Below are 69,938 nucleotides of genomic sequence, written 5' to 3'. Positions count from 1 at the left end.
CAATAAAATGATTATGTTTTGTTGATGTTAACGCCACGTGTCGAGTCTGTGGCATAAAGATAGTCTAAATTTGAACTCTAAAGTTTGAAGATGTCGTTATTTGGATGGATTTCATCTTTCCACCTGACTCAACAAAATAGATGAATTAATGATCTTTCTTAGCTGTATTCTTATTCTAGTGTGAACTGTGTTGACTGGTCCATTGTCTCTTCGTCTTGGGGGTTGATGGAAAAGCTTGTGTAGGAACATTGCACTATAGCTAGAAATAATAGGTTATGCTAGTTTGATTTTAGATTTTCACATTGTTCCAATGCTATACTATGATTATCAATAGGAGGCCTGAAAGTTCTCTGACTTCCTTAATGAACTCTGGCTGGTACTCTCTTGTTTGAAAATATGGGGTAAGCGTATGTTATGAAGTTTGAACATCCCTGTTATCCAATGCTTATTGAATGCATTGAATTCTTTTCTTTGTTCAGTCTTGACAATTGTTTCTCAGTTTGTATCTACCAAAAAAAAACCCCACTCCTGTGCTTGTGCTGGCGACTCGGAACTTGATTTTTCTCATCCTGTGCTGGTACTTCCACAGGAGGCAAGTTTTTTGGATCTCTAAGCAAATATTGCAGCTAATCATGGAAGATGCAGTTGATGACTGGCTGCTGAGGCAGATTAACTGGTTACGAAGAGAGGATGTTGTTGCTGAAGGAATTCACTGGATCAAAGACGTAAGCTTTCAGATCTCTTTATTCATTTCATATTAGAATATTCCCCTATGCTGCTAATCAAGGAACTTCTTGTTGTGAGTTTCACTAATCTGCTCTTTATGGTTCTTTGCTAACTGAATAATGAGCTATTCCATTCTATTTAGCACTATAATCGCCTGCCACTTTGAGCATCACCTCGGAGTTTAAGGTCCGTGCAACAACAATAACAAGGTCTTTCTCCTAAAATGATTTGAGGTTGCGTAACATGAGTCATCGTTTGAAACCGTGATGAGACAAATTAATGGACAAAAGGAGATAAGGGAGAACATGATGACAAAATAAGCTGCAACTTTGAAAGAAATTACAGTTTAAATCGAAGGAAAATAAAATAAGAAAGTTTAGAAAATATATCGTAGAGAATTAGGCAATTCTTTTATTAGAGTACAAGACTGCTTTCTACGGTGAAATCATCCTTTATCAACATATAATATCAAAAATAAAAGGAAATAGTTGACTCTCGCCTCCTCCGCCTGGCATAGTTGTTCCCGGCTCTATGCGCCACCTTCACTACTACGTACCACATGCCCAACACTCCCTTGCTTTCCAGATATTTGATTAAGAACCAACCAGTAAATTCCATCTTTTTTGACATAAAAAAATATCAATTGATGAGATCCCCAATTTTATAAGTACTTTATACTTTAATAGAACAAAGTGGGGACACCTATGTTAGTTGATCGACCAAGTTATCAGTACAATTATTGGAATTGAATTTTGCTGATTATTCCCCTTAATTGTCACTTCGTAAGACCTGACGTCTAATGTATGTTTTTTTACAAAAATATAAAATCACGGCTTGATTATTTCCCCGCTAAGTTTCATCTTGTACCCTAAGGGGGTCGGGAGAAGAGCAGATGGCGAGGAGTGGGAGGAGAAAGAAAACATCAACTTGGATTGATGACGTCTCGTTAATCCAAAGGGTTTAGAGCTTCATATGTGGAGGCCTATAATATGTGATTATATATCTTTGACTACAAAGAGGCTTTATAGACTTCGACCGTGTTAATTTGTAGGCTGATGGATTTAATGTTGGGTCAAAAGGATTTAAGCTTGACCTAAAACATGAGAGACTAGAGATATAGGTTGGCTCCCTACCCAAGGTTTAGTGAGGTTAAGCTTAAATATAGAATATAAAAATACCTATACAAGCATTAATTTTACTTTAAAATCTCAAACAATTATGCCCACGGTTATGTATTTTTTTTCATGCTCTATAATGAGAATCTTACTTTGGCATATTTTGGTGCTTAGTCAGCTTTCCATGTTGATATAAAATAAGAGATGTATGGGAAAATTAGAGGCACCAATAAAATGTACTACAACAAGAGCTCCTGCAATGCAAATGGTGGGTAATGGGGTTGAATGTACTAAGCCTTATTTCGATGTTAATAACAATAAGAGGCTGCATCCAGATTACCCTTTGTTAACAACATACATAGCCTGTTTTCAGATTTACCCGTCATGGAAATTCTGTCGAACAATTGCTAATTAGAAGCACGATGAGATTTCTCATTTTTCTTTATTCCAACATGATTCGGAGCCAAAATGCTGTGTCTTCCACTCCATTGCAAGCGGAAACATAAATTAGGTCGTGAAGTGGAGACAATTGGTGATCCTTAATCATATGGGTCATGAATGGAACATGCTAACAAAGATGAGCTAGATGTAGCTTATAATAGGTCACTTGTAGGTTTGTAGCCAGAAGCGACGAATTTTTTAAAATTGGAATGTGACGAGCACGCTACCAGTAGATGGATGAGAACTATTGTAGACTAACTCTTACTCGGAAACGGTGGCACCTTAGCTTTATTATTTGGGTGGCCGTACCTTATCCGACAAGACAATTGAGAGTTAGGTATGGTATCTGTAGATGACTTTTTGAGCCGACATCTCTTCTGACAGTTGGTGTTATTTGTGTTTGGCACTTGCTTGTTAGAGTATGAATAGGATGAAGCCTTTCCTAATCGTACTAGGACATGGTGTAAACGAAATCCAATGAGTTGAAGGAATATATGGTTAGGATCTTTTGCTGGATCACAACTTTGCAGTGAAGTGTAGAGTGGCTGATTATCTGCTACTTCATGGCACACTAGTATAGATCCCGTGCAATACACGCACGGTATTTATAGAGTTTTAATTTTTTAGTGTACTACCTAGAGATTTTAAATTGACGTTTTATTAGTTTTTTTATATTTGACCCCACTGTATTTTGATATGAAGGATAAAAAAAGATAAAATTGAAATTGATACGGAGTACTAATCAAGAGAATTGAGTAAGGGTATGAAATGTGGATTTTAATGAAAATATGTTTTACCACAAAACTAATAATTTTATTTTATAAATTTTCTCAAATTATTTTAATGCATTTTTTTTACGAAGCTAATAATATCACTTTATAGTCAGGAGTAAGTGTGTGTGAAGTCATTTTGTAATAAGTAATAATAGCATTAATAAAAAAAAAATTGCAATTTATAATTTACAGTTATAATATTTTTTATGTTAATTAAAAGATTGAAATTTAGAAATTTAGAGTTTAATAAAAATACTATTTTTTGATTAAATGAGTATATTTTAATAACAAGATAATAATAATCAATAAAAGAAAGTCTCATTTGTTTCCTTATTTAAGGAAATTCATTTTGGAGGGAAAAACTTATGAGAATTCTTACTCTCTTAGTCTAAAGAGGATGGGCACATCTTGTTAATGTCGAAGGCGCACTGCTTATATCAAGTAGCATTGCTGCTGTCCTTGTCGCCTCACAGTTGTGGGACATGCTTCAGCTGGGTATGCTATTCATGATGCATCACCATATGCCTTACTGCTTTATCATGCCTCATTTCAGATGCGCCTAATCCTCTTGTATTTGTCCACTCGTGACAGTTGGTCACTTCCTTGGTTCACGCAATCTCACCCACATTATTAACCATTGATTCTACCAACATCATTACCCATTGATTCTTTCGGACGTTTGGTGCCCTTAATCTCATACCATTGTGATGTACGTAGATTTCTTACTTCCCCTTGAGGAAATTGGGGGTCAGTCTTCTTCTGCCAACTGCAAACCATCGTACCTACTGGTTTCCCTTTTTTACTTGAGAAAGTAAAATGTCCTTTTAGATTCAGCTCTGCAACTGTTGCTGTGAGAAAAATTGCACACTACTTCATCCCTTTATATTGTCCCCATTGCCTTTCTTGTCCTTCAAAACATTTTTTCTCTTTCTCCATCTAGTACAATAGAAAGGAGAAGACTGCTCCTTTGTGAGACTAGAACTATCTAAATTCTCCGAGTGACAACTACAGTAATTGTTTGGTTGGAGTGAAGCTATAAGTCTATAACCTTCAAGATCCTGGAAGTTCAATTGAGAGTAATCATGTCTGGATCAGAATGGCTTGTTACGCTTCTATGAATGGATTCTGGGGGTACTCTGTTTCAGATTACTTATTCAAGACATCTTTAAGCTAATTTTTGTGTTTCTAGGTTATTTGATATGTTGTAGACCTTTTGTTATCCTTGTATTTGTGTCGTATGTTTTAACTCGTTTGCTTGATCTTGCAATTTGCCTTGGCTGTGTCATTTTGACATAAATGCGGTGCACAGAAAATTTAACTCGCTGTGTACGTGTATGTTTTCCAGATTCTGTGGCCAGATGGTAAATTCTTTCTTAAGCTTGCGATAACTGAAAGTGGATTAGGCGGAATGGACTCCCCGTCTTTTCAAGCAACACCTCGAGCAGGAAGGAATAATTCCTCGCAATCTGGTTCATTTGAAGAGGAGCTTGAAGCTATTCGAAGAGCTAGCTATGTGAAGAAGATGCTTTTCAGTAAGTTTTTCTTGTTTTCTTTTTCTTCCTGGTAGCTACCAAATGCTGATAGAAGGGCACTTTACTTATATCGGTCCATTTTTGAGTAGAAGGAGCTCCTGCACCTCTGGTCAGTTTAGTAGGGCAAAAGCAGTATAAGCGCTGTGCACGGGATATATACTATTTTCTTCAGGTAACAACATAATGCATATCGTCCAAACTCCTAACAGAGGTTCCTCTTTAAGTTAAATAAGCAGGTTCTAAAAGGTTTATTTCACTTTCACAGTCTTCAGTATGTCTGAAACAAGTTGCTTATTCTGCCTTGGAGCTCTTACTTGTGTCAGTCTTTCCTGAGTTGAAAGATGTTGTGGCGGAAACTCATAAAAAGATGCAGTCTCAGCCTGTTTGATAATATCCATCTGCTCTCGATGTTCCCACATTTTGATCGCAAGATGTTACATCTTCAATGCCTGGGTAATATAAAGACCTCATCTGACAGTGAAAGAAGAGAACTAACAAATGTTGAAGGAGCGATTCATCTTGATTTTGGGTGGTGTTCTGGGACTAATGGTGGTCCGTGTAATCTGTAAAGAATTGTACAGCTTTTGTATAGTTCCTCTTCTGCTAACTATCCGGAAGCTAGTCAGAAGGTTTTTGTATCAAGTAAATGTGTACATACTAATTATGTCCGATCTCCATCCCATAATATACTTGTAAAAGGATACCGACATGTTTGATTGTATTTTCAGTCATTTTTTGAGAAAAATGTTGCTGAATCGACATACTTGTGCTCGCCCCAGAAGAAACTGCAACATTCTATCGACAGCCAACGAGTCTAAAACTGCGATCCTAATTCCCAAACCCACCCTTTTTTGCATTCCCAAGTTCAGTGGATGCAATTTAGTGCAAGAAATGGTCTGCATTGGTCTAGGATGTTGTGTACCCTTTGCTGCCTTGCTGGTGTACAAACTCGTAAATAATCCTCACTCGAAAATTTACGCGGTACACTTGTGGTTGGCAAAAAAGTTTTAACCGACCATAACTTGTGATCCTGATAAAATTGGATATTTTAGTATATTGTAGGTGTCTTCTTGATTTTGGTGTCACTTTCTAGGAAAATGATCAAGGTTCAAGCTTCGGTGCAATCACACTCGATTTAATGACAAAATGAGCTCGAGCTTTTTCCGACTCGGGAACCGGGACAAGATCATATGGAATATTGAGCCCCATTACTTTGTCTAATTGTGAAATTAAACCCCTTAAGTTTAGATTGTAGTGATTAGGCCCCATAAGTTATACAAAAGGTGAAATTAAACCCCTTATCCAAAATCTCATGAGAAATCTATAAAAAGTGAAATTGATTATACTTTTTTACAAAATATACAATCAAAATTCAAAAAAAAAAAAAATATGAAATCATAATCAAAATTGAATTAACATCAATTAGAGAAGATTTTAAATTATTTTATAGAAAAAATATTTAAATTTTATAAAAGAATTAAATATTTTTCCTAAAATTGTTAACAATTCTTTAAAAAATATACATTTTATTTTATTTTACTTTTTTTGAAAAAAAAAATGAATACTCTAAAAAAATGTGCCTGGTTTTAATTGTCTAAAGTTTTAATTTCTTAGGTAACAATGAAATGTTTTAATAAAAAAAAAAATTCTCAAAAAATATAAAATAAAATAAAATGTTTCATTTTTTCCAGAATTTAAAAACATAATTTTATTTACATTTAAAAAATCCGATCTTTTTTAATAAAATAAAACATAACTAATTTTGGTTTTTACAGTATGAGAAAATGAATTTCTCATGAGATTTTAATATGAGGCTTAATTTCACTTTTTGCAAAAGTTAAGGGGCCTAATCACCCTAATTGAAATTTGAGGGGTTGAATCTCACATTAGACTAAGTTAAGGGGCTAGTTTACTACTTTCGCGGATTTCTTTCACAATAAGAGCTTTGGTCCGGTCCACCTCCAAAATCGACTAACCCATACCGAAAAGTTCTAAGCCTAGTGGTTAAGACTGAATTACCATGACAATAACTCACGTGTTCGAATTCTCCTCCCCTTCACACAAATAACATTATACCTCAAGTGGTACAATAGCATCATACAACCAAGTTATATCTCATCGAACTTATATGTAACTTTTTTGAGCTTTATTAAAGTTAACTAGTTTTGTGGCCCGTGAAATTCACGGGATGTTTTGTTTTGAGTGTGATGTTTCTAGTGTTTTTATTAATTGAAATTTTATAAAATATCAAAACATATAGTAAGCTCACCTTATGAATAATTCATCATTGATTGCGTACTAAGATTACGGGCATTTACATGTTAACATAAAGATCAAAGTCGATAAATTAAATAAGCCAAAGTAGGCGAATATTGCTATTTTTTCGAAGGTAAAATGATGGAAAAAAAAAACAAACAAATACCAAAATAAAATATACATTTGAAAAAAAAAAGAAAAAAAAAACTATTACTCATTCACGCTGATGTCGTCAATCTTGTAGTTAGTCTCCAATATATAGTTATTTAAGCTATCCTAGTATTTTACTTATTCATATAGTCTTCTTTTTCCAACGAATCGACCCTATAATAAAAAAAAAGTAACTCAATAATTAGTCTGAATTAACCAACAAAATAGTGAAATTTGTTTTATACAATATTATCGTTGTTAACTTAAGTTTCCTCTTAAATAGTGAAAGAAAAAGGGAATGAGAATGAAGTCGTAGAGATGTAAGTATATAACCTTTGAATAGCTCAACACCACAAATCTTGGTATCCCTTAAATGAGAACAAAACAAACACAAACGATGAAATTGAAAATGTGATTGTTCCGGGTATGAATTCCGAAGTAGGTTTGTTTACCACGCTAGCTTTGTCGAATAATGCCTCTTCTAGCCTTGACTGCTCTCCTCGGCCTCTCCTGCAACAATGAGCAAACTGAGGGCTTGGCTTTGTGCCAAGCGTACTCACTCCGACGCTCAAGTCAGTGAACTTATTGTGATTAAGTGGTATGTTGCTTGATGACGTGTATTGTAGAGAGATGAGAGAGATAATACCAATTTAAGGGGTTCTTAGGTTAGATTCCGGATCCCTTCCTCAATGAGGATTGAGGAGTATTTATAGACTTTCACCTTTTGTCACGTAGTGGCCAAGTGGGCCAAGTGGCACAGCAGGTGAAAAGACTGATCTACCCTCGGCCGAGGGACCTATGGCAGGCCGGCGAGCCTGGTTGACTCCATGCCGAGGGTTCTTGGATATGAGTACGCGGGTAGGTGCCCCGGCTGGTAGGTTGCCATGCCGAGGCCCAGGCTGGCAGGCCGAAAGGCTGCATCGGCTGGGATGTCTAAGTCATTGGCTTGCTGTGGATATCTTTGACCTCGTTCAATATGTTGACTTGGTCAGCGGGCACAGAATATGCCCCATCAATTTGCCCCCCAGCGTAGTCTATGCCGTGGTATGGGCTCCGATGTATGCTGAGTGTATATTCTGTGCAAGTATTTTTGTAAGACCCTGGTAGGTAGAGTCTTGGCTTATCCCAAAGGGGACGGCCGTCGTCTGTGTTTCTCCTTCTTGTAACTCGTTATCTTTTTCTTAATGAGAATTTTGCTTGCTTTGCCTCTGGCTGGGCCGTGGCATTTGGTTTATCCCTTCGCTTGTCTTCGGGCGTTAATTAATTGAGCGCTTTTCGTTTTTACCTTTGGCTTCAGCCGAGGCAGTTAGAATGCGTATCTCAACTGTGTTTAACGTCTTTAAGCTCGGTCTTAATTTGCCGAGGGTAGTTGCGTTAATTAATTGAGCGCTTTTTCGTTTTTACCTTCGGCTTGGCCGAGGCAGTTAGAATGCGTATCTCAACTGTGTTTAACGTCTTTAAGCTCGGTCTTAATTTGCCGAGGGTAGTTGCGTTAATTAATTGAGCGCTTTTTCGTTTTTACCTTCGGCTTGGCCGAGGCAGTTAGAATGCGTATCTCAACTGTGTTTAACGTCTTTAAGCTCGGTCTTAATTTGCCGAGGGTAGTTGCGTTAATTAATTGAGCGCTTTTTCGTTTTACCTTCGGCTTGGCCGAGCGGTTAGAATGCGTACCTCAACTGTGTTTAACGTCTTTAAGCTCGGTCTTAATTTGCCGAGGCGATCGCGTTTCACTCGTCTCTTCCCGGCTAGTTACCGGGGCAACGGAGTTTACGTTTTGACCGCCGTTGAACATATGTTAGCATATCGGCTCGTCCCCCGTCACTCCCGTTAAAGGCCGGGATGATCGAGGTTTTGCTCTGTCTGCTTTGTGTACATATGTTAGTATGCCTTCTGATTGGGGTGGATTAACACTTTGATGAAAAACTTGGATGACTCCTCATTAGATATGAATATGCATTGGGGTGCCAACAATTGTTTTGGGCAACTCCGCTGTTATACAAAGTATTTTCTGAGATTGTCGGTGTTCCAATGGCTCATCAAGGGTACATCTCCCATGTCCGTCAGCCGGTATGTACCCGGCCTCATTTCTTCAACTACCTTGTAGGGACCCTCCCAGTTGGCCGTCAACTTGCCATGGATGTTTCCTTTGTTGGTGGCGGCCGACTTCCTTAGACCGTATCTCCTACTTTTAAGTCCCTTTTGTGGACTCTTCGGTTGTAGGCCCTTTTCATTCGGCTCGATATCTTTGCTAAGTTGAGGCGTGCCGTATCTCGGCTTTCTTCGACCAGGTCCAGGGAGGTTCTTAGGCCTTCCTCGTTTTAAATGCCTGGTTAAAAGTGGCCGTTCAATGTTGGCACCGTTGCTTCAATCGGCGGGATCGCTTCGGACCCATAGACAAGGTGAAAAGGACTGTACCCCGTTGCTTCTTTCTCCGTGGTCCGGAGGGACCATAGAACGCCGGGTAGCTCATCGGCCCATCTTCCCTTGAGGTCTTCAACCGTCTTCTTCAAGCCGTTGAGGATCGTTTTATTGGTCGCCTCACTTTGTCCGTTGCTCTGGGGGTGGCAGACGGAGGAGTATGCAAATTTGATGCCGAGTTCTTCCAACCAGCTCATTATTGTGTCACTCCAAAATTCTCGGCCATGGTCGAACACCATGACTTGGGGTAACCCAAAACGAGTTATGACATTTTCCCAGATCACCTTTCTTACGGCCGCCGCGATTTTCGCGAGCACTTGCCACGGCCTCAACCCATTTGGTGAAGTAGTCGACGGCGACGATTAGGAACTTTCTTCCTCCGGATGCCGTTGGAAATGGCCCTAGTAGATCCATTCCCCACTTTGTGCAAAGGGAAGGGGATTAAGCACTTTGTTGCGGTCTCGGGAAGGTGCGTGTATCACCGGAGCGTGCATCCGATGCGATTGTTGCATTTTCTGGTTTTGTTTCGGAATCCTCAAGCATGGTGGGCCGGAAGTAGCCGGCTCGGAGAGCTTTGTGGGCTAGTGTTCTTGCCCCCATGTGATGACCACGATGCCTTCGTGTATTTCACAAAGATTAGCTCTGCATCGGCTGGACCGACACATCTTAGGAGTGGCCTTGTCGCGGACCTCCTATATAACTCTCCTTCAAACACCAAGTACCTTGCTGCGATCCTCTTTATCTTTTGTGAGAGGTTGCGGTCCTCCGTAATTCATTTGACAGTTTATACCCCTTTATCGGAGTCATCCATGTTGTCTCGGTTTCCACGTCGCACACCATGCCGATGGTTTCGTCAATGCTTTTAGCGTTCTGATGTCCACCAAAGACGGTTGGTGATATTCTTTATGGTTGAACTGGCCAGCTTTGAGAGAGCGTCGGCCCGGTTGTTCTCGGACACTGGTATGTGTCGCATTTTGAATGACTTCAATTTTGAGGTCTCGGCTTTTACCTTTTCCAGGTATCTTACCATCCCATCGTCCCGAGCTTCATACTCTCCTTCGTATTGGTTAGTCACCAAGAGAGAGTCTGTTTTCAAAATGATGTGTTACTACCCGCCTTTGCGGCCTCGCTAACTCAACTCCGGTTATCACTGCCTCATATTCGGATTCGTTGTTTGAGGTCGAGAAGGTAAATTTCAAAGCGTACTCGAACTCGTCCCCGTTTGGGCTGATGATAAGGATGCCGGCTCCTGAGCCGTTCGTTGTGGAGGATCCATCGGTATATACCTCCCACATGCCGGGGACACGATTCTTCCGATACGTGCACTCGGCCAAGAAGTCCAGCCAATACCTTTGCCCTTTTATCGAAGGCCTTGGTTTGTATTGAATGCCGAAGCCAGATAGCTCCACTGCCCATTTGATAAGTCTGCCTGATTGTTCGAATTTTTCCAGTGTTTTCTCCAACGGCTGGTCGGTTAAGACCGTCATGGGATGTGCGTCGAAGTAGGGTTTCAACTTCCTTGCGGCAACAACCACGGCAAAGGCTGCTTTTTCAATCAGCGGGTAGTTTCTCTCGGCGGGCAACAGTGTATGGCTGATAAAGTATATTGGGTGCTGCTGCTTGTTTTCTTCTCTGACGATTACGACCTTGGCCGTGGCCGAGGTTCTTGCTAAATATAGATATAGCGTTTCCCCCAGTCGGTGCGGACGGACAGTCGGGAGAGTTTGCGAATGGGCCTTCGATTGTTTGAAAGCCGTGCTCTGTTCCTCCCCCCGCCAGAAGTCTTTATTCCCTTTTAGCACTTTGAAGAATGGGGTGCTCTTGTCGGCTGACCGAGAGATAAAACGGGCAAGGGCCGCCATCCTCCCGGTCAAGATTATCAAACCTCTTTGCGATTCCTTGGCTCCGGCAGTCTAGAATTGCTTGGACTTTCTCGGATTGGCATCAATTCCCCCGGCGCTAACAAGCACGCCGAGGAATTTGCTTGGCCCGGACACCGAAGTTGCACTTTGTAGGGTTAAGCTTCATCTTGTATTTCCTTAGTGAACAAAATGTCTCGTGTAAATCGGCTAGGTGCTCGCCGTCGGACTTGCTTTTGACAATAGCATCGTCGACGTAAGCCTCAATGTTTCGCCCTTTTTGATTTTGGAACACTTTGTCCACCAGTCTTGTGTAAGTCGCGCCGGCATTTTTCAAACCAAACGGCATCATCTTGTACATGTAGGTGCCGTGTATGGTGATGAATGCGCATTTAGGCATGTCTTCCTCTCGCCATGAATACCGATGGTATCCTGAAAAGGCGTCGAGCGAGGCTCGGATTGTGTAGCCTGCCGTTGCGTCTATTAAACTATCTATCCGAGGCAAGGGGTAGCAATCTTTCGGGCATGCTTTATTAAGTTGCGTAAAATCAACACACATCCTCCACCCCCCCGATGACTTTTTAACCATTACAACATTAGCTAGCCATTCGGGGTATGTACAAGGGATGATAAAGCCTGCATCTAACAACTTATCAACCTCGGCCTTGATGGCATCTTACTTCTTGGCCGAGGAGTTTCTCATCCTCTCTGCTTCACAGGGCGAGCGCTGGGGAGTACGTTCACTTGTGAACGATGACTTCTCGGCTTACACTGGCATCTCGGCGGTGAGTACGCAAAGACGTCTTTGTTCCTTCTCGGCCAGTCTAGGAGATCGGCCCGAATTTTGGTTCCAGGCCGACACCGAAGCGATCACGGTGCGTCCGGGATCAATCTCTATCTGTTCGGTCTCAACCCCTTCGACCATGGCGACGTGGTTGGTGCTCATCGTTCGTCCTCTCCGTCTTAAGGATGGGTTCTTCCCTTTTTCCTCTTTCTTTGCCACTTTGAAGGATTGCATGTTGCATCCTCTGGCCGATATTTGGACGTTGACCACCTCGTCTTTTTCGTTCTTTGAGACGAGTTTATGAACCTCCCGCGGTCCGAGATATACATCGTGTCGGGCCCGGATGGACATTACAAAGATCGACCTCACTCAGGGTGACACGGCCGATGAGAACGTTGTATGCGGATGAGCCGTCGATGACCACGAACTCGGACATCACATTCTTGGCCGCGTCGGATGGCCGAACATCACCGGTAACTTGATAGACCCCAGGGGACCAAGCCTGCCGGAGAAGCTGTGTACAATGGGTTGGTGCATGGGCTAAGGTCCGCAATTTTCGGCCGAGCCCCGAAAGCACTCCCCGAACATGATGTTCGTGTAAGCACCCGTGTCAATCAGGCATCTCATGACCAGGTGGTTAGCTATGTCTAAGTGGACTACGAGTGGGTCGCTATGTGGGGCGATGATTCCTTCGTAGTCCTCCTTCCCAATAGTTATGTTCGGGATGTTGGAAGCGCGGGCCGGCTGTAGTGGGTACGAAGTTGACGGCCGATACTGATCCGTTCGGGTGCCGTTTGTGTCCGCGAGCGGATCCGCCGTTTCTCGTTTCCCAGATGACAACATGAATTGTCCCTATCCGTTCAAAGACGGATTTTTTATCCGAGCCGCCGGTGTTAGTCTTTTGACCTCCGGCAACATATTTGCCGAGGCTCCCCTTCCGGATCGCTCTTGAATGGCATTCTTCAAATGCCGGCAGTCGTTGGTTAAGTGACCGGTGTGGCCGTGGTACTCGCAAGATGCGAGCTCGTGTCACCGTCCCCCTAGGTTTGGGGGCCTTTCCCACTTCGCCCCTCGTTTACGCTCGGGAGAAGACCTCGGCGGCCGATACGACCCGGGGGGTGTGATCTTTGTACTTCTTATGGTAGTACGGACTGAACTCCCCGGCGTCCGCTGGATTCTGCCTCCTGGCGGGCCTGTCGGTTCGTGACCTATTATTGTCACGGCGCCCTTCGTCCGGCTTGTCCTCCCGGTGGCTCTTTCTTTCTGAGTGCCCGGCCTCGCCGTGGCCTATCCATATTTTGTGATAGTCTTCGACCTTAATGGCCAGGTCGGCCAATTTCTGGCGGACTCCGGGCTCGAGGCCACCGCACTTGATGAGCTCGTTTTTCAAGTCCCCTCCGGGGAGGCCTTTCATCGCGCGAAGGCCGCTAGTTCGTTGTTCAGCTCCCTAATCTGCTTGAACCACGGCATCGAACCTCTTCACATAGCTTCGGAGTGACTCGCCTCCCTCCCTGCTGATGGTCGGGAGATCCGATGTCTCGACGGCTCTCCTTTATTGGTAGAGTATCTTGGGCCAAAAACGCGTCTCTTAGGTCGGAATAGGAGTATACCGACCCATCGGGCACCCCTTGTACCCGACTTTGCGCCATTCCAACCAAGGTCGTTGGGAAAATTCGGCACTGGACCTCGTCGGTTGCTCCCACACCGACATGTGAGACTCGAAAGCCTCGGCATGATCGGTTGGGTCGCCCTCTCCTTTGTATGATATAGACGGTAGCTTTAGCTTTGGCGGCACTGGTCTCTAGGACGTAGGCACTGAGGGGCTGTCTGACCACGTGTCTAATGACACGCGGCGATCGGCTCCTCGCATCCCTAGTCCGGTCCCTCTCCCCGTGGTGGGAAGGGCTTCTTCTCCGGCTCTGGTGAGTCGGACTCCTTCTCCGACTCTGGTGAGTCGGACTCCTTTCGCTCGTCTGGGGCATGCCTCGTGGGCGTCGCGGCGACGTCGTCCTTCCGCGAGTGCGGGAAGGGCTTAGTTCTACCACTGACACTCTGGGCTCCCCGACGTCTTGGTAGGCTCGGCCTCTCTTAGTGCTTCGTTCGGGTTTCTCGAGTCACCTTTTGGGCCCTAGCTTCTGGACGGGTCCCGCCGCTCTTGTCGGTGTGACAACGAGTGTGAGCCGGCCGGCCGACAATTAGGTCCAGGAGTCGCCCGACTTTCTTTGCATCGCATCAACCACACGCCCCCATGACGGTGACCTGGTCGGCGGGCGTGGCGTATCTGCATTATTGGCATCCCGAACTCCGGTTGAATTATCCGGCTGGTGGAGGGGTGCACAACTCCGAACTTGTGGACGGTATCTTCCGGGTGGAGGGGCTCTTGATTCGAACACATCTTGTTCTTTTGACATCCTCTTAGCTTGTTGGGTGGGTTTTTTTTTTTTTTTTGTTTGGGAATGACTAGCTTCTAGTATCTTTCCCCACGACGCGCCAATTGTTCCGGGTATGAATTCCGAAGTAGGTTTGTTTACCACGCTAGCTTTGTCGAATAATGCCTCTTCTAGCCTTGACTGCTCTCCTCGGCCTCTCCTGCAACAATGAGCAAACTGAGGGCTTGGCTTTGTGCCAAGCGTACTCACTCCGACGCTCAAGTCAGTGAACTTATTGTGATTAAGTGGTATGTTGCTTGATGACGTGTATTGTAGAGAGATGAGAGAGATAATACCAATTTAAGGGGTTCTTAGGTTAGATTCCGGATCCCTTCCTCAATGAGGATTGAGGAGTATTTATAGACTTTCACCTTTTGTCACGTAGTGGCCAAGTGGGCCAAGTGGCACAAAGCGGTGAAAAGATCGATCTACCCTCGGCCGAGGGACCTATGGCAGGCCGGCGAGCCTGGTTGACTCCATGCCGAGGGTTCTTGGATATGAGTACGCGGGTAGGTGCCCCTTACCGGTAGGTTGCCATCCGAGGCCCAGTGGCCGGGCAGCCGAAAGGCTGCATCGGCTGGGATGTCTAAGTCATTGGCTTGCTGTGGATATCTTTGACCTCGTTCAATATGTTGACTTGGTCAGCGGGCACAGAATATGCCCCATCAGTGATGAACATTTCATAACCCGATGGAACTTACATAAAAAAGTAAATAAATTAGTTAATAATTTTAAAACCTTAATATACTTGGCTTGATGTTAATAGAATAATAGGAAAGTTTAATGATACATTTAGTTCTACTGACGATAGAGATAAGAAAAAATTTGGTTTATAAATTTTGTCTTCCATCAAAAATATATAAAGAATTGAAGATGCGTTTTATGACTTTTGAGCATCCTTTTTTCATTATTATCAAAATTAATATAGGCATAAATATCAATCAAGGTTTACGACTTTTGAGAATCATTTTTCATTATTATGAAATTTAATATAAACATTAATAAGGAATAAAGAGAAATGGAATGTATAAGTTTTGCTTGGTTATTATTATTGTTATAATTTATTTTTTTACAAGATCCACTTTACAGGAGAATTATTTAAGATGTTGTCTTATTATGTAATTAAAATATGACATGTAAATGATGATAGTTAGTTTTCCTTGCCTTTTAATTAGATTTATATATTTTATATTTAGATTATTGAGTTATAGATTTTTCTCATTATTATGAAATTTAATATAGACATAAGTATGGAGGAAAGGAGAAATGGAATGTAAAAGATTTGCTTTATTCATATTCATATTTTTTTTTTTTTACAAAATCCACTTTGCATAAGAGTGGTTTAGAAATTATCTTATGAAATTTAAAATATGACATTCAGATGATGGTAAATAGTTTGGCTTACTTTTTAATTATAGATTATAGTTTTATAAATTCAATTATTATTCCATGCATGTCATATTGTCAATATAATTAAATAATCAATAAAAATAAATAAGAATTAATGGGGTGTGAAAATGTCATGTGAAATAAAATTGAATGTTCTAAGCTATCCTTTTAATTAGATAGTTAGATTTCATGCAATGTTATTGATAATTGAGTATGTCATTTTCCTGAAATTTCAATACAAACACAAAAACAATAACTAAATAACATTCTTACTATTAATAAATTTAAAACATAATAAGGATAAAAAGCGAAAGAATTCATTTAACTATCTATGTATGTATACTTTACCTACCAACTTTTTGAATAAAAATGAAAATTAGGATTGTTATAATAGTTATATAGGAAACTTTTTGTTATTAATTATTGATTAAATTCAACAATTTATTCGAGGGAAGAGGAACGATTTTGTGAATTAAAAGGGAGATAAAAAAAATTATGATAACTACAAATTATAATGATGGTGAGAGAAAACCAAAAAACCATCCTATTAAATAAAAGAAATTAAGGTTAAATAAATAAGTAGATTAATAACCAAATTTATGAGAGAAAAATAAAGAGTTTGTATTAATTTATTTTTTGTGTTTACAATTAATATTTTTTTAATTTTTTTTTTACTTATAAGCATGTGACAGTTTTAAAGATAACTTTTTAATACATAATTCCAGACTTTTATAATATTATATAAATAAATAATCAAGTAATCAATATAGATGAATTAGTATTTACCAATAAAAAATCGACATGTGGATTAAAATTAAATGTTTTAAGTAGCCTTTTAACTATATTGTATAGGTACATTTTTTTTTTTTTCAACTTCATTTACTCTTCTTCGCTCTTAATTTCATGTATTCGGTTTTTTTATTTCAAATACATATAATACTACTCTATATGAAATATCTTGAAATTATTAACTTATAATTAATGCGTATTTTTTTATTGTAGTTTTTTTTTTAGTTAATGAAGTTTAAAGCTAATGGAATATGGATGGATTTGTAAAGAAAATAAATGAATTAAATTAATGCAATATAATAATAAATTGATAATTCATGTCTTATTAGTTTGCCAAGTCACATTGTTATTGCATACGTGGCTTTTTTTCATCCCATGTGGTATTGTCTACGTGGCTTTTTTAGGCTAGCCTTTTAATAATGTTATATAGATTTTTTTTATGTTTAAGTCAGTAAGTTCAGAAATTTTATGGTATAACTCGACTTTTTTAAAACAAAACTCGAAAACTTTATTATATAGCTCGGGTTCTAGAGTATACAACTGGATACAACTGGTTGTAAAATCTAATCTATTAACTGTTCATACTACACTGACTGTCTGACCTCGCACCTTATTTAAAATAAATAAATAAAAAATCGACTAACCCATACTTTTGTAAACCCCCAAAAGAATCCAAAAAGGCAATTCAACTTTGAAGCATGAAAAATTAATGTCCCTCCAGAATTCCCCCAAAAAAATAAAAAATTCACTTTTCAGGAGGGAAAACTAAAAATAATGGCGCCAAAAACAAGTGCGATATCTAGTCACATATAAAGCGTGACCCTTAACAATTCCAAACTACAAAAACACCAAAACAATTATTCCAAATCACCATTTCTGCAAAAATGGTTATGACCCTCAGAAAAAGATCGGCTCCGGCCCCACCTCAGCGAAGTCCGTCACCGTCTTCGTCGTCGTCTTCCGATACCGAAACCCGGTCCAAGAAACAAAAACCCAAACCCAAACCCAAGTCTAGACGGAATGCACCTCAGTATATCAGCTCTGATGATTCGGATTCCGAGGCTGATTCGGGTTCGGGTTCGGGTTCTGATGATGAAAATGGGTATGAGAAGTTTAGGGAACAGCGGATTAGAGAGAATAAAGAACGGATGGAGAAATTGGGGATTTTTTCGCTTTGTTCGCAGTTTAATGTTGCTAAGAAGAACGTTAAGAATGTTCCGGTGAAAAAGAAGGCTTATACTCCTTTATTTCCTCGTCGTCGCAATCGCGATTATGATTCTCGCCGTTCTGATCGGTAATTATGTTATTCTTTCGAGTTATAGTAGGGTTTGCTTAAGACCGTCTTTTTTAAGTTATAGCCCTCCTTTTATTTTTGCTTTATTTAAATCGGTTGTGAGTGTTGTCTTAACTTATACCGTGTTAACCAATATTTTGTGATTTGGGTATTTTTGTTTGCTTAAAATGTTCTACACAGTGATTGGAATTGACTTGTTATAATCAGTGGTGGAACTATGTCTGTTTAAAAAATGTTCTTTTGGTTAACCCTAGGTTTTGTTTAAGACCGTCTTTTAAGTCATAACCCTCCTTTTATTTTTGCTTTATTGAAATCGGTTGGGAATGCTGTTTTAACTTAATACGGTGTTACCCAAGAATTTGTGTTTTGGGTATTTTTGTTACACATGATTGATATAGACTATTGACGTATTATAATTAGTGGCGGAACTAGGATTTGTAGTTAGTGGTGAAAATTTTCAGGGGGGCGAACTAGTTTAAAAATGGAATTTTTTTACTAAAAGTTTCAAAATTTTCATTGTTTGGTTAGGGTTAACGTCCCTGCTAGCCCTCTAGTTCCGACAGTGAATTTAACGGTTGAAGTCAAATGGGAACGGTAAATTTGCAGTAAGTGTCAGATGGTATAGTTTTTGAGCATTAACATAATTTTATTGAGTTTTAATTTTAAGATTTTGAGTTTTATCATAAAGTTTTTGAGTTCATTTACTTAAACATTAATTTCAAAAAGTTACATTATAACTCAAAAGAATAACATATAAGCTCATAAAATTTTGATTTTTGAAGTCATAAAACTAAAATGTAATTTATAAACTCTAGAACTAAAAAAAAAATACACAAAAACTCAAAAATTCATTAAGTGTGATGTAGTACATCCAATGTACAATCCTTTTTCTCGTAAATTAGGGATGAAGGACTGAAGGAGTGTCGAAACTTGTTAAAATGGGTTTGTAATGTTTGTTTTTGATGGGATATTGTGCAGGATCAAGGATGTGGGAGGAAGAAAGTATTTGGAGAATGAGAGAGTACTGAGAGAAATGGGAATTAGCATTCCTGATGGATGGAAATCCGAGGTTTATACCGAAGAAGATGAGAAGCTGTTGGGGAATTGCGAGACTGAATGGAAACTGAATGTTGATGGGTTTGGCGAGGATGGTGAGCGCTTGTATGACCCTGTTAATGGAACGTCTTGTCACCAATGCAGGTATTTCTTCTCGGAACATCTTCTGAAGATCATACAGTAGAATTTAATGCTTACTGATGTTGAGCATCATTTTGTTGGTTGATATTAATGATTGTTTCGGTTTTGCAGGCAGAAAACAATCAGGAAGCACACCTACTGTGGCAAGTGTAGATCACCACAGGGCCAACTTTGTGGAGACTGCTTATACACGAGGTGATTAATGATTATATTCCGCTGATCATACCATACCTGAAACCTTGATTTCTATTATCATTATGTCTTGACTGTCCTTTGCATCATGTCTCGTGTCGTGTGTGTACAATGGATTTGCTGTCTTGTGGTGTTCATCAGGCTTGTGAATGCTTGTTTGGTTCCTGAATTATCCAATCTTCCTAGTTTCATACTGCTCGTTTCCTGCTGTGATTATCTCTTGAATTATGCTTTTTGCCTATCTATAGGTATGGAGAGAATGTGCTTGAAGCCTCTGAAAATCCTGCTTGGATGTGCCCGGCTTGTCGAGGGATATGTAACTGCAGCAGATGCCGCCGGGCCAAGGGATGGCCACCACTTAACATACTTTATGAAAAGGTTGGGCCATGGCTTTGTTGTTCTCTTTAATTTTGGGTAGTCAACTTTGACCGTTATTATCTCAAAATATACTGCAATAGTACAACTTCTTTTGAAAAGATAATGCGAAAATAGTTGGTTTGATAAATCAAATTTGACAATTTGGCAATGAATTTCCCTCTGGAGAGATATATTGCGAAAGTTGACAATCAAAGTCAGGAGCAGACGGTAACTTTGGGGTGGAGGGAGTACTTTGAGAACTCTTATGCAGTTTTGTTGAGGTGTGAATCTGTATTGAGGCCTGTTTGACATTGTATTGTAGGTCTCTGAAGCAGGCTACAAGTCAGTGGCACACTTTCTCATTCTAAACCGAGGTGCTGGAGCATTGACAAAAAAGTCTGAGGAGGGAGCTGATGTGGTTGATTTAACTAGTGGGGATGCTCAAGCACCTGTACATGAAGGCTCAGACGCTGAATGGTCAAAGTCTGATGAAGAGGATGACGATGATGATGATGACGATGATGATGATGATTCTAAAACTCAGAAGCAAAAGATGGCTCAATCTATTGACGAACACGATGATGGCACTGACCCATCTGCTGAAGCTGTAGTCACTGCTGAAACTAATTAAGGCTTCAACCTGAGATTCAGAATGGGGAAAAAAATCGAGCAGTATTTCATTTTGTATTTAGGTTGACAACGTAGGATTTTGATTTGCAGTGACGATGTTTTCTCACTGTTTCTCTTACGGTAATTTTGCTAGGAAGATATTATGTCGTCTGAAAATCTAGGTTAGGTTAGGTTACGTTAGTAACCAGTAGTACATTCAAGCCCTTTTGTAGTTGTATATATATCGGTGTTAATGCGTTTAAAACTATGGATCTCTGTTTTTTATCAAAATGCAGTTGAATTTGGGTTAACCCTCTGCTCCTGAACGCCGCATTCACAACTTTACATGTATTCAACGACTGGTTATCCAATTGTCGTCTAAGCATTATTGTAATATAAACAAATAACTGGCTCATAATGATATACCAGCCTTATAAGAGACTAGTGATAAGCGAATCCTGAAGGCGAGCAAACAGACTGTACAAGGAGAAGTGCCTCATATTTTTCACCTCGTACCACGAGTTCAGAACGTCCTCATTCCTATCTGTGCCGGAGAAGGTTAGCTGAAGGCTAATGGTACAGTCAACAGCGCCACCATTGCTTTTGCACTTAGAGGTCGGTACTGCACACTCTTGTTTATCAGTGCATACATGAGTTTCTTTGTTGCATGAATCACACCCGAACTTTTTCCAGTACAGATTCTGCAGAGTACCCTTTTGGAATTCAAGCACCTGCATTCAAATCAGAATAAGAGAGATTATAGCATTCGGAAATCATAAATTGAAAGAGATCGGTATTGAGATGGAAGGATGGTTACAAGAGTAAAAGCTGTGACGGTGTGAGTTTGATCTGCAACGAAAATGGGTAATGATCTTGCAGCATATTTCCGTCCAGCAAAGGCTACCATATATCCACCTGACATTTCCTACAAAAAAAAAACAGCGAAAAGGCGATATGTCAGTAATGAACTCCTGATCATACCTACATTGTTACCAGGGCCTGTAACATACAGGCTTGAATGTAGGATTGATAGTGAGAACGGAGATCTCATCGACATTAGGCCTAAACATGGCAAGCTGTGCTTTATTCGCGAGCTGGAGACGTGTGTCGCATGGCGAAAGCTGAATCTGATCAGGGGTATAGAAAGATTCTTTAGATGAGAAGGCAAGCCCAAATGTGAAACCATCCCATTTTTGCACCTTTGTATCAGAGCATGGATCATGCACTGGATTTGTATCAAATGCCTCAACATTTAACATAATCATACTTATAATCATTATTACCAATACTGCCCTTGTTCTTTCTTCCCTCTTTTTTTCCATTTTTTATTCGTCTTTAAACATACTACTCCCTTTGTCCCAGTGAATTGTGTAATCAAAATATATATTACCCTATTCCAGCTTGATCAGCAAGTGTGTACAAAAAAAATGAAGAATCTGAAAAAAAATTAAAAAAAATTAAATGGGTTCAAATTCTTAATATTAAACCTTGTTTTGTATTTGACTATTCTAAAAAAATTCTAAATTGGGCAAGTCTAGTGAGTTTGTATTTAATTTGTCTTTTTTTATCATCTATTATTGCGCCAAATTATTTGCAAAGTAGTTACATGTCCTAAAACACAATTTATTTTGATTACCAATTTAGAAACCATGCACAGGAATATTTTTGTGGTGGATAATAGATAGCAGTAGGTCTAAATTTTTGTATTTAGGTCTTGTGAGATACCGTTTGTGTTAAGTTAAGGGGTCGTGATGTGTGGTACATGAATTTAGAACGAAGCCAACTGTAAACTTGAGTAAGGCATATTTTCTTCACAAAATCTCATTTGTGACGGCGATATCCGTCACAAGCTTGTGACGGATGTCATCTCCTCTCACAAAATACCCATGAAAGGTGAGTGGGGAAGCACATGGGAGGTGCCCCACCTTGTCCCCTCTCCCTTTTTGTGAGAGGTCACAAGCTTGTGAAGACGCTTTGTATTTTCTTACCGTAAGATTTGTCTTATAAAAAAATTATTTACGTGACTTCGTGAGTCATTTAAAGTTATCTTTCATACACAATTAATGATGATGTAAGATGATTTTTATTTTATACTGTAATTATGTATAGAATAAAATAGATAGGTTTAACTTGTTTCCCTCTAATTTTCTATTATCTTCCATCTTTTTCACACAAATTTAATTATCTTCCCTTTTTTCTTTTTTTTTTGAGGAGTCCTGCTTTTCTTTTTTGATAAGTTTCATTCATTATTTTATTATTCTCTTTCCTATAATCTTTACAATTTATAATATTTACCAATACTTTATTTCTTTTTCTTCACCTTTCTTATTTTTTGTGCCCAAAAGGAAGGGGAAGATATTAGGAAAGGAAATTCGAGGGAGTATAAATTTCGAGAAAATATTTATAATTTAATAAAATACTGTCTTTCCAAAGTTTTTGTATTTTTATATTATACAGCCACAAATTGGAAAAACACGAGTTTAGTTATGGTAAATAAAATCTAGTAGCAGCATATATATAATCAAGTAACGTAATGTCCCAATTATTCTACTTTGCATCCTTCATTATTCAATATGAATTCATTAAATACTTTTTGGAAGGTTGTTTTATTTATAGTTCTCTATATTACAATCATGGGAGGAATTTTATGGTATTGTTATCACCAAGATGGCAAGAAGGCTGCCGCCAAAGCACGACAACAATCCGCTCCAGACACTGCCGCTCAAGCACGACAACAATCCGCTCCAGACGCTGGCACCCCCATCGACCAGGTCCCCGACTTAAATGTCTAGCTTCTAGTATATTATTTGATTTTGCACATTGCTATCTTTTTAATGTTGGGAGGCTGATTTGATACTTTTGATTTCGATTATATGGTGTAATAATATAGCCCCCTTCCTTTATTTTGATACACGTCTTTCTCGTAATTTTATATACTAGTTGTGGCACCGCGTCCAGACTGGCACGACGCCCCAATTTTGATTAAATAGTATTGTAAACTAATAGTGGGTCTGGTCCTCAACGTCAACAAACGCATAGTAATTAAACCACCGGTTAAGTTCGCTGAATGCTTATAAATAAATCCAAGTGTCCCCAAAAACCGTCGTCTACTTCAACAGTAGGGGTAGATAATAGAGTATCCGATCATCCAATTAATCCGCAATGTCTCAAAGTATCCTAACAATTAATCATAACTAATCGACGAATGACAGTAGGCTACAGTTTCGATATATCAAGGACAGGCAGATTTCCGAAGGCCAAAATTTACAACATAATTTGAAAACAAGCAATCAGAAATTGAGAAGTGGTAAGGCAAGCTTTTGCTGTATCAACTAAATGAGGCTAAAATACAGCCGGTGTCGTTTGTCAATATTGATAACCTTCAATTGTTCATCTATCGTACCTCAGCAAACAAGTTGCCAAAGCTCACCTATTAAAAGGACAGCACGCGCAGTCCTTGGGTTCTTAATTGCGCCTGAATAGGGTGCGATACTTGACAGAAACACTTAAATACAAGAAAATCTGATACTGTATATTACGGAGTACCCAGTAAGTCTGCTTGTCGTCCCACCATGCTTGCATCTGGAGACCAATCCAAAAACAATCTACGGTAATCAACTTTCTTCTATATGATGACTGATCCAGGCGGGAATTAATTGGAAACAAAATCTTCCCCTATTCATCATCTTCAGAATCTGCAGCAACAAAGATAACATATGTTCTGATATCGAGAAAAAAAAAAATTACAAAGGAAGTTAATTAACAGAAAAATAAGCCGCTTTCAGAAAGTTGAGAATGAGGCGAAAGGATCACCAGATCTTATGTCTTCACCAACTTTTCCTTTATTTCTCAGCTGCCGCCTTATCATTGAACAAATGAGAATCCACCAGTACACGTGGAAAACAAGCAACATTAACAGCAGGGTGTTGAAGACATAGTACAACGATCTTGGATAGGGCTCGGAAAGATTCATGTAATCACCCATTAAGTAGCTGTGAACGTCAGGTGGCAAGTGAGTAGAGATGACGCTAGCTATTTAAAGCAAATCACTGCTGCCAACTTACTGAGAAGTGAGAACATACCTTGTGGCTCTTATAACCCAAAAGGGAAAGTATATTAGTCGCAGCATAAGCCATGAGACAGCGAAAAAACCAAAGAATATACTTGCTGCAAGTTCTTTTTCAGAATATTTGAATATCTTCGCAGCTTCCATGAATATATCACTTGCATCATGCAACGCCAAGACAATAGATCCAATTCTGAAAAACCTGTAATACTCACAGAGAAAGTAAATCATCACGCAAAATGTTTACAACAAGATTTTAACCCGAATAGGGGTCCATCATCTAACATATCCGAGGGAATAGTAACATACATAAAACAAATACAAAGTAAATTGGTAACATCAATTAACAACACAGAAGGGTTCAATAAACACCTATATCCAATCAACCTATATGTGCACCAAACTTTCAAAAGTGTACATGCCTAACAGAAGTAGGAGGTACAGTATTCCAAGATTATAAGCACATAGAGAGCTAAAGCTATTAAATTGACAAGATTATCAAGCACGCACCAATTACCTTTTTTTTTCTTAAAACATGGACAATGGAAATGGGCATGGGTGCATGACATAATCTAAAAAATAAAATAAGAGTCATATGGCAAGGGCCAAGCAAAGCAATATTGCCAACAAAGACCACCCCTGGTAATTTTGAGTGACAAGGTATACATGTATAGAAAAGACGGCAGATAATTTTTTTTAATATTGCACGTAATTATATAAGAGCTACATGAATTTAGTCTAGTATGTCAACAAATAATATGATTCCAAGAAAAATTCACATTTTCACTTTGGCAGTTACATCAAAGAAGAAATTATAAGAAAATAGCTACAGGACAGTCATGTCAATACCTCACAATGTATGAGTACCCTATGAGAATAACAGTTATCACATGATGAGACATCATCACAGCAAAATCTTTTCTCCGAGTTTCCCATATAAGAAGAGCAGCAATGCTGTAGATGTAGAATCCACACTGGCACATGTAGAGAAGTTTCAAAGGAAGCCTGTATTTAACAATGAAACAGGTCCATCACCTACTCAAGGAAAGGCAGTAAGTGATATTCAATGGGTAATTAAATATTTTTATTCAGCCCATTTTTTATGAAGAAAAAATGTGAGCAATGAAAAACTCAGTCACTAAAAAGTTCCAGCTGTAGGGAAAATCAAAAGCTGAGCAGCCGACCAGTCCACAACACTATATATAATTTCCAAATTACAAACCTGGTAACCTCCAACTTTAACTGAGACATAATCAGCGGCATTCAGCGCCTTACAGAATACAGACCAGCTAGAGGTATTTAACTCTCTAACTATTCCTCTAGATTTATGACAATATAAACACTCACCCAAAAGGCCAAAACTGAGCCAAAGGTAGCATGGGTGACTGATAAGGGCAGATACTGGTAAGAACTTATAGTATATTTCTTGACATATGATATGACTTATGAGAACCTACGTTACTTCAAACCTTAACCTTTGAGGCCGTACCCGTATCTGACATGACACTCAAGGAATATCGAATATATACCCAAGTAACCCAACATTATCACTTTGACTGTGAGTGAAACATGTAGTACACACTTATATACTATGATACTCTATGCTTTTTAACCTTGTCTCAAAAATCTCTACATGTTCCTTTAAAATCCAAATATTTCAAATCTATCACTTCAGTTTTGTTTTGTAGATAGGGTCTCCATGCCTACAAAATTTGTCATGTCGAGTTTGACTCCACTACTCACTTAGATATGTACTAAGTCCAAGTCCACCCATACCTGAATCCGAGTAGAGCACCAACTGAATTCTAAATCTTGTATGATGAACAAAACGATCATGTTCATCTAAGTTTTCAGAACCTTAGACAGTGTGAATGACGGGGTTAAGGGGGTTAGATGCACAGAAGTACAGAACCTTAGGCAGTGTGAATGCACCATAATGAAAATTGCGTCAGGAAGTACACCCAATGACTTCTAATTCAGAAGAATATAAACCGCATCCAATTTAGTATAACAATTGTAGAGGGAGAACAAAGGTAGGGGGTGTATCTCAATAGATACAGAAGAAGTTGAAATAGGGAAAGTGAAACTGACTTGAGCTCTTGATTGGGCCATCCATTAAAGTACTCGTATATATCTGTAAACCATGGCTCACGATAAGTAATTCTAAGAACCCACGCTTCAACAGTAGCATAGTATGCTAGTTTCCACAACGACTCCGAGCACTTGACAATTTTTGCCTGTGTAACCTCGTTAAATTTCAATGGAGTAGATGCTTTAATCAACAACCATATGGACAGCCTCTGCAATAAAGGTGCAGTCAGCAAAATACGATACTAACTAAACAGTCATTGGTTTGAGACACAAGGAATTCAGGAGGCAAATGGGATGGGATACGTATACCAACTACCAGAGTAATAGGGCTTAAAACAAGAAGAAATAGGAGGAGATCATGGTTTGTGGTGTGTAATGGAGGGTTGAAAGAGAAGGTGGTCGGGAATTAATACTCCAATATGGGGTAATATCACCCTCTTATCCTTGTTTCCATCTTCCACCACCACCATTTTCCTCCCATTTCTTGTTCGGCTCTATTATCCTAATATCAATTATCCTCATTTCAAGAAAGCCTAAAAGGTAATTTTCGATTAATAGTTCCTCCTTATGAAAAATGTCGCCCCCTAACCACAAATCCTGATTCTGACGCTGCCACCCCTCCCCCCTAGTCGGAGGTGGGCACCTCATTTCCACCTTCCACCGCCACCACTTTCCTTCATTTTCTTGTTCAGCTCTATTGCCCTAGTAAAACAATTACCGTCATTTCAAGCAAGCCCTAAAATGTAATTTCCGATTAATAGTTCGTCTCCTAAAAATACCGCCCCTTATCCACAAATCCTGACCAACAGAAATATTAGCTAGCTCAATCCTTAAAACTGAAGGATAACTAAATGAAACCCTAGAATTCAATTCTGGAATGAAAATCAAGAAAACGAAGGATGATAAGAACAATTGCAGCATACACGAAACACAAATTTATCAAGATAACATCATAATTGCAGCTTAAGAAAGCAGAAATAGGGAAGAATCATACACGAAACACAAACTTATCGAGGAAGAATCGAGCAGCGACGAAGGAAACAGCGAAATAAACAGCAATAACAATATCCCACGTCTCTGAAGAATCCATGGAATTATGTAATGAATTATTACATGAACACAAAGCTTTGATTTAATTTTTTCCCCCAATTTTGCAAATCCCTAGATCCAGGTAGTAAGCTGCTATTTCAATGGATAATAATGGCTAGTTTATTTAAAATTTTCCCCCAAATTTGATGGATTAGATTTGTAGAGATCTATCTGTTTCTCTCTCTTTCTCAATGGTGAGTCTTGCTTACTAACTAAGATCTCCAATCAAATTTTATTATTTTTTATTTTTTATTTTTTTTTGTCACTAATGACCCCAAATATGGAATAAAGTGAAAAAATGGGTGGATTTAGGCATTTAGTTTTGTTAATTTGAAACTAGTATGGATCCCGCGCATATATGCGCGGTATTCATAGATATTTTATTTACTTTATATGTATTATTTAAGATTTAAAATTGACGTATTATTAATTTTTCATATTTTAATATGAGTATAAAAAATTGAAATGGGAAATTAATTAAGAGAATTAAGTAAATTCATGAAATGTATATCTTTGGTGGAGAATATTACGGTATTATACCGTAATCGTAATAATATTATAATGATATGATGAATATCTTTAATTGCCTACATTAGAATGTTCTAGATCGAGATTTAGGTTATTTTGAATGCTATATAATAAATGTCTTATCTCTTATTGTAATGGGTACGAACGAACTACTATCAATAATACGATAATCGCTTTATGAATTCCTCCCCTCTCGATTTCTAATAATTTTAATGAAATTTTTCATCACAAAACTAATGATTTCAATTTATAAATTATCTCAAATAATTATAAAGTTTTTTTTGTCAAGAAATTAATAATATAAGTTCATAATTTTTTTATACGAACTAAATACTTGTACTTGGTAAAAAAAATTATGCGAAACTAATGATATCAAAATTTTCATATACGAATTTTAGATTTATACCAGTTTTTTTTTTAATTAAAAGATTATAATTTAATTATAAAATTTTATAATGATTAAAGATTATATCTTAACTAAAAGATAATAATTTAATAAAAATAAAGTTTTGTTTCCTTATGTAGTCAACTTCTTTTTGGAGGGAAAACTATTGAAAATTTGTATTCTCTTAGGGCTTGCTTGGATTGAGGGGAATATATAGGAAGGGAATGAATAGGGGAGTAATATGTGAGGTGTATTTCCCATGTTTGGTATGCGGGTAATTATTCACCTCCTGGAATTATTATCCTTGTGAAGGGGTAATACATTACCCACCCTCCCCCTGGGTAATGATTAAGGGAGTAAAAGATCTACTCAGTAATCATTACTCTTATGCCAAACATATCATCAAGGAACTCATTACCCCACTAATTAATTTCCCCAGTAATTATCGCCCAATAAAATTTACCCCCTTAATAATTCCATGGATTCCAGGCAAGCCCTTAGTAGTAAAAAATAAGGGGGAATGCAAGTTGAAAAAATATTATCCCCTTTTTAAATGTCATAGTATTATTTTATTGTATGAAATTAATCAGTTGGCCTAATTAAAGATAAGATATAATGAAGCCCAAAGCCCAATATAGAGCAACTCATTTAGGCGGGAAAATTTGAGAATCTCTTATTCTTTTAGTTTAAGGGGGATTAGAGTTGATTTCGAGCTTATTAAAATGAATTGTTTATTTAGCATCAGTAAGAGGATTATACATCGGATGTACTACCTCCAATTCTATAGTTTTTGAGCATTATAATAAAGTTTTTGAGTTTTGTTTTAAAGTTTTTGAGTTTCAATATGAAGTTTTTGAGCTTATTCACTTAAACATTAAGCTCTAAAAAATTACAATAAAACTCAAAAACAATACATATAATTTTAGTTAAATTTGAGTTTTGACGGAAAAAATATTAAAATCTAACTTATAAACTTTATTATGCTCAAAAAAATACACATATGTTCAAAAATAAATAAAGTTTGAGATAATAAACTCAAAAAAAATACATATATGCTCAAAAAACAAAAAAGTTGGATGTAGTACATCCGATGTATGTTCCTTTTTCTCATTTAGCATAGGTACAATGGTTGAGATTGTTCTGAAATTATAGGTATTGATATAGTATTTCACCTTTTATGTCATTATTTCTTGTTTGAAATTATGAACGTTAGAATATGTCACGACAATGTATGGACACGTGAAAAAAATGGAAGAAAATGAAAAGGAAATGAAATTGGGCGATCTAAACTCATCGATGAATAGATATTCTTGTTCATTTGTGCAACATGGGTAGAAATAAACACAGAAACGAACTTATTAGAACAAAATAACACGCACCACACTCGCTCATAGATAAATATCCTAATTCCTTTCAACAACATCGTCCTAGGCTTAGTGGTTGGTGATAGGTCATTCCTGACACGATTGTAGTAGCCTCTACTAAGAAAGCTGCTTGCCTCATTTTACGTCAAATACTGCTTGCATTTTAGATGAACCTATCTCGCCTCCTTTTTATAAAGATCATATGATATATAGATGCTACAAAGTACTTTTTTAGCAAGAACTCACGTTGGGGAATTTGACAAACCGGTTATACTTCAACAAAATCTAGAGTAGTGTAACATTCCATCTCTTGACAAACTACAATTAGTCACTTATAATTCCACATTAGTGTGCGTACTAACCCACAGTTAGGAATAAGTTTTTTCAGCGTGTTTTGACCTCACTTATGACTTATGTACCTTTTGAGTTTTGAGAAGTTCAATGTAAGGCTACTCCTCAACAAACAAATGTAGAGCTTTTTTATCAAATTTTGCGCGGGGAAGAATGTTCAGCTTGTTCACATAATTGGTAATCAATATAGTCTCACTTCAGCCCACACTTCCGTTCTGTTCAGCTTATTTCAGGTTTTCACCTCTATTTATCCGAGCAATTTTTAACTCAGTTCAACTCTCTAGCTCACTTTAGCTAATTCCAGTTCGACTTACTTTAGTTTAATTCGTTTCAGTTTAGTTCTATTCAATCCAAAAGAATATGCCCTCACCAATGTTCCTCATAAGCATCGAGACAGATAAACCCTTCCACTTCTCAATTTGCTTGAGACGGATAAATCCTTCTAATCTACTTAGAAAATTGTTTTATCGCAACTTTTTATAATGTGTACTTTTAGGTATACATTATAAAATTATTGTATGAACAGTCTCTCTGTATATAAAAAAAAAAAAAAAAAAACACCAACTAATGATCATAATAACTTGGCAGTTTTTTTTATAGTTTTTTTATACGATAGAACCATCTTTTAAAGGAAATTGTCTTACTCCATATTTTGTGTCTATTCTTAGGCCCTATTTTTTTGAGATAAATGGAGTTAAAATAAACTGAACTAGTCTGATATTAGCGGAACTGAATTGAATTTAATTGAAATAAATAGAGTTTAAATAAGGTATACCGAGATGAATGAGAGTTAAAATTAAGCAAAAGAACATACGGAGTTACATTTTTTTACATACAAACTTTACTCTTTCACATACATTTTTTCATTAACTTTACCTCTAATACCCTTCTTACCTAAAAGTTCTTATATCAACCTTCTTCTTATAATCTAATCTAATTGCTCCAGGAACTTAAACAATGGATTATAATTCTCCAATTAATGAAGTAATTTACTTGTTTATCTAATTTATATTATTTGTTGAGTTTAGTTTTAGTAATCAAATTTTATTTGTTTGTTAAATGATGAAATTAGGGTTTATTGAGTTTTATTTAAATAATTAAATTAAGATTGGTGTATTGATTCGTGGTGGCTGGCGTGCAATTTCGTACTGAAACCCAACCAGGGAAGAACCGATGTCAATCACTCGGCAATGACACATTGTCCTGTGCAGTGAAATGATTCTTCACAATCCACATACGAAAATTCAACTTTATTTTGAAATAAAGCAACTCACCCTAATTCACCGGCTAACAAAGAAAACAAATCAATCAACTTTGGCCTATGACACTTCAACATTGATAAAAATGAGATCTTAGAGCAGTGTTCATTGTTGCCAGTACTAAATCATGTTAACAATATTTACAGTTAAACCTTTATACTTAAAAAATGAAAACTCTAGGTGTGGAACTGATGCAAACGGAGGAAGATAATGCTTCACCTTATATTTACAGTACGAAAATACGCCAGAGGGAGGGTAGGCCACTGGGTGAGAAATTATTGGTTTTGAGTGGGGGAAATGTGAAAAAATGATAAGGGCAAAATCGTTAAAAAACGTATGTAAAAAAGTACAACCCAAGAACATAGCCTTGCTCATTAATTTAGGGTGCTGATTTTTCCACGGAGCATATGAACTATGCCGCGGGATTTCTGTGCTTTAGACTAATTTACCCTCTACAAAATTGAGGTGGCATTGTGCTTAAGCTTAACTACTTACTAAAGCAATAAAGGGGAGTGCAACTTGTGTCCTCTTTAACTTGATTCTGACAATATCAATTAGAACTTGACAGCACAAACTTCCAATTATTTAGCACGTAAAATTATGGGAATCCTTCTTTAAGATATAACAATTCGTCTCATTGAAGACGGTCACTATCCATTATAAACTGAAGATGAATAGTGGCCCTTTTACAGAATGCAAGTGAGAAGGCAAGTGAGGACTCCTTAGTGAGACCTGGCAAAACGGGTCAATGAGTCGGGTTCGGGTCGGGCCAATTCGGGTCGGGTCAGTTCGGGTCTCTCATTGAATTCGGGTCGGGACGGGTTTTCTCGGGTCAAGCGGGTCGGGTTGTTTTGGGTCGGGTCATTTTCGGGTCAATGAATAATAGAGAAATAGACATTTCAAGTCTTTTCGGTTCAATTAGAGTTATATTTTGTCGGGTCATTTTTGGGTTTGGTGCTTTCGGATCGGGTCATTTTAGGGTCGGGTCAGTTAGGGTCAAGAAAACTCGGGTCATGTTCGGGTTGGGTCGGGTCAAATTGGGTTTTCGGGTCACATTCGGGTGATGTAGTTCGGGTCACTTCAGGTCTCGGTTCATTCTTTTCGGGTCGGGTCAATCGGGTCGGGTTACTTTTGCCAGGTCTAAGTGGGGTATCCATTTCCCTCACTTGCACTATCTATTTGTATTTTGTGAGAGGGACAATATCCGTCTTCAGCTTGTGACGGATAGTGTCCGTTTTCAATGAGAATTTGTGAAGATGTAATTATATACGTCTATCCGTCTTAAGGAATAATAGCTCCCAATACGGGTTGTGTTCGGGTCGGGCCAATTTAGGTCGGGTCATCTCCGGTTTCTCAAATTTCGGGTTGGGTCGAGTCGTTTCGAATTACAGGCCTGTTTCGAGTTCATTGGTCGGGTCGGGTCTGTTACAGGTCCATGAAAGCTCGGGTCATTTTCAGATCGGGTCGGCTCAATTCGGATGCGGCAGTTCCGGTCATTTTCGGTTGTCGGGTCAGCCTTTTCGACAGATGAGACAAACGAATCATCAACAAATACACCTACGGAGAGTAATATTTTATTACATAAAGCCTTCATGTGAAAGCGATTTTATAGTTAACGTAACAAAAAAATTCGGCCAGGGATGTAATTTGGTCCGAGTTTCGTCCCGGGTTACAAATGAGATTTTTTGTAATAAAATAGGCAAAGCTTCCCGTTTGATCTGACTTAACACAAAAATGCAAAAATTTAGGAAATAATAGAACACTACTTTGTGCTTAATCTAGTCATACAATAGTAGAAAGAAAGTCAGGAACGACAAAAAAAAAAATTAAGTGGACCACAGGACCTCGTACTTGCAAATGGAGGATGGAAGGGTATCTTAGTCATGCCGTTATTAAATCCCGCGGCTCAGTTCAAAGACCCCGTGAAAATATCAGCACCCTTAATTTATCTTGGTAAAAGTCATTCTTAAGCCATAATTAGGACAAGTTATGACAAAAATAACCTTAACTACTAACTTCCATTTTAATTTTGTTTACTCAATCTTGAAGTTCACGTGACCCCATCATCCTCATTCATCACCATTCCCAAAACACTCTCTACCTCATCTCTCCTCATCATTCATTCAGTGAATCTACCATTTGAGCAACAACCTTCGTGCCGCCATTGTTGCCACCTTCGTGTCGCCATGTGAGCTCGCCTCTTTCCCCAACTCTTTTTATCTTCATTTTCCCCCTTTCTACAGCTTAATTCACTGCTCCAAAACTGATTTCTTTTTAGTTATTTGACTAATTGACAGCAATGTACGTCATTATTCCTGAATAATTGTGTAATTTTTATAATTTGGGAGTAAAATTGTCATCAGCTTGGATTTAGGGTTTTAGTAATTTGGGGTCTTTTTGTTGAAATTTCCTTTTTTGATTAGATTTCTTGTTTTCAAGAGTATTGAACTGAAATATTACGAATTAGGGTTTGTGATTGTAAGTTAGGGCTTATGGGTTCAATTTTGGTTTTGCTGTGCTCTTATTGTGTATTACTGTTAATTTAGTAGTTGTCGTGTGCGACCGACTATAAAAAGTGACCATTTTATGTTATAAAGTGATCACTTTTAAAAAGTGGCCATTTTATAATCACAAAAAAATGGTCACTTTGTAAGTGGTTGCATTATATGACAGTCTTATAGTATACTCTGATGTTAATTCGATGGTTGAATTGGGGTTTTTCTATCCTTTTCTCGAGATACCTAGATCTGTGGCATTGGGTCTCTTCAAAGTGTTTGAAGAACACTGTTATAGCATCAGACACAATCATCATCAAGCGTAAATTGCATAATCATAGACTGTGGTAGTCACTTCCAAAACCGAGTAACCTTCTTCGGTTGTGATAATTGTTGTATTGGACTCGGATTGACTATTGGGCGTCATGAAGTGCTCCATAGCAATTAATGCCGTAAGGCATTGTCTACCACTTTGAAATCATGACTGTGTTTATGTTGGGGATGTGCTGGTATATGTTCTATAGTCATGGGCCGTGTTAGTCTGGTCGTTTTGGGTCTTGTCAGAACGGTACAAGAATATGATTACGATATTTTGGTAGGACTGATAGTTGGATAATGATATTTTGATGTGAAAAAGCGAACCAAGATTCTTCGGTACAGGAATATGATTATGATTATTAGGGAAATTGACTGTACTAAATAATTAGATTTTGATTTTTTGTTGTTTGTTTTTAGGATGGATTTGGGAACTGAAGTTAGCGGGACAGAAATGGAAACTTATGACAATAATTGGGGTCCTAATGATGAGGCAATATGGGCGACAGAGGATGAATATAGAAACTGGAATTATGATTCTAATCCAAACAAAAAAAGGAGCTCCCAAAGTGCAGAAAGCCGGTCGAATGCGAAAGCGATTGGGCGTATGTTTTACAAAACCAAGCTATGCTGCAAGTTTCGGGCAGGAATTTGTCCTTATGTCACTAATTGCAACTTTGCCCATGGTCTGGAGGAGCTCCGCAAGCCGCCTCCGAATTGGCAAGAGATAGTGGCGGCTCACGAGGAGGATAGGGAGGAGCACCAGATACCTACTATTAGCACCACCGATTCCCGCAGTGAGTCTCAGAGGGCCTACAAGGGCAGGCATTGCAAGAAGTTCTACACTGAAGAAGGCTGTCCCTATGGAGACAATTGCACCTTCCTTCATGACGAGCAATCCCGATCTCGAGAGAGCGTCGCCATTAGCGTCACCCCTGTGCTTGCTGCTACTCCGTCCACCCTCAAGCCTTCCAATTGGAAGACTCGCATTTGTAACAAGTGGGAGACCACAGGTAGCTGCCCTTTTGGACCCAAGTGCCATTTTGCCCATGGTTGGGCAGGTATTCCGTCTCAATCCCTCTATCTTCATTACACTATTCTCCCCAACTTTGCTGATTACTACTAGAGTTTCCTGTGATCCTAAGTTCCTAACTATAGTTGCTCTTAAACATGCTTGAAATAATTTCACCTCTAATTCCCTAAATAGTGTAAAGATAGAAAGAGTGTTTAAGAACTCCTATCCTGATAAGTATCGATCCCACCTTATCTGTTAAAAGGTCTACGATGTACTCGTCTTCTAGTGGGTTGTTTAGTCTTTCCGAATTCCTTCTTACCTTTTCTTCTTCTTTAGAAAAGTGGAAACAACCTACTGGCAGAGGGATTATTACTATGTTATCTTGATTCTTCACTGAGCGTATTGTGATTTGAAAGATCACGGGTTTATTTGCGTTACTGCTTATTCATTTATTTTTTCAATGCCTTGGCCTGTGAATCTGCGCTTATTATAAGTGATAAGTTGATAACCTTCTTAGTTTTGATGCAAGGAGAGTGTGCACATGGCTAACATTTGATTGCTTTGGGTCAGAATTGCACAACTTTACTGGTGGGGCGGAAGGTGATGGGAGAGAGTCTTCAATGGCCTCAGAAACAAAACCATCCGGCATGGCCACTAAAACGGATGCTACATCCGCAGTATCGGAGTTTCATCATGCTGGAGGTGGGATTGCTTCACAGAGACCTTCGATTGTGATCAAGGTGGTTGGACAAAGGCCACTTCCTAAATGGAAGGGACCCGACAAAATAAGTAGGATATATGGCGACTGGATTGACGACATTGAATAAATTGCCATATTATTTATTACTCCCTCCCATCCAAACCAAAGGTAACACTTACCTTATTCGGACCATCCAAACCAAACTACCCATTCCTTATTTGGTAAAAAACATGACTAAAGACCCCTCATACACCCTTATTATTTACAGAAAATGCCATCATATTTGTGGCCCTCCTTTAATTAAGCTACAAGTGGTCCTACTTTAATTCCAATACTACCCTTACTTTTTCTCTATTTTCTTAAAACTTGTGCTCCCTCCCGTGTTACCTTTGGTTTGGATGGGAGGGAGTATTTATGTGCTGTTAGTAAGTTGGTAAGGAGGGCCTGTGCCTTTTGTAATGTGTGAAGTAGTCTGTAAAGTTTTGTAATGGTCTGTAAAGTTTGTATCGGGTTTGTGATCAAGGTGGTTGCCGCTTGCCGGTTGGACAGAGGACACTTCCTATATATGGAGTTTTAAGTATGAAATTTGGACAATTTAAGTTTCAAGTTTAACTGAATGAAAACATCGAAAATCTTGCATGTTTTTGGTAAAGGAGCTCGGTGAACCAAATCAAACCGTTTTTGTGAAAACTAGAGGACAAGTATTGAAGAAGATGATTATTATTATTCTTGATATCAAACGTAATACATCCCTTCCACATATATAGTTAGACAAACTAGGTCAAATCTTTGGCTATGACTAAATTACTCCTATTTCTATGGTAACTAATTATCACCAAATATTCACAATATACACTAGCTAATAATACAATGATACAGATGCACTACGGAATATATGGTTACCATATAAGTTGGTACCAATATTCTAATACTCCCCCTCAAGTTGGAGCACGGGGTAACCCGAGACCCAATTTGTACGACAAGTGATCAAAAGACTCCCCTCCAAGAGCTTTAGTGAACAAATCGGCAATTTGTTCCTTACTTGGCACATGTTGCGCTTTGATCACATTGGACACCAAATGTTGACGAACAAAATGACAATCAATCTCGATGTGTTTCGTTCGATCATGAAACACGGGGTTTTTAGAAATATGAAGTGCAGCTTGATTATCACAAAACATTAGCATAGGATTGGTGTGAAAAACCCCAAGTGACACGAGAAACGATTTTAGCCACAACAATTCGCTTGTGACCGATCCCATTGCTCTATACTCCGCTTCAGCCGTTGATTTGGCCACCGTAACTTGCTTCTTCGCTCTCCAAGAAATGGGTGATCCTCCAATTGATACAAAATATCCACTCAACGACTTCCTTGTGACGGGACAGCCAGCATAGTCCGAGTCACAATATCCTCGAAGTTGATAATCCGAATTGACATTAAAGGTAATTCCCTTACTGGGGTTTCTTTTAACATACCGAACCTGTAACACCCCATTATTTCCAAGTTATATTTTCGGGTTACTCCCTCATTTATTTTATTAATAATGATTTTTTTTTAATTAAAGTTGTTAAAATTTAAGTATCGCTTTGACATTTATTTTATTTATACATCGTTTTTAAGTATTTGAGGAAAAATATTTTGTATAAAGCCCGAATTTTTGCATTGGACTTTGACCCGTCTTAAAAGAAAAGAAAAAAAAAAAAACAAATTGTCAAAACCCTATAACCCGTCTCCTGCTATCACTTTACCCTCTTGTTTCCCTAATTCACATTCACCCCAAATCACTTTTCTGATCTCCTGCTTCGACACCATTCTTATTCGGTTCTTGGCAGCACGCCGTCACCTTCCGAGCAATTGCCGAACTCTAACCAGATTTTAATTGTTTCCCTCTTTTTCGCACTGGATAAATCTTTTGTAAGTGTCTTTGTCTATAGATTTATTTATTTAAATAATTCATACAATAAAGTTTGAACATGTTTTATTTGAGATTTTAATTATGGTCTTTAAATTACTGTATGAGTATGGATTGGTGGATTAGTTAAGTAAATTAGGTTTTCTGATGGTCTTGCAGTTGAATTAGATAGATAGAATAGTGGGGTTTACCATATGTATACAATATATACTACTGCCCACAAAGTTTTATGGTGTAACTTGATCTTGATTGGAGACTATTGAAGGCGTATCAATATAGTATGTTGTTGAGGTTTGTGGGTTAGCAATTATTCCGAGTCTCGTTATAATTAAATCTGGATTTTATCAAATTGGAGTTTGTTTGTTAGGTCACAGTTGTATATCTAGATTAGGGCGTTGATAGTGGAATGTTATGGAAATTTAGCTTGCATTTGATCACATTCTTTGGATGGGATATTGGGATTCACCTTTGGTTCAGACGGATGTCACGAAAATTGGTGTATAGCCGTGACTGTTGTGGTCTCGTTTGTGAATTGTATAGTGATCGGGTAAATTCTTATACGTAGTTTGCGGATTTGAAGAGAGAATTTTTGTATTAAGCTTAGCCGTGGTTGGTCCCTTTTGAGGTAAGGACTTTTACCCTTTTTAAATTTAAGTAAAGAGCATGTTCGGTTTAATCATTAAACTGTTTTTATAATATTTTGGCATCGATGAGATTTTTCTTGTATTTCTAAATTTTGAATATTGCACATTGGAATGGTTTTGGCTGAGGCCGCTTTGGAAAATTGGTTTGTTCTGGTCTAGATGGTTTAAGGTCGTCTCTGACGCTCCTGGGATTACGTCCCGAAACTAAACTCTTGGCCCGAGTTCATTTGGGTGGGGATTGTCCGGCCCCCACTCGCTAGGTAGTTAGACTTTCTCCTTTGGCGGTTCCATCCTACTGACTGCCCAAATGTGAGAGGTGCGCACTTTTATGAGTCTAACAAAGCACATGTGGTGCCTCTAGACCGTGTCAAGGGTAGGACCTTGGCACACAGGTGGTAAAAGTTTTGGTTTTGAATTGTTTGGTTAATAATATTATTGGATTTACGGCAATTGGTTTTAGAATGTATTTCTTGTTTCTACTTTGGTTTCAAAGCTTTGTTAATTTATAATACTGTTTCGGAATTTGTCAATATTTCTTATTTTCTTAAACTCAGCTTTTGCTGACGTCCTTATGTTTTGGGTCGTTCCCCCACTGGAACCTGTACCTATTTATGTTTTGGGTACAGTCGATAGGTACATTTTAGATGCTTGAGATGCTGCATGGGTGCATACTGGATCCGGGGATTGTACGAGCGTGGAAGGATTTTGAATAAAGACTGTGTCTTACACTATTTATAATTTTATAATATCATTGGATTTGAATTTTATTTATTGTTTTAGATTTTGTAAGACTTAAGTCTTCCGCTGCAACGTTTTAATTATTTGATAAAGTTTTGAGATATGTACTTTGTTTTTAAAGATTGACTCTGTACTTACCTTGCACTTGACATTTTAAGCTAAGTGTGGAGTGACAGTCGTGAATTTTCCATCTCTAGTTTATCGTTTTGGTCGGTAAAATTTAGGGCTGTTACTGAACCACTCTCAAAGCGGCATCCCAATGCTCCTTCTTGGGCTCGTTGACGAACTGTGATAGCACATGAACCGAATACACAAGATCTGGCCTGGTTATCGTCAAGTATACCAATCTTCCAACTAATCGCCGGTACTTCATAACATCGTGCAAAACAGGCCCCTTTGCGAGCCCCAAATTATGCCGAGCTTGGATGGGAGTGTATGCCGTCTTTGCGCCTGCCATACCATTGTCTTCAACAATATTTATGGCATATTTTCTTTGATTGAGAAACAATCCATTAACGCCATGAGCAACTTCAATTCCAAGAAAAAATTTTAGTTTACCCAAATCTTTGATCCCAAACTGTTTGTCGAGGAATTTCTTGAAATTGTCACAGGCTACTCTATTATTTCCCACTACTATCATGTCATCGACATACACCAAAACCCCTATATGACGATCAAAATACATTCCCCCCAAAACTGTAAAGGCAACCCTCCTTCAAAACGTAAGGCACGGGCTTTCTCTAATATATGACGATGTTTCCTCTCAACTCGTCCGTTTTGCTGGGGTGTACCAGTGTTGCTAGTTTGGAATAAAATCCCATTCTCCTCATAATATTGTTGCATCGGTCCCGACAACAATTCCGTACCATTGTCACTTTGAATTTTTTTAACACAAAACTCGAATTGGGTCTTTACCATTTGACAAAAGGTTTTCATAAAATAAGCAGCTTTACTTTTATCTTGCATAAGGTAAACCCAAACAGCCCGACTGTGGTCATCGACGATGGTCAAAAAATAATGAGCCCGCGTTAAGCTAGCAACCTTATACGGCCCCCAAATATCGCAATGTATTAGACCAAACAAAAAATCACATCGTTTATTGTTCAACTTAAAAGGTGTACGGGATTGTTTTGCCCTACAACAAGAATCACATACTGTATCCGATGTCCATTGTAAATCACTGCCAATTAAATCAGAAAAACTAAGGAAAATACTCTTAGATGGATGTCCAAGCCTTTTGTGCCATAATTTTGCTTCCTTCGTGACAATAGTGCGAGCTACCATTTCTTTCTTCTCCGTCTTTAAGTAATACACCCCATGACGATGCTCACCGCGTCCAATCATCATCCTCGTACTCAGGTCCTGTATTTCACAAAAATCAGAATGAAATGTTACTATGCAATTATTTTCACAAATTAATTGCTTAACCGAAATTAAATCGCAAGTGAGGGTTGGTACAAATAAAACATCCTTCAATACGAATGTCTCGCTCAATCTGATTTCTCCATGTACTTTCGTCTCAACCCTCCTGCCATCAGGTAGACTCACAGTTGAACACCCATTTTCGATCCAAATATTCTCCAATAATGCTTGCTTTCCTGTCATATGGTGAGAACACCCACTATCTAGCATCCATTCAACATCAAAAATTGCTTTCATACCTTTCAATTTGTCATCTCCCTCAGGACTTCCTCTTAGCAATAATTTCAATCGCTCGAATTCTTCACTGGTGAATGTATAAGTCCTTTGAGTAGAGTCAGACTCCTTCGTTCCAGAAGAATTACCAACAGCATTAGCTTGGTGGTTCTCGTGATTGCGGCCTCTTCCTCTTCCATGATTACCACGGCCAGAACCTCTCCTTCCTCGTCCTCTTCCGCGAGATATCACAGCCTCATATCCATGCTTCTGGTAGCAGCTCTCTTCTGTGTGATAATACTTTCCGCAAGCAGAGCACCTCGGTGGTGGTTCTGTATCCTCATTCTCTGATTTTTGACCCCAATTTCTGCCTTGTCCTCCAGTGCTTCGAACCGCCATCGCTGCCTCTACTCGGTCTTCTTTGACTTTCGTAATCGAAGCATGTCTCTCTTCTCTGAGAACGATAGCATATGCGCGATTTAAATTCGCAATTGGATCTTCCATCAATAAGTTTGTTCTCAAATTTCCATATGATTTGGAATCTAATCCCATGAGAAATTGGTGCACTTTCTCCTCTTCTCGCTCTTGGATTATCGATTTAGCCGCTCCACAGGTGCAAGCTTTTATCTTGCTATAATTTCCCAACTCATCCCATATGGTTTTGAGTCGAGTGTAGTATTCTACCACTGTATCGTTCCCCTGTTTGCATTCATTGAGTTCGCTTTTTAATTGGTGAACTCGTGGCGCGTTTCCGGCCGAATACCTAGCACGCAACTCCTCCCAAATCTCTGCTACTGGTTGCGTAAATGTGATGCTTGGGTGCAATTTCTCATCGATCACATTACGTAACCATGCTCGTATCATCGCATTGCATTGCCGCCATGCGACAGTTTCGACAGTCTCCTCTCCTCCATCTAATTCAGGTTTGGCAACCTTCCCTTCCAAAAAATCTAATTTGTTTTTGGCATCCAACCCGTTCTTGACTGCCTCAGCCCACAAATCGTAATTGTTTCCATTGAATACGATTTGCGTGACATTGAGGTTTGGATTCTCCGAAGGGTGGAGATACAGGGGTGATGTTGTCGGGATGGTCTTTGGACCACCACCACCAGTTCCTTTCAATTTATTATCACCTGTCATGGTGTATTGTATATATTTTTCTCAAATCGAATTCTAGCTCTGATACCATGTGAAAACTAGAGGACAAGTATTGAAGAAGATGATTATTATTATTCTTGATATCAAACGTAATACATCCCTTCCACATATATAGTTAGACAAACTAGGTCAAATCTTTGGCTATGACTAAATTACTCCTATTTCTATGGTAACTAATTATCACCAAATATTCACAATATACACTAGCTAATAATACAATGATATAGATGCACTACGGAATATATGGTTACCATATAAGTTGGTACCAATATTCTAATAGTTTTTGATAGGGTAATGGTTTGATTCCGGTTCGCAATTAAAAACAGAGTAACTAAACAAAACAGTTGGATAAAAGAAAATATAATATAAAACTTATTTCCTTTTAATTTTCTAGTGCTTTCAAACTAAGGAACTCTAAATTGATTAAACTCTAAATGAAGGCCATTACATTCCCCATGGACTCCTGGGGTAGATAATAATGGGGGCTGATTTATATCGACGACGTTTTAGTAAATATCGACGACGTTTTTCATAAAAAAGACGATGACTGCCCTTTTGACTTTCTCTCTCTAAAAAAATTTCTCTCAAACTCAACTAAATTAAAAACAAAAAACAACAACAACAATTAACAATATGTGAGCCTAATTAGTTCATGACATTAATTTTGTAAATAACATATTGTTAATTGTTTGCGTAAATCTGAAATTTTTACCCCCAAGATTGAACCATGGACCAAACTTTGAGATCTAACGTTCAACCATGGACCAAACGTTGGAAATCAACGTTTGCCGTGGTCCAAACGTGGGAAACCAACGTTGGCCGTGGTCCAAACGTTGGAATCCCACGTTTGGCCACGGAGAATTTTTTTTTTTTTTTTTTTTTTTTTTTTTTAAAAAAAAAAAAAAAAAAAAATTTAAAAAAAAAAAAAAGAAAATTCTCCGTGGCCAAACAACCAATTCCCACGTTCAGCCACGGATGAACGTTGCATTCCAACGTTACACCCACGCCAACAACCATTTCCAACGTTTGGCGCGGTTTACCTAAAAACCGTACAAATTCACTCCCAATCCAATTAACAACAACAAATTTCGACTCAAAAATCAATCCCAATCAACTATATTTCGCAAACAACATATAACAATACCAAAATTTACATAATAACAACTAATTAACATGAATTTTAATCGAAAAACTAACAAATTCTACACTAATTCAATTAATTTAAATAAAAAGCTAACACATAACCTAATTTACTAACTAATTCAATTCTAAAACAAAATCCAATCAATTTAATCAATCAACAATAACAATAAAGGAAATAAAACTATTTAATTTCATAGTTTAATTCAATTAGTTTCAATTTCTAAACTAATTTAACAAAAAAAAAAAAAAAAAAAACACACTTACTTGGCAACGTGGGAGGCAGCAGTGTGGTGGCGGTGGAGGCGGCAAGGTCGGCGTGGTGGTGGCAGCAGTGTGGTGGCGGTGTGGTTGTGGTGGCAGTGTGGTGGTGGTGTTGAGTGTTGGTGGAAGTTGGAGGTTGAGTAGAGAGAATAGAGAGAATAGGGAGAATGGCTAGTGAGAGATGAGGGGCAGTGAGCGTCTTTTTTATGAAAAACGTCGTCGACGTTTACTAAAACGTCGTCGATATTAACGAATCCGGATAATAATCAATAAGTCTTGCTTCAGACGGTCTAAAATAAGATTGATTAAATGTCACCATTTATTTAATAGAATGTAACCATTTTTTTATTTGAGACGGGAAATAGCCCGTCTGAAATAAGGATTTGCGATAATAGATATAGTAGTAGGCTAGTAGATCCATTTGAATTTGATGATAGGCGCTGCATCTTCATACTCTATTCTGTAAACATGACTCTGCACCTTCACATTAGTCGTAGAACTGCAGAAGCTACCCTTTACCTATAGATTACAGAACTCCTTGAAAACTCATCCGTCACCAATAACTCAATAAAGCTAATAAAATAATCTGATGTTAGTAATCATATAACCTCCCATAATAATCCCTATAGATACCAAACTATATTCATCAAACATTTTCATCCGTATAAACAGATAAAAAAATTAAAAAAGAGTTGAAATGGGTAATACTACCAAACTAAACCTAAAGCTCCTGGTAGACACAAAGAACAACAAGGTTCTGTTTGCTGAAGCGGGAAAAGATTTTGTGGACTTTCTGTTCCATTTGATGTCGTTGCCTGTTGCGACCATTGTAAGGCTCGTCAATGCAACTGACATGGTTGGTTGCGTTGGCGAGCTTTATACCAGCATTGAGTCTCTCAATTCTGAGTACTTGCTGTCAAACATGACTAAGCATTCTGTTTTGAATCCAAGAATCGGCCTCGCTGTTCCTTTATTGTCCCTTACTGGCAGCAAACCAACTACTAGTCATGAACCTCCTAAGAAGAAATTCTATATATGTCCGTCGGGCATTAGATCTTCTGGATACCACTGTGGTAATAAGTTTAACTCGTATTACGTTCACGAATATGTGTCTGATGCCCAAGGACAAAAATGTCCATCTTGTAGCTGTATTATGAACACTGAGATGGCGTATGTTGAGCCAGAAAAATCTGTGGACGTTGTGCCGACTAGCGAGGGATATGTGAAGGAGGTAGTGACATATATGGTGATGGATCATTTGGCGGTCAAACCCATGTCTACCATTTCTAGCATTACTTTGATCAATGAGTTCGGAGTTAAGGATATCAGCTCCTTGGCGGAGAAACATGTTCAACTTACTCTAAATGAGGTACAAACTAATTAATACCAAGTCGTAAATTCAAATGAATAATTCAGTGTACTACTCCATATATATATATATATATATGCATTTCAGTTTTTGACAAGCATGGATTGTTGAATGTTTTTTGGACAGGGAATAGCAATCTTGAAAGCGTCGCTGGAGACTCGAGATGTACTGACTACCGTCTTCCTAGGGAAAAAGATTTAGCATCCTGCACTCCTATGGAGTCCTATCTAGCATCAGCTGCTGTTTGCTTTGTCCATCATTTCATTTTGGTTATGTGTTACTAAGATGTAAGGAGTATTTTGTTATTTTGGTCTGCGTCTAGGGCTCTATGCTTTATTTGGTTAGTGTGGTCATGCTGTTTCTATCATATTTTGAGTATCCATTTTGTTGCGCATTGCTCATATCTGAGTTTATCAATGGATAATTTCAACTTTAGTGTGTCATTTTGAAATTAGTTGTTATTGTGTGCGACTCTTATATGGTGCGACGTATAAATGATGACCACTTTATATTAAATAGTGACCATTTTATGTTCAGAAATGACAACTTTTAAACGATGATCACTACGGAGTATATAATAATAATAGGTGGTCACTATCAATGGCGGACGCAGGATTTATGTGGTGGGATGCACTTTTCATAAAGACGATAAAACTAAAACGTACCGTGAACCGATTAGTCAAACTGGAATACATACAACAAAATTTGAATGAATCATATCATGCATAAAAAGTAAAAATTCAAAGTGTCAGGGTAACAAATTGATTAAGATTTTAATTGATTTAAAATAATTTACGCTTTTCAATCACGTTAAGCACAAAAAGTATCATATAGAGTATTTCATCAAATTAAAAATGACGACACTCTTTGTGTCTTTCTTGTTACTCTGTAGATTTTAATACGACTTTATATATACTACCATTAACCTAAAGTGAAACATAATACTATATACAATTTATTTGAATTTTTTTAAATTGCACTGTGTGAATTAGGGTTCTATCATTCAAATTTTGCAATTAGGTTATATGTGATTGGGGATATAAGTTGAGATAAAAGTAATTAGTATTTACCAAAAAAATGGGCAACAAAGAATTAAATAATTATTAATAGTTTAAATTTATTATAGAGAACATAAATATAGTACAATGTATTACAAATGTAAAAAATTGGAAAGTGAAAATTGATGAAAATGAGATATAAACAAATAAAACAATAGAGTAAAATTGGCGTCCAAGAGGAGATTGGAGGTTTGATCCTACAACCTTCTGATAAGAAGATCACAACCACTAGTTTTATCCAGTGTGCCACGCTTAGTATAATGTATTATGGGAGTCGCAATTACTACAAGTACTTTAACTTTCGTTACTTTTAAAAAAAAAATCAAAAACCGAGGGTGTGCACGTGCGGTGCTGTGTGCACCCCAGTCCGCCAATGGTCACTACTTAACATAAAACGGTCACAACGACCGTTTTATACTATAATTTAGATTTTCAACTCGGATAATCCTATCTAGCTTAATAAATGAACGCGAAATTTTAATTAACATTTTATTTTGCACAAGGACTGATTTTTAAGTTAAAATATTTCAATCCCCTCTATATTGCATAACATTAGCCATTACTCATTAGCCAAGAGCTGGGGTATATTAAGGAAAATATTACTCGTACATAATATTGGGTTTTATTATTTCTTAGTATTTGTTGAGTTAAAACCTCGCAAGTATACGAGTTTCGTTGCACATTTGAGAGTCGTATTCACAAGGAGTAAGTGTTTCTCAATCGATTATATCCTAATGTTTAGCTAAGTGGATGAAAAGATGATGATTGATTGAACAAATTCGATCTAGATTTAGTGAATACTAATACAATTACAATAATCAAAGACTAGCAATTAAGGTGAGGTTTAATTAAATTAGATTAAGGCCTAGAACCCGACCTTTCCACCAACATGCTTCATTTACATTCAACCCCGTTGACTACCAAGGTGTCTTAGTCTAGTGGTTAAGACGGAGGTATTGTGGACAATAGGTCCCAGGTTCGAATCCCCCTCTCTCTTATTGTAATGCGACTATGTGCGCGCTTCGTGAGACAAAAAAAAAATAAAAATAAAAAATAAACCCCGTTGACTAGTCATTGACTAGCGGGTTTAGGGGGAAATGCGATTCTAGGTTAGCAAACACCTCTCTCCCGAGTTCGGGGAATTGTGGTTAGCAGTTTCATAATCCACTCCCTCTCGGGTTTGTAATTAGAATCCCCTCAATTCAAAACCCAAATCCATTCCCATGGCACCCCGGTTTCAGTCAAGTTCATTCAGCCCGCGCTGGATTCCCGAATTACCCTCTTTCTTTCCCGAGTTAAGTCTTCAAATCTATGAGTAAGAGTATCACCCTCAAATTTACCGGTTTATGAACTCGTAACGGAGAGTAATTGACGACCTTTTGGTCAAAGTTTTTTTCCAAAAAAAAAAAAAAAAAATACACCCTACAAAAATTGAAAAAGTTAAAAGGAATATAAAAGCGAGAAAATCTCAAAATTAAAAACCCAGTTCTTCCCTCCCAATTCGCAAATCTCAGATAAAACAAACAAGCATACACCTTCACCCACAACTCCATTGTAGCTAAGATACCTGCATACACACCAAGTGTTTGCGAAAATGTCGCAGAGAAACTCAGCCAACAAAACCCCAGAATCCACCTCTCTCCGAAGATCCTCTCGTCTACTTCAACTCAATCACTCTCCCAAAACCCCAATCCCCATTTCCAATAACAAAATTTCATCAAGAAAATCCCAAATTAGGTCAAGAAACCCTACAAAATCTGCAATTAATTTGAAAGAATGTGTTAATGGCTCTGAAATTCGCGCAAATTCAGCAAATGGGTCGACGAGAAAATCGAATTTTGGAAATGGGTTTGTGGGTATCAGACGATCTTTGAGGTTATGTAATGAGGTAACTTCTTCTTTAGTTGATGTTCATGTGTGTTCTAGGAGTAGTAGTAGATTAAAGAAAGTTCCTTTAGCTAGGATTGATAGTTTAGAAATGAATGATTTTGTGGATTCTCCTGTGACACCAATTGTAAATGTTGAGAAGAAATGTAGGTATGTTAATGGGGAGTGTAGTAATGGCGAAAAGACTGGTTTGATTGTATCTGGTTTAGGAGTTTGTGAGAGGAGGGTTACGCGGAGTTGTGCTAAACAGTTGGGTGGGAATGTTGAGATTAAGGAGGTAGAGAAGAGTGGATTGAAGAATCGTAATTTGTTCGATAGTCGCGCTGATGGAGGAGTTGGAGCAAAAGGGAGGAATGTTAAAAGAAGTTTGGTTTGTGCTTTAGGAATAGCGAGGTGTGGGCCTCTTTCTCCTTGTGCTACACCACAGATCGGAAGGAGGAGCAGAAGATATAGTCGGAAGGATATGGATGGGGTGAAGGGTAAAAATGGTGATTTGGATGAGTGTATAGATGGTAATTTTAAGAGGAGGATTACTCGTGGATCTTCAAAGCGTGTAGGGAAAGAAAGTGATTTGTGTGGCCAAGATAGGAAGAGGGGGGACACGAGTATGCCTGCTAGAAATGAGATAGGGAATGGAGACGCCGGAAAGGTGATGAAAAAATTTCGTAGAACTGGACGGGAAAAGAGGGTAAAACAGGCTCCGGTTACATCTTTCTCTGATAGGCTTGAAGTGGAAGAGGCGGCACTGAGAGACGTTGGTATGAAGGAAAAGGAGTCTCAAGAATGTGGCAAGAAAGATGGTGACAAATCGAAAAATTCAGGCGCTGATATCACTCCTGGTACGAAATTGGTTGGAGTTAAGAGGAAAAGAAAGGAAGCTGGTCTTCAGGGAAAAGATCAAGGGTGGACAAATGAACAGGAATCGGCTTTGCAAAGAGCTTACTTTGCTGCAAAACCAAGTCCACATTTTTGGAAGAGAGTTTCTAAGCTGGTACATTTCCTCACTTCCTTGATACCGAGTAGTTTTTCACATCTTTTTTTTTTTTTTTTGCGTGTTATATAAGCACATCTGCACATATACCATATTTTAGCTGTATATCTGAGTTGAGTTCATGAGCTTCTGTGTGTAGTCAGCAACTTGAAGTGATGAAATACATCACTGATGGACAAAAGCTAGCTATCCTGTTTAATACTTGAAGCAAGAAGTATTATAAATCTCTTAAAAGGAAATTTTGACCGAAACACACAGTTAGATAGACTTCTTATATGTGAAGTAAACATGGCAAACGGGTATGGATCATTGTGGTCTGTTACATGATTCCGTTTGGATTCATTTATGTATAGTTTGCACTTCTTTTCGGATTATTTAGAGTACTTATCACTTCGGGTTGGATGGTTTTAAGTGGTTATGTCGGGTCATTTAGGGTCATGTTTATCAAGATTTGCCATTTTTTATTTACATGAGGGTGTCATTTCAATTTTTTATTTGGTGTCATTTTGGAGTCCACACAGGTTATTTTGGGTCAGTGGTTCAGAATTGGGTCAATTCAGAGTTTAGGTCATATTTTGTGTTTTTTTCAAGTTGTTATTCGGTTCGAGTCAGCTTACCAAATGCAAAGTCTCTATCAAGAGTGAAAATGTTGTTTGTCTAGGTTGTCAAACACTCAAACCTTCTTCTTTGTTTGGTGATGACGTTAAACAATAGCAGTATTTTTCGTGATTGCATTCAGCTCAAGAAGTATTCGTGGCAATCATAGCGATTTTGGTAAACCGTCCCTCCCTCCCCCTCTGGTAGTTCCGGTTTCCAACTTAGTATCATTCTACAAATGGGTAGGGACTGTGAGTTGCGACTTGCTCAAGCTGAAGCAGATTGTAGCTGGGGTCTGGGGATTTCAAATACTGTTCTTGGGTTGTAAGATAGTGTTTGTCTGTTGAGATTAAAAGCACACACGGATACTGCTTTGTTCAAAAGGCTCTTTTATCGTAGTCTTAAAAGATGATTTCTAGGTCAAGTGTGGCAAGCAGGTGTCTAGCTCTCATGGTTATTATGCCAAATTGTTGCAGGTTCCAGGTAAATCAGCTCAAGAATGCTTTGATAAGGTGCATTCAGTCAATCCGACTCCTCCGTCAAATCGATATTCTTCAAGGTTAAAAAAACACAACTCGCCGTCTGAGTTTTTGCTTAAAAGTGATGATTTGTTGAAATCTATTCCAGCAAAGAGCAAAAACCATGGCAAGAGTAAGCAGAGGAGCCATTTGGCACATAAGAATGTAAGACATTTACTCCGAAAGTTTTGCCAAGATAGCAAACCCGATTTGTTTTCCATTCTGGAACCTTCGGGTAATTCCTTGATTGGAACTCCTAACCTGAAGGCAGTTCAGTTGACCCCGATGCAATCATTAGGAAGCCCTGGATTTCCTTCATCTGGGCGCCATAAGAAGAGCGTTTCTAGGTTCAGTGGTTTGCGCAGAAGTCCCTTCACAAGCCCTCCAGTTCTGAAAAAGGTGAAGAATATGGCTTTGCATGACAAATATATCGACCAGTTACATGTTAGGGAGGGTAAGAGAAAGGCGGTATCTTCACGCTACCTAAAGTCGCTTCAGTGCCAAAAGAATGGAACACAGAACAATGGTCAAAAGAATGATGTTATAAAAGCTGCTAAAGACGCCCTTGTTTCTGAGGCAAGAGATGTTATCGAGAAGTTTCAGCAGTCTCAGACGAATTTGATGGAAGCATATTCCGACTCTGAGGAAGTTCTTTTGAGTGACAATGACGAAGATGACATGCAAATGTAAGGATTTTTCTTCTTTTGTTATATTTTTTTCTTAGATTGAACTATCCAGTTTAGCCAGTTGTTCTGATCCTGTACTGCCTTAAATCTCGGAAAAAGTAACTGTAAATCTTGTGCTATTCAAACAGCTGTTAATCGAAATTAACATGTGTAAGTTCATCCTTTGTACATAAAAAAGGCATTCATTTTGGATGCCAGATTATGGTTTTCCAACTAATGGCAACATAGCTCCTTAGTTTCGAATAATTGTTTTCTGATCATAGTCTCTCAGTGTCAAAATTGGTATTATGATTCAATTTTTTTTGATGATTTTGGCCTTTTGAGCGAAACGGCTGGTGAAATGCATCCCCACTTTGAGGTCATTCATACTGCTTTTATTCGTGGTGAAGTTTCATAATCGGTTTTGTGTTCAAATCAACCGTCACAAAACACATTCTATTTTCTTACAATCGGGCGAGTTCTGTGGAAGGAGTTGGAGCTTGGAAGGCGCCGGGAGAAGCAAAGTTGGCCGTTGCAAAGTGATACCGAGTACATTTTTTTCCTAAACGGTAAAAAAAATTACTCGTATTACTAAAAATCGAACCATTAACGTCTACGATGGGGATTTCGCAATTTTTTCAATTTTAAAAACCTTTATTATTATTTTTATTGGTGTTACACAACACTATAAATAAGACAATGAGTTCATATAATAATCATTGCGCACAGCTTAAGAGAGCTAGATGCCTGAACTAAGCTGCAAGAGGCTCATTCATAATGGAAGAAGCCACCTTAGGCATGTCATTGCCTCCAGTATAATCCTCAAGACCATAACCACCACATTTTCCACCACCACATTTTCCGCTGCCACATTTCCCTCCACCGCAGGCACTGCTATAGATACTGACCTCAACCATGCCCCCCCATTTTCCCCCACCACATTTTCCGCTCCCACATTTCCCCCCACCACAGGCACTGCTATAGATACTACTATCAACCTTGCCGCTGCATTTGCCTCCACCACAATTGGCCATTTTTTCTTCCTCACCGCATTTTCCACCACCACAGCTGCCGCTGCATTTGCCTCCACCACATTTGGCCATTTTTTCTTCCGCACCGCAGCTGCCGCTGCATTTGCCTCCACCACATTTGGCCATTTTTTCTTCCGCGCCGCAGCTGCCGCTGCATTTGCCTCCACCACATTTGGCCATTTTTTCTTCCGCGCCGCAGCTGCCGCTGCATTTGCCTCCACCGCATTTGGCCATTTTTTCTTCCCCACCGCATTTTCCGCCACCACATTTTCCCCCAGCACAGCCGCCGCTGCATTTGCCTCCGCCACATTTGGCCATTTTTTCTTCCCCACCGCATTTTCCGCCACCACATTTCCCCCCAGCACAGCCGCCGCTGCATTTGCCTCCACCACATCTGACCATTTTTTCTTCGTCGCCGCATTTTCCACCACCACATTTCCCTCCACCACAAGCACTGCTATAGACACTACTATCAACCTTGCTGCCACATTTGCCCCCACCACAACCGCTGCATCTGCCACTATGACAACCGCCACTAGCGCAATTGCCACCGCCACACTTGGCCATCTTTTCTTCCCCACACACGTCCAGTACTCCCTTAGCATCACATGAACCACAAGCAGCAGTACCCATTTCTCCATTAGACTCGTCCACTATCGCTTCAGCTAGTATGAACCCTATGATAATGCCAGGTACGACGATCCATTCATCTACTGCCTGTTCATAAGCAAAAGACTGAGATCCTACAGAAACAAAAAAGGTACAAACAACATCTGATAGACATTTCTACTTTTCTGAAAGCTGACCTTGACAGTTCCTAGCTTCAAGTCGAATAATGCAATTGCCTTTCCATAAGGGTGATCCACAGAGAATTCAACAAAAGTTATGAAATCTTGTTCGCATCTTTGATTTCCACTGTACTTGGGTTCAAAGTCCAATCTCCTTCCACGAAAGAGTTTCACCTATACAATTATTACGCGTAAGTTTTAGTTACTACTCGTTTAAAGAACAATCAAATAAGCAAAAGTCTTTACCGTCTTACTACCAACGAGCTCAAAGAGATGATCATCGTTTCCTCGATTGTTTTGAACATTGAACAACCCCATTCCGTTTATGAACCAATTGTTATCAAGAAATTCAGCCACAAGCTTTTCACCAGAGACTGTGATTAAGTGTACCTCCTTTAACAACTCAGGGGCGCACTTTCTCGTGTTGTTCCCAATATTCCTGAAAATCAATTTGATGCTCAGTTACACTGTAAATACAATATATTTTTACATCGTAGTTATTATTAGTCGAGGAGAAGACACCATACCTCATCTGGAGGCTAAAAACTTCATTTCCATCATCATCAGTAACATATGTTTGGGTCTTAGTACGATTAACATTCCCCGTGTTTAGAATTGAAGGCAATGCGTGTTGAGTCGAATCCAGATGAAATACTTGAGGCGCTGGTGTTGGAGGAGTAAATGAAACAGCAACATGAAGAAGGACTGGCTCAGAAATGTCGAGATCAGAAACAAGATCCACTGAGAGCCATTTATCAGCCGAAAGTTGAGACGGAGAGGACACCAATTCTTGCAGAGAAAGACAGCAAGAACCAAAAACCTTAGACGAATTTGATTTTAGTTCGTCTGAAGGCGACTGAGATTCGAGTTCAATGAGAAACTCTCCCGTTGGTTCGCATTGAAAATAAGCAACCTGCTTTTCCCCAGACTCGGAAAATATACTCAGTGATCTTTTGATGTCGAAAAGCTTATCAGTCTGTTTCTTACTGAATGAGACAACAAGGTTATCGTTGTAAACCTCCGGTAAATTCCTGATTTCCACAAACTCCAGAAAAACCTGCAGAAAAAATTTACATTCAGTAAATTTCTGAATCGAAAATTTCAGCCAGTCAGTCTGAGAGGCCGACCGATACCAAAATTTTGCGACAGACGCAATGAGAGGACCAGACATGTAGATAATAAATTACCTCTACGGCTTGCCTAGCTGAAAGTTGCATTGGTCTGTCGAAAAGTTTCATCGCGTTAATTTCCTTGGCTTCATAATTGAATTCAGAAGGAACATGGGTGACAGGAGTTGGGCTACTTCCTTTAGACAGTGTCCCAGCTTTCCAATACCTTTTACCAAAGGTCTCTTCAAACTGTTTAGTAGTTTCGGAGAATCCAGTATCTAGTTTACCGCCTTTTGTTCTATCAGAGTCAGTGTCGTCATGCTGTAACACCCTGCCGGTTAATTTGATAAGGTCCTTGCAGTAACAACCTGGATATAGTTGATGTGTGTGCCACATAAGATCAACGTCATATGTCGGGACACAGAAACGATTAATTCCCATCTCTGAGTTTGTTCTGATAAGATGCAGAAATCCTTTATATCTAGCCTCCGCTTCTTGAAGAAAGAGGTCATCAGACATGTATGGTCTCGAGACCTGTCAAACCAGCAACAGGTCATTAGTCGAGTACTAGTATAGATCCCGCGCGGTATTTTAGAAACATTAAAGAAAATAATAATAAAACTGATATTTAAGTTAATTTGAAATTTAATTGTAAATTTATTATTATTAATATTTTGTATTAACAGTGAAAAAGGGAAAGTCCAGTAATCCAGGTAAATATAATATAATGAAAGTCCAATAATAGTAATAATGATATATTAAAAGCCCAATTATAGCCAAATTCATTTAGGCGGAAAATTTTGGAGAAGTCTTATTCTTTTGAACTTTTTTCCAAAACGGACATTTTTTACAAATTAATTATCAAAATGAGTCGACTTTCAAAGTTATTACCCAAAATGGGTCCACGTCATCACCGAAGCTAGGCTCGGATCCAAGTCGCTAAGTCGGTCAGCGACTATACCCAAAGCTTTGCAAAATTTCATCCAACTCTTAAAACGCCATGTGAGTTGGCGATTTCTGCAATTTTTTATTATTTTTTTTTTTTTAAGTGGGATAGGGAGGTGATTTCTGGATTATACAACGAAACAAGTCGTCAAGCGGGCTGGCGATTTGCCTCCTCGGCCTAGGTTCGATAAATACGATCTTACGTGGACCCATTTTCGGTAATAAATTTGAAAGTCGGCCCATTTTGATAATTAATTTGTAAAAAATGCCCGTTTTGGAAAAAAAAATTATTCTTTTGGTATAAGGGGATTAGACGAGTTAAAATTAAAGTTTATGCTAGGACTGAGAAAACACAAACGAAATTTGTTACCTGGAAAGTGAAAGAGCTTTGTCTTTTAACAGCAGCAACCAGATCATAGCTCGTAAACTTATTATTATCAGGATGATTTTTGATAATATCCTCGGAAAAAGGTCTATTTATGTCTAATTCGTAAGGCTCATCAGGGTACAGTTTGTTCCATATTTCCTCAGTCGCGTTCTTTGATGTTGCTTGAACAGATGAGATGACATTGCGGTTGCCAAGGATTGTTCCATACAGTTTTTGACAATCTACTTTATATCTAATCTGCGAGACAAAAGCATGAATTATTGAATTAAAAACATTGTTGAATTCAAATGTAAGTCGAGCTGAAACTGATGGTGTCGAGAGTTATACTGGGCTCAGCCTATGGCAGTGCCATATCCATTCACAATCGAGAGGAACAACCAATGGGTCTTCAGAAACCGGGTTCTCCAAATGTTTGGCGAGCAAAGGAAGCCAACAAGCATTGTACCTGAAAAATGCATACTTAGGACATTAACACAGCGGAATCAAATGACTATTAACAAAACAGCAGCATCTTAAAAAAATTTCACAAATTTAATTAGGATGCAGTTTACTACTCCCTCCGTCCCCATCATTTGTTATCTATTTCCATTTTGGAGTGTATCAGAGAATTTTTATCTATTTTTACTTTTGGTAAGTTTTATACGTAAAAGGTAGTGTGCAAGTGAATGAAATAATAATATTATATTACTTTGTTAGACATCCACTTGTATTTCCTTAGTCTTTGTGCTAAATACAATAGATAACAAATGATGGAGACAGAGGGAGTACTTAGTTACATACCATCACTACAGGACATATCTCATTATATAGACGGATATTGTTTCTCTCACAAATGAAAGTGGGCAGTGCAAGTGGATGGGAAATTAATGCCCCCACTTGCCCTCCTACTTCAAAAATTCGAAAGTTTTAATTATGCCATTAATAGTTTACCTTGTTGTTATATCTCGACTCCGCCACTAGTGATACCATACTAAATCTATCTTGAAACCATTTTATAATTTAAGAGAAAAATGGTATCACAATATCACATGGAAATAAAACAAGTACGGATCTGACGGATCATGGTTAAAAGTTAAAACGGGTGCGTTTCTTATGGAAAATAGATACGAAATTAAAGAGTCATTTTAGACCATGATAAAAAAATAAAGGTCACGAAAAAAAATATATACAAGGTTACGAAAGAGTGGTCTTTTAATAACTGGCTAGGAAACGTTTTTCCTGAAAACTATAAAAATGTGATATTTACGTTTCTCCAAATGAAACAAATCAACACACAAATTACGTGTGTTAACCTAGAAGTAACCAAAAGAAATAATGAAGTTCAATTCATCACCTGTAAATAGCCCACTTTAATGCATGATCTTCTTCATGCAGGTAACGATTCCGGTCGACAGCAGCTAGGAATTTGAGCTGTTTTTTAGCAGCTTCAACAAGATCAACACTCACGACTATTTTCTGTGCTTCTGCCCACTCTTTCTTTTGCATCTTCTCCATGCTCAACAATTCACAATCTATAATTCGTTACAAGTTGAGAAGCACAAAATTTATCATGCACCGTCGACGTTGAGTCGCAAAAATTTAAATGAGATTGTTATAGTTTATAACTATATTAATAATAACTTGGTTGTACAATATTAAAGTTCAAAAACATGGGCAGATATCAACTAGTTTAGTTAATAAAGTTATGAGATATGGTGTTCATCATAACCAGGGTTTAAATTACGTAGCATCAAAATTCAAAATTCGTCTTGTGGCAAAATTTTATGCTCATCATGACCAGGGTTTGAAACATGCCAAAATTTCATGCTTCATGATTTGGCTACACTATCAAATTTTATTATGAAAGGAATAAGAGATACGATATCTGATCAGAATATCCCATACGGAGTATTATTTAGTATAAGATATTAACAACAATTATTAATAATACAACTTATGATTTATTTATGGGTTATTTCACAGGAATAATACAAACTATACCTGCTCTTCTCATATTAATCCATACTCACGTTTAACCGAGAATAATCTGTACTATTACCTCATTTATCTTTCACTAAACTAAGCCTAATTTTTACTTGTTATAACCTGTAACCTTTCAGGTCATAATAAGATTGTGGACCCCATTTTTCTTCTTCGTCTTCCTTCATCAACTTTCCCCAAATTAAACTAAATAATCTGAAATCATTCCCTAATTCATTTACTCAATTTTCAATATTAATCAAGACCCAGAAAATCATCTTACTATAATCCCTCAATCAATCACTCCAACCCCAAATTTCAGCAAAAACCCCTAATCAAATACGGAATAACCAATTTAAACAATACAGAAACCTATCAAACTTGCTCACCTACACCAATGGAAGGACTAAGCTCAAGCTTTAACTTTGAACGTAGATCAAGAAGGAAAAAAAAGTGTTTTATCACTTTAATTTCCCAAGGACAGTGAAGCCTCAAATCTAAACACAAAGTGAAAAGCAAAATTTGTGTCCTTGTATCATTACATGTATCATTTTCCCAAAATCATTTTCCCAGAATACCAAAAATGACTAGGTTCTAAAGAAAGATCCTTAAAAAAACTCCTACAACAAGTATTTATAATACCATCATCTTCATCATGATCTTCAAGTTCAAGCTTCTCACCTAGATCTATGGAAGGATTACATGAAGTTGGTCCTACACCATTTTTGACAAAGACGTTCGACTGCTCTACATCATGATCTTCATTATTTTTGCCAAGTTTTTTACTTTACTCTTGCCCATTTGTCACAATCACTTACCAACCGTAGGTGTTTTCAGAAAGAATATTTGTTATTATGTTTGAGTTAAGTTCTCTTTTACATTTTCCATTGTTGTACCCTTTGTCATTGGAATTTGTTATTCTTAGATTGATTTTCTGGATTTTATTTTTAATTTGATTAAGGAGGTAAAGGAGGTTTTGTTCATCGTTGAATTAATTATCTGGTGGATTTTGTTCATTGTTACCTGTTAGATTGATTTTCTGGTTTTTGTTTTTAGTTTGATTAAATAGGTAAGGGGGTTTTGTTTTTGTTAAAGTGTTGAGAGAGGGATTATTTTCAGATTCATAAGTCAAAGGGAACCTGCTATACAAGTCTCCCTTCCATAAGTTCAATAAAAGATAAATGAGTTAATAGTTCATATTATTCTCAGTTAAACGTTAGTATAGATTAATATGGGAAGATGAGACATAGTTTGGATTATTCCCATGAAATAACCCTTTATTTATATCTCTTTGTACTCCATCGAACTCTCACAAAAATTCAAATAAGATCGTTGTATGTGTATACCGTTACAGCCTTACAGGTTTAAAAGCAGTCAATAGATCATGTTTCATAATTTAGCTAAACCACCATCAAAGCCTCAAAGTTTCGCAAAAATTCAAATAAGATCGTACAAACTTTATAAATAAATTAATAACTTTGTTGTACGCTTAAAATAGTCCAACAAATACAAAAGAAATTGGGGATGTAGCAAATTACTCCCATAACTTATGTATATGTATTATGTGCAATCCAACCCCTTAAGTTTTCATTTGTAGCAAATATAGCTTCATAAGTTTCCAAAAATGTGCAATTAAGCCTACAAAAATTCTATGGTCCACCGGGTGTACAATAATCCCGTACACCCTAGCCAATGAGATGCCTTAGTTTTTATTTTATGAAGATTATGTTCTATTATTTATGGAGAATTAATTCAATTCTAATATTCTCATTGGGTAGGATGTACGATAACATCTGATGTACGATCCTTTTTCTTGTTAATTTGCTATATTTTTCCAAAAGAATTTTTTTAACAAACTCTTATAAAACCGCAAAAACAACTGATAGCTATTTTTATAAGAGTATTTAAGTAGGATAACAACCGGATTTACGATAAAGTTTATGTAAAACCACCATATCTAAAAGACGAAAGTGAATTTAACAAATTTAACTAAAATTAATTTATATGTAAATCAACTAAACAAAGAATGATAAATACTTACAAAACTTAACTCCTCTCTTCTTCTTTTTTAAGGAAATGATGTTGATTGTTTGTGATGAGCACATATGATGGTAGTGTGGGTATTTATAGTGCCCAATTGTGTTTGGGTTGAACTAAACATGAAGGTATCACGATATGTTTGCAGTCCAACATTTTATTTATTTGACGAAATTACCCCTGTAACTGCCACTGATTAAGGTAAAGCCTTTTGTCCTGAATTGTAAATTCCTCAGTCCCCTGGTTTTCAAAGGTATTTTCCCATTTTCCTTGATTTCTTTCCATTTCTTGTTAAGTTTGTTGAGGTTCTTTTCCCAAGTTTCTTTTAAATTCCACTTAAATAAATAGTAGAATGATCAATTAATTTATTATTTTCATGTATTTAGTTAACGGATTTTCTAACATGTGTTCTTAGGGCACATGATAAAAAGTTAAATAGGGAAAGTTTGTTAAGAATAAATCATGACAAATTAGAGTTGAAACTCATATTTACCATAATTGTGATATAATATTGAAAATCTTTACCTACTTAACTTCGTATCATGTGCCCTAAGGGCACATGTTCATGTTAGAAAAACCATTTAGTTAATGGTATCTTCAAATAACGGCCATGTTTGGCAAATGACAGAAGCAGATTTATCATAGTAGATAATGGTAGCAGAATATAATTGGCAGATTTTAGTGATAGGTTTGACCATCAGATTAAATTAGCAAAATTTAAGAAACGTGTTTGGTAATCAGCAGATTATCGCCCTGTTTGGTAGACAAGCATATTGAGTGAAATTAGTAGATTACGGCTTAATTAGTAGTTTGACCAAGCAATCTACTATTTGCATGTGTTTGGTAAAGGGCAAATTCTGATAGCATATTGGTCGGAATCTACTATTTTTGAATATGCTGCTAATGGATTAATATTCAATTTATTCATGAAACCATTCTAATTATCTTAAAATATGCTAATTACCAAACACTCTTTTTTAATTATGCTAATTTGTTTGATAGTCAAAGTTACTACAAAAATCTGCTAATCGTACTCTACTAACGCTATCCGCTATCAAGAATTTGCTTTTGTTGTTTGCCGAGCAGGGTCATAATCTTCTAATTACCAAACACATTTTCTTAATTCTGTTAAATGTGCTCATTTTATTTGATGGTCAAATTGGCTACTAAAATCTGTCAACCGTATTCTGTTATCATAAGTCTACTTATGTTGTTTGACAAACAAGGCTTCTATCCTACATAAATTGGGCAATTGATTCAGTTCATATATGAAAATTTAACATTTCCCCCTATTGTATAAATACAAATTTTATATGAGACGATTTAAAATTATCCTACTCTATTTGTTCTGATCATTTATTTATTTTTAATTTTGACTCAAACCCCAAGAAAAGTGAAGTAACCACTTATGTTTAGTATTATTAAATGATAAGTGTACCAGCTGAATGTGAATGATTAAACAATAACTCTTGTATAACACATTTTACACAAGTATTTTTTTTTTAGGGAACATTTTACACAAGTACTATGTAAAAACAAGTAATATTTTTAAATAACCTCGCCAGAATAACTTTCACCAACTACCACTTTTTCCGTGACAAGGCATCGAGGTTTTTGTTATATGGTTTACCTTATTTTAGGAGCATCTTAAAGTAAATGGAGGTTACTGCACCTCATAAAATGAGGCCCCAAATACGAACGGACAAGTGTACTATACGTCGAGGTTTGCATTGAACTTCATCAATAAAGCTCGTAAATTTGGTGACAAAAACTAAAAGTTCGGTTTCGCTGCCTGTAGTTGCCCAGAGCCTTAAAAGCCTCTATTATTTTATCGTAAAACGTTTTTAGATAAGATTTACTCATGATTAAGTTCCTAATGTAAACCATTATCAAACTAGGAAAACCTTATTATACGATGAAATAATAGGTAACAACTAACATGAAGGCGTTGTTTGGTAAACATCATATTGGCCAATTTTTAGCATATTCAAGGGTTTTAGCATGTTTGACCAATGAATATGCTAATTTTAGTGTTTGGTAAACGGCATGTTGAAATAGCATATTTGGGGTCAATATGCTGTTTTACAATATGCTGCTTACCCCAACATATTGGTTAGCATATTGTAAAATAGGAAATTTTTCTCCATTTTTCAAAGAAAAGTAACGATCTACTAATTGTAATCTGCCAATTACCAAACACTCAAATTAATTCTGCTAATTATAATATGCTAACCAAACCTTCTGATAAAATCTGCCATTTATAATCTACTTTTGCAATCTGCTTATGCTAAAACTAATCCGCTGTTTACCAAACAGGGCCGAAATGATTTCCCTCTAAAATACACTTCTTTAAATAAGGAAACAAATAAGATTAGATTTTTCTTTAATTCAACCATTATCCTTTCATTAAAACATAGTGATAGTCTTGTAATTGAACTATATTTCTTTTTTATCAAACTTTAAAATACAATCTTTTAATTAAAATACGGAAAATTCCTGTGGTACCCTTAAATTTTGTCAATTTGCATATGATACCCACTATTTTAAGTTTGTGTACATGTTACCCTTCATATTTATTTTTTATGCACAAAATATCCTCTTTGCCATTCTAACAAACTTCAATTCAACAAGGTTTAAAGAACTCTCAAATTGAGTGAACAACCAAACAAGCGTTAAGAATGACTGGTGCAGGGTTGATAAGCCTTATCTGCAATATAGAACAAACATGCCACTAAGAATGACTTGTGCAGATGCTAACTAGTATAATTGGTAAAGTTATGTATGGTGCTACTCATGACATGAGTTTCAATCTCGTAAGCATCAAAACTGTTCTTATGGCTCACTTCACAACAAAAAGAACAACTTAAAAGGCCTTTTTTTTTCCTTTTGTAACGACGACAAAATTTGTTAAAAAAAATGTAACTCTATAAGACTATAAGCATGTCAAAGAAAAAGTCTCCATTTATTTTTCTCCTTACAATGCTAAAATCACTTGACACACTACTAGGAATGACGTGTCTTATTCAGAAAATACGCCATTAACAACGATGTGTTTATAATTAGACAATTTGTTTTTCCTTGTAGAGTTACATACTTATTACACTAAATACCCCATAACGTGTATGTTCTGTGTATCAAGTTCAAACTTTTACCAGTTACGTAAACATAAATTCGATAAATAAAACACTAATAGTTTTAAAATACCCAAATCTTGACCTGGCAAACTGGTCATTCGGGTCGGGGCAATTCGAATTCGGGTTAGTATGATTTGCAATAATTTGGGCCGGTTTAGGTCGGGTCATTTCTGGTTCGGCTCATTTTCGGATCAATTATTATCAAATTATTTATGGATAGTAATCATTTTACAACAAATAAACATTCGAATCGGGTTAAATTAGGACGGGTCTTAGGTTTTTAGTTTGGGCGTTAGGTCGAATTCAAATCGAGTGATCCAAATCTGGTTAATTTTACCAGATTTACCACATCGATAGTGGGAAATATAGCAAATCACCCTCATAAGTTTGATACTATGTGCAATCACGCCCCTTAACTTATAAATGTAACAAATCAACCCCATAAATTTCTCTTAATGTGCAATTAACCACACAACTTATTTTTAAGAATAAAATTTGTTAATTACATATTTTACTATTATCGAAAATCAAAATTATTGATTAGATTTTAATCCTAAAATTTTTGTTTATTAAAAAATATGTTCAATTTTTTTTTGGGCGAAAAATGTTCCTAATATGAGAATTGTTAATGATGTTACACTGAAAAGTTACATGACCTGATTTTACTTATATTAAAATTGATTCGCATTTTTCGTTGAATATGTAAATATTATATTTAATTATTTAAGAAATATATTTTGATGGGGCATATTCTGCACCCGCTGACCGAGTCAACATATTGAGCAAGGTCAAAGATATCCAAAGCAAGTCAACACCTTAGACAGCCTAGCCGACGCAGCCTGTCGGCCTGTCACTTGGGTCTCGGCTAGGACAACTAGCCAGCCGGGATACACATCCGCGTACTCACATCCAAGACCCCTCGGCATGGAGTCAACATGGCCCGCCGGCCTGCCATGGGTCCCTCGGCCGAGAGTAGATCAGTCTTTCCACCTGCTAGCCACTTGGCCACTTGGCCACTACGTGACAAAAGGTGAAAGTCTATAAATACTCCTCAACCTTCATTGAGGAAAGGATCCGAAAATAATCAGTTAAACATATTAATCTGGTATAAACTCCCTTATCTCTCTACAATATACTTTGCCAAGTATCACACAACTTAATCCCTTTAAGTTTACTGACTTGAGCGTCAGAGTGAGTTCGCTCGGTGCAAAGCCGAGCCCTCAGTTTGTTCATTGTTTCAGGAGAGGCCGAAAGGAAGAGTCAAGCAAAGTCATCATTCTACAAAGCTTACGTGGTAACAACACTGCTCCGTAATCACACCCGGAACAATTGGCGCCGTCTGTGGGGAAGACCATACTAAAAGCTAGTCAAATCCCTTACAAAACACAAAACAAAAACCCACCCAACAAGCTAAGAAGATGTAAAAACAGCCAGAAGTAATTGTGACTGACGAAACCGAATTATACCAGGATGACACAGTCCCTAATTCTGAAATTGGGCAGTCCCCCACCGGCCGAGTCATTCAACCGGCGTACGGGATGCCAATAATACCAGAAATACCGCTGCCTGCCGGCCAAGTCACTATCATGGGACATGTGGTCGATGCAGCAAGACTGAAGTTATTCCTGGACCTAATGGGTAGTACGCCGCTAACCCCCGTCGCAACGACGGTTACAGCAGCGCACCCAAAGGTGACCAGGGCCCCGAAGGTGACTCCAAACAACCTGTCCGGAGCAATGCAAGAGGTTGGGCGTACCAAAACGCCAGCGGTTCCCGTGTTGTCAGTGGCAGACCAAAGTCCTTCCCACACTCGTGGAAGGACAGCGTCGCCGCGGCGACAACGAGGCCACCCCCGAAGAAGTGAAGAAAGAAGCCCGACTTTCCAAAGTCGGACAACAAGAAGCCCTTCCCGACAGAGGAAGGCAAGCCGGACTAGAAGTGCGAGGAGCCGATCGCCGCGTGTCATTAGACACATGGTCAGACAGCCCCTCAATGCCTATGTCCTCAACGTCACGGTGCCAACAAAATTGAAGCTGCCAGCCATATCATACAAAGGGGATAGCGACCCCACCGATCATGCCGAGGCTTTCGAGTCGTACATGTCGGTGTGGGAGCAACCCGATGAGGTGTGGTGTCGAGTCTTCCCAACGACTCTCCACGGCATGGCTCAGAGTTGGTATAAGGGGTTACCCAATGGCTCGGTATACTGCTATGCCGACCTGAGAGATAGCTTCATAGCCCAGTACTCTTGCAACAAGCGAAGGGCCGTGGAGACATCAGATCTCCTGACTATCCGACAGGGGGAGGACGAGTCCCTCCGGAGCTACGTCAAGAGATTTGACGCTAAGGTTCAGCAGATCCGAGAGCTGAATACTGAACTGGCGGCCTTCACACTGATGAAAGGCCTACCGAGAGGCGATTTCAAGAATGAGCTCATCAAGTGTGAAGAACTCAACCTAGACTCCGCCAGAAAGATGGCCGACCGAGCCATCAAGGTGGAGGATTATCACAAGACCTGGGTAAGCCACGGCGGCCGGGCTCCCGAGAGGAGCAAACGGGGATAACGAGAGATGAAAGACGCCGTGACAATAATAGGTCACGGCCCGAGAAATTTAATAAAAGACAGAACTCGGCGGGCGCCGGGGGGAGTTCGGGACCATACACCCCGAAGCGGTACAGCAGTCTCACCCCCCTGGCTAAATCACCGGCCGAGGTCTTCGCCCTAAGAAAAAACGAAGGGCAGAAGTGGTCAAGACCCCCCAAGACAAAGTCGGAAGGCGACGCAAACCAATTTTGCGATTACCACGGCCAGCCCGACCATAAGACCGACAACTGTCGGCATTTGAAGAACGCCATCGAGGAGCTTATCCGAAAGGGGGCCCTCGGCAAATACGTAGCTAGAGGCCCGGAGACGAGCTCCGACGGGGCGAATAGGAAATCAGTATTCCAGAGAATGGGAGTGATCCAGGTGATTACCGGGGGAGACGAGAACGGAGGGTCAGCTAATGGGCACAAACGGCACCTAAATGAGCTTTACCAAGCCATCAACTTTGTGCCCACCACAGCGATCCCCGCTTCCACTGTCCCCGATATAACCATCGGAAGGGAATACTACGAAGGAGTCGTAGCCCCACACAGCGACCCGCTGGTGGTCCACCTGGACATATCCAACCACTTGGTTAAGAGGTGCCTAATTGATACAGGCGCCTACACCAACATCATGTTCAGGGAATGCTTCCTCAATCTCGGTCTGAAGATTGAAGACCTGAGCCCCTGCACCAACCCACTGTACAGCTTCTCAGGGGCCGGCCTGGTACCCCTGGGATCAATCAGGTTGCCGGTGATGTTCGGCCAAGATGATGCGGCCAAGAATGTCTTATCTGAGTTCGTGGTCATTGATGGCTCGTCCGCCTACAATGTTCTGATAGGTCGGGTTACTTTGAGTGAGGCCGACGCTGTAATGTCCATCCGGGCCCTGACATTAATGTATGTCTCAGACCGGGGGGAGGCACAAAAGCTCGTCTCAAAGAACGAGAGAGACGAAGTTGTCAATGTCCAAGTATCTGCCAGAGGGTGTAACATGCAATCCCTCAAAGTGGCAAGGAAATCAGAGAAGGGGAAGAGCCCATCCTTACGACAGGAGGGTGATCCAATGAACACCAACAACGTCAGCATGGTCGAGGGGGCCGAGACCGAACAAATATAAATTGACCCAGGACGCACCGTAACTGTCGGTGTCGGCCTGGAGCCAAAATTCAGAGCCGACCTCCTGAACCTGCTGAGGAAGAACAAAGACGTCTTCGCGTACTCAGCCGCCGAGATGCCAGGCGTGAGCCGAGAGGTGATCGTTCACAAGCTGAACGTGTTCTCCAACGCTCGCCCCGTCAAGCAGAAGATGAGGAACTCCTCGGCCGAGAAAGACGAGGCCATCAAGGCCGAGGTAGATAAATTATTAGAGGCACGCTTTATCATGCCTTGTACTTACCCTGAATGGCTAGCAAATGTTGTAATGGTGAAGAAGTCATCAGGGGGTGGAGGATGTGTGTTGATTTTACAAATCTTAATAAAGCATGCCTTAATGATTGTTATCCCTTGCCTCGAATAGATAGTTTAATAGACGCAACGGCAGGCTACACTATGCTGAGCCTGCTCGACGCCTTCTCAGGGTACCATCAGGTATTCATGGCCGAAGAAGACATGCCTAAGTGCGCATTCATCACCATACACGGCACATACATGTATAAAATGATGCCGTTCGGTTTGAAAAACGCTGGCGCAACTTACACTAGGCTGGTGGACAAAGTGTTTCAAGATCAAAAAGGGCGAAACATCGAGGCTTACGTCGACGATGCTATTGTAAAAAGCAAGTCTGACAGAGAGCACTTGGCCGACTTGAGATAAACATTTTGTTCACTAAGGAAATACAAGATGAAACTTAACCCAATGAAATGCAACTTCGGTGTCCGGGCAGGTAAGTTCCTCAGCGTACTTGTCAGCGCCAGGGGAATTGATGCCAATCCAGAGAAAGTCCAAGCAATACTGGACCTGCCGGAGCCGAGGAATCGAAAAGAGGTTATGATGTTGACCGGGAGGATGGCGGCTCTCGCCCGTTTTATCTCTCGGTCAGCCGACAAGAGCACCCCATTCTTCAAAGTGTTAAAGGGGAATAAAGACTTCAGCTGGGGGGAGGAACAGAGCACAACTTTCAGGCAACTGAAAGCTCATCTTCAAACTCTCCCAACCCCGTCCGGCCGATCTTTGGGGAGACGCTATATCTATACATAGCGATTACCTCGGCCACGGTCGGTGCCATGATCATCGAGAAAGAAGACAAACAAAGAACACCCAATCTACTTTGTCAGCCATACATTGTTGCCCGCCGAAAGAAATTACCCACTGATTGAAAAAGCAGCCTTTGCTGTCGTCGTTGCCGCAAGGAAACTGAAACCTTACTTCAACGCACATCCCGTGACGGTCTTAACCGACTAACCATTGGAGAAAGCATTGGAAAAATTTGAGCAATACGGCAGGCTCATCAAATGGGCAGTAGAGCTATTCGGCTTCGACATTCAATACAGGCCGAGGCCCTCGATAAAGGGACAGGCACTTGCAGACTTCCTGGCCGAGTGCACATATCAAGAAGAACCAAACCCCGGAGTATGGGAAGTATACACCGACGGGTCCTCCACGGCGAACAGCTCAGGAGCCGGCATCCTTATTATCAGCCCAAACGGAGACGAGTTTGAGTACGCCTTGAAATTTGGCTTCTCGGCCTCAAACAACGAATCCGAATACGAGGCGGTGATAACTGGAGTCGAGCTAGCTAGAGCTGCCGGAGCAGAACACATTGTGTTGAAGACAGACTCACTATTGGTTACTAACCAAATCAGAGGAGAGTATGAGGCTCGGGACGACGGGATGGTAAGATACCTGAAAAGGGTAAAAGCTGACACAGCTAAATTGAAATCTTTCCAAATCCAATGCATTCCCAGGTCTGAGAACAACCGAGCCGACGCTCTCTCAAAACTTGTCAGTTTAAGCATCAAGAATGTCAGCCGAACCGTGCTAGTGGATATCAGGAATGCTAAAAGTATCACTGACACACTCTGCATGGTGGGCGACATAGAATCCGAGACGACGTGGATGACTCCGATAATGAAATACAAACTAACAAATGAGTTGCCGGGGGACCGCAGTCTGTCTCAGAAGATAAAGAGGATCACCGCAAGGTACTTGGTGTTCGAAGGAGAATTATACAGAAGGTCCGTAATAAGACCACTCTTGAAATGTGTCGGCCAGTAAGACGCGAGCTAATCTTGTGAAATACACGAAGGCATCTGTGGACATCACATGGGGGCGAGAACTTTAGCCCACAAAGCTCTCCGAGCCGGCTAGTTCTGGCCTACCTTGCTTGAGGATTCCAGAACTAAGACCAAGAAGTGTAAGAACTGTTAAATGCATGCTCCGGTGATACATGCTCCTTCCCGAGACCTGCAACCAGTGCTTAGTCCCCTTCCTTTTGCACAGTGGGGGATGGATCTATTAGGGCCATTTCCAACGGCCTCCGGAGGAAGAAAATACCTAATTGTCGCCGTTGACTACTTCACCAAATGGTCGAAGCTGTCGCAGTACCTGCCAAGACCACGGCGGCCGTAAGAAAAGTGATTTGGGAAAACGTTATAACTCGATTTGGATTGCCCCAAGTCATGGTTTTTTACCACGGCCGAGAGTTTTGGAGCGACATGGTGATGAACTGGCTAGAAGAGCTCGGTATCAAGTTTGCATACTCCTCCGTCTGCCACCCTCAGAGCAATTGGCAGGCGGAAGCAGCTAATAAAACAATCCTAAATGGGCTGAAAAAGAAAGTTGAAGATCTAAAGGGAAGGTGGGCCGATGAACTACCCGGCGTCCTGTGGTCCCTCAGAACCACGGAGAAAGAAGCAATGGGGTACAGTCCATTCCACCTAGTCTATGGGTCTGAAGCTGTCCTGCCAATTGAAGCATCGGTGCCGACATTCAGAAGGCAAACCTTTGACCCAGTCGAAAATGAGGAAGGCCTTAGAGTCTCCCTAGACCTGGTCGAAGAAAGCCGAGACACGGCACGGCTTAACTTGGCTGTATATCAAAATCGAATGAGAAGAGCATACAACCGTAGGGTCCACAAAAGAGACTTAAGAGTAGGAGATCTAGTCCTAAGAAAGTCAGCCGCCACCAACAAAGGAAACATCCATGGCAAGATGACGGCCAACTGGGAAGGACCCTACAAAGTAGTTGAAGAAATGAGGCCGGGTACATACCGGCTGACAGACATGGAGGGAGTGCCTCTAATGAGCCACTGGAACACCGACAATCTTAGAAAATACTTCGTATAGCGGCGGAAGTGTCCAAGACCGTTGTGGGCACCCCAACGCTTGGTTATATCTAAGGAAGAATGTTCCAAGTTTTCTATCAAAATGAAGTGTCCCTCCCATAGTCATACCAAGATATTTACAACAGCAGTCAAAACGTAAACTCAGTTGCCTCGGCCAAAGCCGGGAGTAACGAGGGAAACGCGACTTGCCCCACAACAGTTATCAACATGCTTAGGAACGTATAAGTACGGTTGGGAAACGCAAATCGGACGCCTCGGCCAGACCGAGAGTGAAAGAGGAAGCGATCAACACGTCTACAGATACGAACACCTCGGCCGTTAACCCGATTGCCTCGGCCAGACCAAGAGTGACGGGGTCACAACAACCGATACGCTAACATGTTCACAACGGTGGTTGGGATAGCAAATCTGACCGCCTCGGGCGGTGGAGGAAGCGACTGACACGCCAACATGTTTAAAAAAAAAACGTTAAGTACAGTTGAGTTACGCATTCTAACTGCCTCAGCCAAGCCGAAGGTAGAAATAAAAGAAGCGCTCAATTAATAACGTAAGAAGACAACTCAGACAAAAATGAGAAAAAGACCTCGACCAAGCCAGAGGCAAAGTAAACAAACTCTTATTAAAAATGTTTACAGGTAATACAAGAAAGAAGTCGATGGCCATCCCCATAGGGATAGCCTAAACACTACCTACCAAAGTTTACAAAAAAGAAGGAACAGCAAAAGGGTACAGACATAAGACATGAAGTGTCAAAAGATGGCAGGGAGGAAAGGCTTAATAATTGGCCCCCGAACAGCTGGAGCTATCCGAGATGCCGGGTGAACCTGGTGACGACCGCCCGTCTCCCTATGCCTGTTGCTGCTCGTCACCGGCGACATCAGCAACATCATCTTTGGTGGGCGACTCAGAAGCCGACTTGGCAGCTTCAGCTTCAGCTGCCTTTGCCTTCTCAGCTTCCTCCTTGGCCGCCTTCACCTTTTCAGCGTGGGCCGCCTTCTCCTCGGCCTCCTCTTTCTCCTTCTTCACCTCTGCCTCCTCCGCAGCCTTCACCTCTGCGGCCTTCGCCTTAGCATCGAGCTTATCATCAAACAGCTCGTCAAATTTTTGCCACGGAAAGGAGCCATCGGGAAA

At 39.0% G+C, this 69,938-nt stretch overlaps 9 protein-coding genes across 9 annotated transcripts in view; 5 read left to right on the top strand and 4 right to left on the bottom strand.

The window, feature by feature from the left end:
- Positions 1-5,332, top strand: part of LOC141599290 (uncharacterized) — a 15,495-nt gene extending 10,163 nt beyond the window's left edge. Inside the window, exons 12-15 of the mRNA XM_074419270.1 lie at positions 590-725; positions 4,401-4,587; positions 4,677-4,759; positions 4,853-5,332. Of these exons, the coding sequence (XP_074275371.1) occupies positions 590-725; positions 4,401-4,587; positions 4,677-4,759; positions 4,853-4,975 (529 nt within the window). The 3' untranslated portion in view covers positions 4,976-5,332. The remainder of the gene's footprint in view (positions 1-589; positions 726-4,400; positions 4,588-4,676; positions 4,760-4,852) is intronic.
- Positions 5,333-17,300: 11,968 nt separating this feature from the next.
- Positions 17,301-20,621, top strand: LOC141599287 (uncharacterized). The gene is made up of 5 exons (XM_074419268.1): positions 17,301-17,955; positions 18,934-19,155; positions 19,264-19,347; positions 19,593-19,722; positions 20,024-20,621. Exons 1-5 carry the CDS (start codon positions 17,546-17,548, stop codon positions 20,330-20,332), a joined length of 1,155 nt encoding a protein of 384 aa, XP_074275369.1. The 5' UTR covers positions 17,301-17,545; the 3' UTR covers positions 20,333-20,621.
- On the bottom strand, positions 20,568-21,831 carry LOC141599289 (uncharacterized). The gene is made up of 3 exons (XM_074419269.1): positions 21,321-21,831; positions 21,128-21,235; positions 20,568-21,041 (listed from the first exon to the last, which is right to left on the bottom strand). Exons 1-3 carry the CDS (start codon positions 21,630-21,632, stop codon positions 20,742-20,744), a joined length of 720 nt encoding a protein of 239 aa, XP_074275370.1. The 5' UTR covers positions 21,633-21,831; the 3' UTR covers positions 20,568-20,741.
- Positions 21,832-23,607: 1,776 nt separating this feature from the next.
- On the bottom strand, positions 23,608-27,823 carry LOC141599286 (ceramide synthase LOH2). The gene is made up of 6 exons (XM_074419267.1): positions 27,462-27,823; positions 26,468-26,676; positions 25,226-25,381; positions 24,393-24,578; positions 24,124-24,302; positions 23,608-24,005 (listed from the first exon to the last, which is right to left on the bottom strand). The coding sequence occupies exons 1-6, from the start codon at positions 27,555-27,557 to the stop codon at positions 23,986-23,988; spliced, it is 846 nt and encodes a 281-aa protein (XP_074275368.1). The 5' UTR covers positions 27,558-27,823; the 3' UTR covers positions 23,608-23,985.
- Positions 27,824-33,463: 5,640 nt separating this feature from the next.
- On the top strand, positions 33,464-36,192 carry LOC141599285 (zinc finger CCCH domain-containing protein 56). The gene is made up of 3 exons (XM_074419266.1): positions 33,464-33,631; positions 34,674-35,314; positions 35,839-36,192. Coding segments are annotated over exons 1-3 (900 nt in total). The 5' UTR covers positions 33,464-33,629; the 3' UTR covers positions 36,096-36,192.
- A 3,300-nt stretch (positions 36,193-39,492) lies between these two features.
- LOC141600667 (uncharacterized) lies at positions 39,493-42,038 on the bottom strand. Its single transcript, XM_074420910.1, has 3 exons — positions 40,743-42,038; positions 40,419-40,625; positions 39,493-39,840 (listed from the first exon to the last, which is right to left on the bottom strand). Exons 1-3 carry the CDS (start codon positions 42,036-42,038, stop codon positions 39,493-39,495), a joined length of 1,851 nt encoding a protein of 616 aa, XP_074277011.1.
- Positions 42,039-44,157: 2,119 nt separating this feature from the next.
- LOC141600666 (uncharacterized) lies at positions 44,158-45,030 on the top strand. The gene is made up of 2 exons (XM_074420908.1): positions 44,158-44,829; positions 44,956-45,030. Exons 1-2 carry the CDS (start codon positions 44,158-44,160, stop codon positions 45,028-45,030), a joined length of 747 nt encoding a protein of 248 aa, XP_074277009.1.
- A 2,341-nt stretch (positions 45,031-47,371) lies between these two features.
- Positions 47,372-50,820, top strand: LOC141599284 (uncharacterized). Its single transcript, XM_074419265.1, has 2 exons — positions 47,372-48,765; positions 49,839-50,820. The coding sequence occupies exons 1-2, from the start codon at positions 47,482-47,484 to the stop codon at positions 50,568-50,570; spliced, it is 2,016 nt and encodes a 671-aa protein (XP_074275366.1). The 5' UTR covers positions 47,372-47,481; the 3' UTR covers positions 50,571-50,820.
- Positions 50,821-51,178: 358 nt separating this feature from the next.
- LOC141599283 (glycine-rich domain-containing protein 1-like) lies at positions 51,179-58,912 on the bottom strand. The gene is made up of 9 exons (XM_074419264.1): positions 58,807-58,912; positions 56,140-56,317; positions 55,134-55,251; positions 54,789-55,043; positions 53,552-54,007; positions 52,892-53,421; positions 52,611-52,803; positions 52,383-52,538; positions 51,179-52,293 (listed from the first exon to the last, which is right to left on the bottom strand). Exons 1-9 carry the CDS (start codon positions 58,868-58,870, stop codon positions 51,298-51,300), a joined length of 2,946 nt encoding a protein of 981 aa, XP_074275365.1. The 5' UTR covers positions 58,871-58,912; the 3' UTR covers positions 51,179-51,297.
- Between the last annotated feature and the right edge of the window lie 11,026 nt (positions 58,913-69,938).

This window comes from Silene latifolia, chromosome 9, assembly GCF_048544455.1.
Source record: "Silene latifolia isolate original U9 population chromosome 9, ASM4854445v1, whole genome shotgun sequence".
Classification (NCBI taxonomy): Eukaryota; Viridiplantae; Streptophyta; class Magnoliopsida; order Caryophyllales; family Caryophyllaceae; genus Silene; species Silene latifolia.
This window is presented reverse-complemented; position numbering and strand designations above follow the sequence as displayed.

Excerpts from the sequence above, each read along its gene's own strand:
- LOC141599283 (XM_074419264.1), bottom strand. The coding sequence starts at position 58,870 with ATGTGCTCATCACAAACAATCAACATCATTTCCTTAAAAAAGAAGAAG. Across the intron at positions 55,252-56,139 it reads TTAAAGTGGGCTATTTACAG|GTACAATGCTTGTTGGCTTC; the intron begins GTGATGAATTGA and ends TGCATTTTTCAG. Across the intron at positions 54,008-54,788 it reads AAAGCTCTTTCACTTTCCAG|GTCTCGAGACCATACATGTC; the intron begins GTAACAAATTTC and ends CTGGTTTGACAG.
- LOC141599285 (XM_074419266.1), top strand. Across the intron at positions 35,315-35,838 it reads TTTTGCCCATGGTTGGGCAG|AATTGCACAACTTTACTGGT; the intron begins GTATTCCGTCTC and ends GCTTTGGGTCAG.
- LOC141600667 (XM_074420910.1), bottom strand. The coding sequence starts at position 42,038 with ATGACAGGTGATAATAAATTGAAAGGAACTGGTGGTGGTGGTCCAAAG. Across the intron at positions 40,626-40,742 it reads TCAGATTGAGCGAGACATTC|GACCTGAGTACGAGGATGAT; the intron begins GTATTGAAGGAT and ends TGTGAAATACAG. Across the intron at positions 39,841-40,418 it reads TACAATGGACATCGGATACA|TTTGGGATCAAAGATTTGGG; the intron begins GTATGTGATTCT and ends CTCGACAAACAG.
- LOC141599284 (XM_074419265.1), top strand. The coding sequence starts at position 47,482 with ATGTCGCAGAGAAACTCAGCCAACAAAACCCCAGAATCCACCTCTCTC. Across the intron at positions 48,766-49,838 it reads GGAAGAGAGTTTCTAAGCTG|GTTCCAGGTAAATCAGCTCA; the intron begins GTACATTTCCTC and ends AAATTGTTGCAG.
- LOC141599289 (XM_074419269.1), bottom strand. The coding sequence starts at position 21,632 with ATGGAAAAAAAGAGGGAAGAAAGAACAAGGGCAGTATTGGTAATAATG. Across the intron at positions 21,236-21,320 it reads TCAATCCTACATTCAAGCCT|GAAATGTCAGGTGGATATAT; the intron begins GTATGTTACAGG and ends TTTTTTTTGTAG. Across the intron at positions 21,042-21,127 it reads CCGTCACAGCTTTTACTCTT|GTGCTTGAATTCCAAAAGGG; the intron begins GTAACCATCCTT and ends ATTTGAATGCAG.
- LOC141599287 (XM_074419268.1), top strand. The coding sequence starts at position 17,546 with ATGGTTATGACCCTCAGAAAAAGATCGGCTCCGGCCCCACCTCAGCGA. Across the intron at positions 19,348-19,592 it reads GGAGACTGCTTATACACGAG|GTATGGAGAGAATGTGCTTG; the intron begins GTGATTAATGAT and ends GCCTATCTATAG. Across the intron at positions 19,723-20,023 it reads TTAACATACTTTATGAAAAG|GTCTCTGAAGCAGGCTACAA; the intron begins GTTGGGCCATGG and ends ATTGTATTGTAG.
- LOC141599286 (XM_074419267.1), bottom strand. The coding sequence starts at position 27,557 with ATGGATTCTTCAGAGACGTGGGATATTGTTATTGCTGTTTATTTCGCT. Across the intron at positions 24,579-25,225 it reads GGGTACTCATACATTGTGAG|GTTTTTCAGAATTGGATCTA; the intron begins GTATTGACATGA and ends TGAGTATTACAG. Across the intron at positions 24,303-24,392 it reads TGGGTTATAAGAGCCACAAG|CTACTTAATGGGTGATTACA; the intron begins GTATGTTCTCAC and ends TGACGTTCACAG.
- LOC141600666 (XM_074420908.1), top strand. The coding sequence starts at position 44,158 with ATGGGTAATACTACCAAACTAAACCTAAAGCTCCTGGTAGACACAAAG. Across the intron at positions 44,830-44,955 it reads TTCAACTTACTCTAAATGAG|GGAATAGCAATCTTGAAAGC; the intron begins GTACAAACTAAT and ends TTTTTTGGACAG.